The sequence below is a fragment of the Saccostrea cucullata genome, unplaced genomic scaffold (assembly GCF_032062105.1).
Source record: "Saccostrea cucullata isolate Sc308-1 unplaced genomic scaffold, CSIRO_AGI_Scuc_v1 ctg1743, whole genome shotgun sequence".
Lineage (NCBI taxonomy): Eukaryota > Metazoa > Mollusca > Bivalvia > Ostreida > Ostreidae > Saccostrea > Saccostrea cuccullata.
This window is the reverse complement of record NW_026923646.1, coordinates 2,121-74,209: the sequence shown is the minus strand read 5'-3', so window position 1 is coordinate 74,209 and position 72,089 is coordinate 2,121. Positions and strand designations below refer to the sequence as shown.

The window sequence follows — 72,089 nt, the reverse complement described above, 5'->3', positions numbered from 1 at the left end:
TAACAGGGACCGTTACAGATGTTCCCCAAACGCTCCTCAAGTCCCTTTCGTTGCCATATTCCCTGTAAGCTTCACTAAATAGGACAAAATCTATGCATTTGAGACTTTAACAAAGCCAAGTTCATTCAAATTTTAGCATTGCAAGCGTGCGCATGTGCATGCGTGTACGTAATGACCATATCATCTTGTCTACACAATGTATATATTTTTATATACTAAATATAAAAGTATTTAATCCAAAAGTATTAAAAAAAAATAAACTTATTCAGTGTATTTTTAATTTATCTCCTTTCATGTGCACGCACGTGCATACATGAGCAAGGTGGCCATATCTTCTTGTAGAAGTCCTTTACATCTATTTATGTTCTAAATCCCACCCCGTTTGGTTGAAACCCAAGGGAAATATAGCTGTTTAAAGTTTCAGCCAATCAGATTACAGCGCACGTACACGCACGTGTATGCATGTGCCTGGTTTCCATACCGTCTTGTAGAAATTCATTATATCTATCTATGTTCCAAATTCTATCCTGTTTGGTTGAAAACCAATGGAGTTATAGCTATTTAAAGTTTAAGCCAATCAGATTGCAACACATGTGCATGCACGTGTTTTCATGATAATTTCTATACATCATGTTGTAGGATATCTTAATGCATGGCTATGTTCAAAATTTCATAGGATTTCGTCGAAAAACAAGAAAGTTATAGAGACTTTAGTTTCAGCCAATCAGAGCGAAGTGCACGTGCATGCGCGTGAGATCTTGCTTTTTTGATTAAGTCATCTTGTCTACGCTACTAATATATCCTTACAATATAAATTTCAAAAGATTTCATCAAAAAATAGAAAAGTTAGGGCTATATCCATTATATTGGTCATTTCACGTGTTGCACGTGCGCGCTCTTGCAAGCACGTGCGCGCAAAATGGCATGTTGACAATGTCATCTTATCTATATTTATAATATGTCTATATATTCTAAATATCAAAGCATTACATCAAAAAATGTAAAAGTTACGGCAATTTCAAGTATATTGGTCATTTCACGTGTTGCACGTGCGCGCTCTTGCAAGCACGTGCGCGCAAAATGACCTTCGTTCCGCAAATCTACATAACATGCCTACTTTTCCTAAAAAGGTTTCCCCTTAATCGGATGTGTAGTTTACAAGATCATTCGCGGACAAAATTTTCCCAAGAAGAAAAATAATAATAACTAGATCTCGTTGCGAGCAACGAGTAGGTCTTCCGTTGAATTTCTAGATAAGATGAGATGTGATTTTGACTGAGATATTTGTTAAAAGAGAATGACATTAAGTTTATCTTCATTAATTTTAAAGTTTCTGGCTTTTGATCCAATATTCTTAACATGTTTTGTTCAATATTGCTTATAAAAATGCTCCCCCTTTTCGAGACGTAAAGCATAATTAATATAGCATTTGGGCCCCTGGTGATCCCCTATTACGTAACATTAGATCAAAATTTTATAACATATTGTTGCATATCGTTAAAATTAATATCTTTGCTTCTCAAAATGTATACTAAGTACAAAATTTTGATCATTAAAGAGTTAAAGATGAAAAACTTCTGGCCCCTCTGAGTCCCTAATTTGAGGAGTCGGCCCCATTTTCTTGATATCAAACGAAAGGTCTTGTGATTTCAAAGACTTTTTGTTCTACACCTATTCAGAGATTTCTTTTCGTTTAGGAGATATGCTTGATGTAAATATTTAGGGGCCACTCCTACAAGTCCTTAATGGGGCCGTTTTACAAAAATTCAAAGTATGCATATTGTTTAGCACATTAATCTATCCATCTTTTGTTCAATATTGCTTATCAAAATATACACCCTTTTTGAGATATGAAGGATCAAAGATTTGACATTCTGGCCCCTTGTGACTCCTAATTACGTAACATATGATCAAAATTTTATCATATATTGTTGCAAATCGTTAATATGAACATCTTTGCTTCTGTAATGTATAACAAAATATTGATCATTAGAGAGTTATAGATAAAAGACTTCTGGCCCCTCTGAGCCCCTAATTTGAGGGGTCAGCCCCTTTTTCTTGATATCAAACGAAAGGTCTTGTGATTTCAAAGACTTTTTGTTCTACACCTATTCAGAGATTTCTTTTCGTTTAGGAGATATGCTTAATATAAATATTTAGGGGCCACTCCTATAAGTCCTTAATGGGGCCGTTTTACAAAAATTCAAAGTATACATATTGTTTAGAACATTATTCTGACCATCTTTTGTTCAATATTGCTTATCGAAATATTCCGCCTTTTTGAGATATTCAGCGTCAAAGATTTGGCATTTTGGCCCCTTGTGACCCCTAAATACGTAACATATGATCAAAATTGTATCATATATTGTTGTAAATTGTTAAGATAAATACTATTGCTTCAGTAATATATAACAAAATATTGATCATTAGAGAGTTAAAGATAAAGAACTTTTGGCCCCACTGAGCCCCTATTTTGAGTGGTCAGCCCCTTTTTCTTGATATCAAACGAAAGGTCTTGTGATTTCAAAGACTTTTTGTTCTACACCTATTCAGAGATTTCTTTTCATTTAGGAGATATGCTTAATATAAATATTTAGGGGCCACCCCTACAAGTACTTAATGGGGCCATTTTACAAAAATTCAAAGTATGCATATTGTTTAGCACATTAATCTAGCCATCTTTTGTTCAATATTGCTTATCAAAATATTCCCCCTTTTCGAGATATGAAGCGTCAAAGATTTGACATTCTGGCCCCTTGTGACCCCTCATTACGTAAGATATACTTAAAAGTTGAAAATATGTTTTTGCAAATAGTCTAAAATTAATAAAAATCGAAAAATCGAGCAGAAAAAGTGATAAAATTTTTTGGTCACAAGCGGGATCGAACCCGGGTCGCCCGCGTGACAATCCAACGCGCTAACCATTCGGCCATCGGGATCGCCGCTTCGCGTTTTCAAATGCTAATATCTCGAGATTGGCTTGGTCGATTTTCAAACAAATTACATATTTGGATTCAGAAAAGGAGTCTTTATTCAATTCTAATACAAAAATATTAAAAAAGAAAAGTTGAAAAATTGCGTTTTTTAAATTCGCTTCCGGTTTCGACCGGAAGTATTGACAACGCACGAAAAGGCGATTCTGCAACGCTATAAATCATGAACTATCATCTCCAATTAATCTTAGCTTCATATCTTAAGCAGTTTTCGCTAAGTAATCAAGACAAAATTGCATTTTAAAATCAGAAAATTGTCCATATCTCACGACCGGAAGTGACGTCATCAACGAAAAAAATTTCCAATAAGGTTCAGATCAGTACCTATCAGATGTGAAAGTTTCATGAGAATCGGTCCAGTAGTTTACGAGAAATCGCGTGCACAAAATCGGTAAGAAAAATAATAATAATAATAATAGGGAAAAAGAAACCGAAGAATAACAAGAAGGTCTTCCGTTGGAGACGGAAGACCTTAATAAGAAACAGAGTAAAAACATTATGTTCCCCAACTTCGTTTGGGGAACATAATTAAGTATACAGTATAACAAGATACAAAGATATTAAAATCTGTTTTTTTTTTTTAGTAAAGATCGACGTTTAGGGAATCTTCAATTTTTCTCAACATATTGTACATCACTACATGAAATTTACATCATTACATGTGGATGAATAAATTAACATTTCATTTCACACAAAAGGCAGAACGATAGTATATATTTGTTTTTTGAAATCTATTTTTTGTATTATGCATTTATTTCAGTAAAAGATATATATTTAAATGGTCAAAAAAGTCTTATAAAAGAATTTGTTGTTTCGAGTAAGACGCAACAATGACGACCTTGACGTTACATGTAAATATTGACCGATTTTTCCATAAAAACTATGTGAAGGTCACAAATTCAAATTATCGTAATTCAGAAAATACTGAGCGTAAGAAGGCCTGTAAGGGCTTTTTGGAAAGGAAATTTTCTCTACTTTTACCAACTAAACATTACTAATAAAATCGAGAAAAAACATGTAAGTGCAATTCAATTTTTGTTTTTAAAATATACTTTAAAGTTATAACAATAATTTTTACATATTTTAAAAGCAGAGGAAATATGCTTTAAGAATATACCATACTTTTTTTTTATAAACTTAATCAGGAAAAAAATGTCACTCGTCTGGAAAATCGGCAATTGCTTTGGAAAATTACGCTATTTTCAAAAAGTCACGTTTGTCTTTACAACGTAAAATCGATTAAATACCGGCAATCAAGACATAATCTTTTTAGATATTTCAAAAGTAAAGAAAATTTCCAAAAAGATGATATATAGTTTATATACCTTTATGCTACCATAAAATAGATAGTCGTGTTTTAACGCGCCACCGGTCAATTTGACCGGTAGGAAGTGAAGGGGTTAAGAGCAAAATAATGAAAAGTGTACCGTTTTCCGGCAAACAGGTTATTTTGTGCCCAGAGGGTATGTGGTATATTTCATTGGCTGTCTTTCCATTACATGCCACCTACAACGTTGAAGATTCAACATGTTTTCAACGTTGAGTATTTTCTGATTATGTAGAATTAAAACAAGGTTAAAAATGCAAAGTTGGGCCAAAATAAAAAATACCTTTGTTTCCCCTAACGAGACCGACCCAACTAAAACGCACCGACTGAAAAGATTTTTTAAATAAGATGATTCTAAATTTTTTTTTATTGTCAACCAAGTTTTATAAAATATAATTTCATCAAAATCAGTTTGTATCAGAACGGACGACATTGTTCTACTGTGATTTTCAAGCATTTGATGGAAACAAAATAGCGCCCATATGTGATTACAGAGAAGTAATTCTTCATAAAACAACGGCGATGTATCAATCTTATGCCTTTAGCTAACTAAAATTCTTCACTCTTGAAACAATTTGATAATTAAATTTACTATGACTAATTAAGAGTTGTCTTGGCGTCTCCAATTGCATGTGAGTGAATAAATTTTCGAAAGATAGGGACGATAGACAACGAACAAACAAATTTGTCTGTTGAATTTCAGGTACATGGAAAGGCCAACCTCATGAGCAACTGAGGGACCCACCTAATGAACACATCAATCAATTTCACTGCATTTTATTCAATTTGAGTTTTGATCTAATAACCAATTTATCTACGTTCCTTTTTTTAATTTATGCCACAATGGAATCATTATGATAGGAGTTGTTGTAAATATGTCATCATATTCATAAATATAATTCAGTTGTACTTTTTCATGCCTTCATTTACGGGTTAAACTTCGTGACTATGACATTGTTTTATATAGCATTTTTATAATTTGTAGATTCGGTTTGGTTCATTCAAATATTATTTAAATACTCTTTCCAAATAGATTTGAGATCATAATTCAGCTTCCTGAGACGTCCAGTGTCATTTTCTTTAATTAGGCCCTTGAAGATTGGCTGTTTCTTTGCTTTTAATCCTTTTGTTGGGACAACATTTGAACATTTCCAGTTTGCTCCAAATTTAGACGTACTACGCATTAAGCAGTGGGATCTCTTTTGAGACAGCATCTTCTGCGACACTGGTCAAAAGTTTTTATGGTCCCTTTTGAAGGACCATTTTCAACGTTCCGCATTGGTATTTAAACTTGAGACTAAAATTAGACACTTGCGTCCTAACTCCAAAGTAATATACTCTAGAACCACTGCAAATCTAATGGCCCTCAAAAAAGTACAATGACTGTCTATAAGGAATGGAGAGTGATTGAAGGTTTGAAAAAATATACTCGGATGTCCAGTCTTTGCGTAGAATCTTGTATTTTTTATTCGATTTATATAAATGTACCCTGGAGTGAGATATTTCAAAAGTTCATATAAATTACAGTTGTGAATAAATTAATCATGAATTTTGCTTTTAAACGGCATATGTATGATACTCAGCATTTTGTTCACAAATCACTTTATTTTGTATTTTCTTATTTATAAATGTAATTTCCATTTAGTTTTAGAATATATTTTCAAAGCTGCTATCAGAAAATAAAATCGTTTACCTACCTACCGACCCAACTTGAGAATTTAGGGTCGGGTTAGGGGAAACAAAGATATTTTTAATTCCAGCCTTGACTGTCTATTGATTTCAACGTTGAAACAACGTGGAAGATATTCAACATATTTTCAACTTTAGGAAAGTTAGGAAAATTTATCTTCGAAACAACGGGTAACGAGTATTGAGCACTTTAGATTTTAAGTTCAAAATATAAAGTTGTCTTGAACTTCTAATCCATGCGATTTTTCGCAATGTACACACAGCTGTTTGCATTGTTAGAAAATATTATATATATATATAATAATTAGAAACGCATGCATTATAAATTGATTCACTCAAAAGAGTTGTGCCAATAGCTAGTACCATTATAAAGATTATAAATATGATTTTATATGAAGCATGGCATCTACATTTAAGGTGGCTCATTACATCCACAGTTTATTTTAGATTTAAATACAGCACCACTTATAATGTAGATGTCAAATATCCAGATGGGGGTATTGATATCTTACATATTTTTATAGAATTTTTTAGTTTTTGTTTATTTTAGTGAAATGTTCTATTTCAGGTTTATTATTCACAGAATTTCAGAACTTTCATTGTCAAATGATGGGCATCTTTTTAAGACAAGTACACACAGTGAAAATACCTCATAACACCTAATAATAATTTTATTAGAAAAAATAATTTTCTCCTAGAAAAAAATTAATTGTCATTATCTTTTTAATCTATACATAAAACATTTCAAAAATGTGTTCTGAAGAGACAAGGAATGTAGTTCAATGAATTACATGTGTCAAATTGAATGAAGAAAGTTTAAACGAAATGAAAAATCCAGTTTAAAAAATATTTGGTATAAAAAGTCCACTTTCAAGAGTTATCTTTCCTAATTAGCCAAGACTGAAAACACTATGGAACGTTTGACATTACATCTAATATTCAGAATAAAGCTTTAAATTGCCGGAGTATACATTTAAATCAATAAAACAAATATATAAATTAACACCAAAACAGTAAATAGCGCAATTAAATAAAATTTTAATTTCAACAAGGTTGTAGATTTTAACTCGAATTTCCTCCATACATACATGTCAGTGATTGATAGAGTTCACTGCATGCATGGCTATGAAATTGACATTACTTGTTTGGCGAAGATTTGACTGTTGCTTTCTTTTATTTCTGCCTAAAAGCAATTCTTCTTGGTTTATGCATAATGAATCCGTTCCTTTTTTTTCACTGTTAACACCACCGCATGTTTCATCTATTTTTAAAGCGTTTCAAAGGTCAGGGTCATATTATAGAGGTACCTATACAACTCGTCCCCTGAGCAAACCGGTCGACACAACAGAGGTTTATTTTTTTGTGTAGTACGTCATCAAAAAGTGGTGTAATGAGCCTCCTTAACACTTCATTATAATTATGTTTCAAACAAGGTTATTTTTTAAAAATAAATTGTGAATGCTATTTTTTGGCATATTTATAAAATATGTTAAATATTAACTTTTAATAAATAATAACATCTTTATCCAGCATCTCACTGTAATTCCATGTTACTACAGAATAAATAGAAATAATCATTCCGAATTAATATTCTTAAGATAAGACTCATATGGATCCGTGCCGTATACTCTTGCGCAGATTATACGTATACAGAGCGAATCTAAGAAGTCTTATTTCATTAGATTGTGCTTTTGTTGTGTGTATTAATTCTATAATCTTTCTTTTCATGAAATATAAAAAAATTCAATAAACTCATAAGAATTTTCACACTGACAATTAACCCCAGTCAAGTTGCATTACTTAAGATCCACTCCCCCAAAACCTATCGAGATATCAGATAAGGAGTGCCTCTCGTTTAGTTGGTCAGTTTCAGTGTCAGGATAACCTTGTTATGCAATTTTCTTGCTGGGCAGAGTATAGCTGTTTGCAGCTTATCTAGGTCAAAATTTGAATTCAACTGATGGACAAGAAGTGCGCATCTCCTTGCTGTTCATATTTAATGTGTTTTCAAGCTAGATATTTACACAAGGATTAAGGCTGGAATATCAACTTCTGCTCAGTAAGTATTATTTCCTTTTTCATGAATTTAAGAAATTAAGTTTTTTTAGTATATGTTCACCATTTAATTCCTGTGTTATAAGTATATTTGATATCTGCGTGAAATGCACATCCTTGGTTTTTGTATTATGTGTTTTGTTGATATTCATTTGGTTATGAAATATAAGCTAGTGTACTAATATATTATACAATTTAACTAATTGAAGTTCGTCGTAAGGTTAAATCAAGCAGTGGTACAGGGAATTGATTGTATAGTCAGCCTTGATTGCATCAGATTCTTCGGCCGTGAAAATTATACAAAGGAATGCAACATTTTGTAAGTACACTAATGTATATGTATGTCTATAACATTTTTCTCTAGTAATAATTATTTATAAGCATACTCATACGAATTTTAACATGAAGTTGAGGTGGAATATAGGTTGCAACGTTGGGTTTCAACGTTGAATCCTCGACCTTTTTTCAACGTTGAAACAACGTTAAAGCTGCAACATATTTTCAACGTTGAATGTTCGTCGATATTTCAACGTTGAAACAACGTTGAGACTGCAACATATTTTCAATGTTGAATGTTCGTCGATATTTCAACGTTGAAACAACGTTGAAGCTGCAACATATTCTCAACGTTTAATGTTCGTTGATATTTCAACTTAGAAACAACGTTGAAGCTGCAACATATTTTCAACGTTGAATGCTCGTCGATATTCAACGTTGAAACAACGTTGAAGATTGAAGAAGTAATAATTATTTATAAGCATACTCATACGAATTTTATCATGAAGTCAACTATAATTCTTTCAATTATGTTAATTAAATCCAAGTACCGGAATATACAGTATTCCTTTGTCTATTATTTATTTTTATCGTTTGAAATAATGTGTTACGTACATTTTATCGAACAAATGACTTTAACATCTTTATTTCTTTTATCAATAGGCTTTTGCTTTAAGGGATGGATTCTCCTGTTCATTTCTTTCATTCGTGGGATTTAACTATATGCGTGATTAAAATCAATGGATCCGCCACTTTGTGGAACTTAGTAGTGTAAGGCAGACGCGTACTTTGAAGGACCTGGATGTGATTACTGTGACCTACTTTTCACTATGAATATAAATTTTGTAAAGCAGTGATTTTTATACGCCCGTCTTAAGACGGGACGTAGTATGTTATAGGCTTCGTGTCCGTCCGTCTGTCTAGCTGTCTGTCTGTTAGCTTTTCTCGTGTCCGGCTCATAACTTTAATACTATAAGGCCTAGAGTTACCAAACTTTCGCAGATGATACATCTTGGGTAGAAGGTGTGTCTCGCACAAAAAGTAGTTCACTCTGACCTTTAATAAAGATGCTATAGCCAAATATGGAAAAATTCTGTCCGGCTCATAACTAGAAAACTATGAGACCTAGAGCTTTCAAACTTTGCAAAAGTATACAGCTAAAGTAGAAGATGTGTCGCGGCCTATTTCAAGGTCACTGTGACTTTTAATTTAAGTGAATTTAAAAAAAAAAAAAAGTCTTTTAAATTTTAAACTTCATAATCCTTAAAAATTTAAAAATATAGTTGTATCCTTATTAAAAAATGTTAAATTAAGTAAAAACTTATTTTTTCATTATATACTTTACAGCAATCTGTAACAAATGTTTATGCTTTAAGAGGAATTCAGTTTGTCCCATTGGCATAATTATCAAGCACTGGTCAAGAAGACTTTTGATAGCAGAAACTTGCATGTCAAATTAGAGAGAAATTAATGAGTTAATTGTCAGGAGCTAAGAGCATCTCTAGATCTGATGCAGCTGTCATCTTAATTTATCTCTTGGGAGTTGGGCAAAAAGAAATGGCCTCATAATTGCTTGTGTTAATTAAGAGTTCTTGATGTCTAGTCCAGATAAAGATCTTCCAATTGGTGTAATGTAATTAAAACAAATTTATGTTTTAGTGTATGATAAAAACTAAATAAGTATTGTATAATATAATTAAAACTAATTATTAATATACATGTGTTCATTGAGAAAAAAAATATATATTTCAATTTTTATATATATTTGCAACAAATTGCAGTCATGTCTCACTTAGAATTTTATAGTCTGAAGAAATTATAATTTATGTTTGATTTTTATTTACTAAACTGTAGCATTTCTATTATTTCATAAAATATGCAATAAACAATTTAAGTTTAAGTAAGCTGCAGATGGATATTTGTTATGCTCTAACACAACCAGTTTAGAGTTATATGATGTATTTGTTATAATCAATCCCTATACTGCAAGTCTCTTAGAGATTTATGATAAGAAATAGAAATAAATCATTGAAATCTGTGTAAATCTGTAAATCAAGGCTACCTGATTTTCTTGCATCCTAAGCAATTAATGATTATTGAACAATATTTGACGGGCGTACCATGCTGTGGCGAGGCACTTTATCGTGATTGAATCCGAATTTGTGTTTGTCTTAAAAATACATGTTAAATAAATTCTCTCACAATCATAATACTGGATTACAACTTATCTAAATATTACGTAATTTGAATAAATTTTTTTATTAGAATTTGAAATGTATTTGTTTATGAAGCAAAATGTAAAATGAATTCAACGTGATTTCAACCAAATATCAACGTTTGTACAACCGAAAAATTTCAACCAAATCTCAACCTAATTTCAACCAATGTTCACTTTTGTTCAATGTTGATATTTGAAGTTGAAACAACGTTGAAGCTTCAACTAGTTGATAAGTCGGACACGCGAACTACTGAGCCATCTAGTCTTATTCACAACAAAAACTTTTTGTACAGTAATTTTTTGAAGGGGCAGGGGATAGTTTTGTAGTAAAAACACTATACAATCATTCAATCTAACCTCTTCGATAAGAAGGCGAGCAAGATCCTGGATATGAAAACCACTGTGGGACTTGGAGAACGATCTTCCAGATGAAATTGTATTAACCGAGATCCCAAAGTGCACTGCATGATGGCACGAAAATAATCCCTGACTGTTCAATGGCCCACCTAGTAACGTCAAAATATGCAGCTCTCCACCGAAAAATGAGTAGAATATTCTCCATATGGACATTAAACAATATAAAAACAAATATTTACATTTGCTGTGTTTTTCTAGAAGGCCAACTGTAAAATCGATTTGAAAACCATTTTCGTGTATACTCACGCGTAGAAATATACACGGAGAAACGTGCGTTAACGTGACGTCACAATGAGGCTACAGCTACGTTAGTAAAAATGCAACAATATAGGGCAGCGAGAAATTCAAATATTTAGCATATTTTAGTTGCTTTCAAACCTGTAAAGTGTAAATATAAGGAATGTTTTTCAGTTTAGTGTGAATTATTGGTGTGTGAATCACACAGACTTGTCACGTAGGCATATTTCATGAATTGCTAGCATCCCTACGTAACAATTCTGTGTGATTCACACACCAATAACTCACATAAAACTAAAAAACTTCCCTTAAGGTAGTCCGATCCTCAGGTTTATAAAATTAGCAGTTAAGTAATCAAACATACTCATAAAAGTATCTCTGAATCCAAAAAGTTATGTAAATCTATCCACAGTTTTTTTAAGGTAATGATTGAAGTTAATCATATTATGTAAGGAAAATTGTCAAATCTCCAAAACTTTTGCAGAAAAAGCGAATTGAAATGTGAGCAATGCATTTTCTCATTGCAAATTGATCAACAAATATATTTTAGAATAAAAAATGATAGGTATCCAGGCATTCAGAGAAATTGTCATGATTTTTATACTTATTTGGTATTTTTTCTCTTCTATTTCCGTCATGCATTCTATAATACACAACGTTAAAGGCTTTTGATTTCATTACAAGACATCACAAATCACTTTTCATTTCATTTCATGCTAATAAGCATTGATATATATGTCTGTATTAAAAAAAATCTTATTTCTCTAAAACTGTATTAATTTTTTTTCTCCTTTCATAGGGTACAAATGTCAACTTTTATAGGACCTTTTATAAAACTTCCAAAGAGCTAGAATCTTATAAAGATAAATAAAATGAAAATTGTTGCATAAAAGAATTAATTTTTAAGCTTTATTTTTATGCAATTTAAATTTAAATATTAATTTTTGGAGTTATCCTTCCTGGCTGAGGATCGGATATCCTTAAATGAATAGCTTCCATATATAGGTATGTAAAGTACTCCTTATCAGGTTTTAGTGAACAAACGCCATGCTTTATTATACAGAACTTCAGTTGAAGCAAAACTAATAGGGTACTTGAGGGAAACGGACCTGCAATATGCTTCAAGTAGTTGGCAGATAACCCAACATGAGGATAAGAGAGTTTGCGAAAAATGCGACCCCCATCTTTTTGTAGGAATTGCAGATGTTTGCGAGACATGTGCTAAATAATTTGAATTTTTCTACTCAAATGGTAAAGATAAAAAGGATCATCATCTGCTGTACAAAGAGAGCTCAGGAGAGTGCACAGATTTAAGATTGGTACACTGCGTTCTTTATAATGAGATCTTACTCAAAGGCCTTTGCTGTGTTTGAAGACGAAAATAGTAAACACTGCCTAGAATGGATACATATCGGATATCCAAAGGAAAAAAATATAAGTAATGAAGTATTAAATATATTATATATATAAATTAGTTTTTGTGTAAGATAAGGATACATATTACCATGGTAAAGGTACAAGTGACAAGTGAAGCAGTGAGTTTGAACATTGATAAATACTATTTCTTGCAGGTTATAAACCATGAATTATGGATTGATATCTGAATTCATATCTGTGGAGAAAACTGGAGGAACCAGGATACTAACTTAAAATATAAGATAGAGATTAAAACAATGTTTTCAATGTAAGCTACATATCTCAATTGCTAAACTATGACGACACAGCTTAAGACTGAAAGTGTTATGAAAAGACGGGGACAAAGGAAAATTATATTAAAACCGATAACATGAATTGAACAGCCTATAAATAAATATGACAATCAGTTTTTAAACAGCGGTATGCCAGTGAAAAAAATCACGCTTCTATAAAAGATTGATTGATTGATTGATTGTATCTTGTTAAACGTCCCTCTGGAGATTTTTTTACTCATGGAGACGCCACCACTTGCCGGTGGAGGGCTACAAATTTTGTCCTATGCTCGGCACTCAGGGCCTTTGAGCAGTGAGGAATCTTTTTCGTGCCAGCACCTACTGCGACACGGGAGCTCGGTTTATACGGTCTCATCTGAGTGGGATTCGAACCCGCGACGTAAGGATTTACTCCTTACTTCGCGACTCTAGAGCAGACGCTCTAACCACTGCGCCACGCGGGCGACCTTCCATAAATGAAAGACACCACAAGTTTAGAAATTAAAAATAATTCTGGCAATTATCATAGCCATGGGAATTGTCTGTCAGAAAGATGTTTCGGAATACTGGACAGTAAATCCAGTATCAATTGTTTCATTTTTCCCAGCGTTATGTCACGAGACAGGTTTCTGCTTGTACTAGCATTCTTTCACTTAAATGAAAATGAGAATTATATCCCGCGTGGATCTGAGGGCTTCAACCCAATTATTCAAAATTGGTTCCTTCTACTTCAAAGTGCTTTCCAGGTTTCGTTCAGTTCCTTAGCCCCATCAAGCACTGGCTATCGATGGAAACATGGTAGCATAGCGAAGGATTTATCCTTTCGGGTGTACAGTCCTGATAAAGTATGGTCTGAAAGCGTACGTGTTATGCGATGCTGAAAATGTATTTTGCTTGAAGTTCAAACTTAACACTGGAAGACCCAATATCCAACCCTAAAAAATGGTGCTACATATCTTGTTATGGATCTCCAAAAACCATTTTTAGAATGGGCACATCCTTTTCTGTGATAGTAATTATAAAAACTCAATTGTTTATAGACATATGGGTACAGGTGCAACAGGTACAGTGCGCCCTAACAGAAAGACATTCCTAAGATGATAAAGATTTAGCTTAAGAACCGAGGAGACACGTCAACTTCTCACTTGGTCCCCGAAGTTGCCTTAAATACCAGGATTAGTGTACCTGGTACCTTATTCGTAGAACCAAGTCTTCTTCCAACATTGAAACAAGCCATTATGACTTTATTCAGCTAAAGTAAAGCCCTCTATTGTGCAAACATACGACAAAAAGATTGATGCAGTAGAAAGACACAATCAGATGATTGAAAACTACAAATTGCCAATCAAAATTTTAAAGTAGTGGAAGAAACTTTTCTTTCATAATATGAATGTTTCGATTGTCAATTAATGTTGCACTTTGCATAACACCGTGATTTGAAATATATCATACAAAGCAAGAATTAAATTTCGCATACAAACGAATAAAGTTGAGTCCTGAAGATTGATTTGAATGATAAATTGCTATGTTAAAGTAATATGAGCTGCAATTTTGTGTCAGATGTTTTATTTGTTGCAAAATTTTGATTTTTTAACCAATGACAGAAGGAATATAGTCTATCAACTCCTTGTTATTCATATCTTTATAAAAAGCATTTCTAAAGCTTTGATAAAATTAAATAAATGTCATCCTGTACAAAAATTCATTTGTCAATTGTAAGTATTCATATTTCTTAAAATAAACTTGATGATTATTTATTCTAATTCATCATAAATATTTTTAATGCAAAATTCCTCATCTTTTACAGCAAACGAAAATGAAAATTCTATAATTTAGGCAGCACATACTACTTTAATAACATTTTATCTCATGATATGATCATTGATGATTCTGAAATGCTGATATCTTGCATGCATGTATATGTATGTTAAGCAAGCATTAAGATTGTGAGAAAAAAATTCATATTGAAAAATAATTTAGAATGAACATGCTTTTATAGTCACAGGGTAAAATGCTTTTTTATTACAATATTATTCAATAGTTTTTGCAACTGAAAACCAACTGTTGATTTTTATCCGCTGAATGTTCCATTCTTTTGTCAAGTTTAGAGTCATTTACATGTATGCTTAAATGTCAAAAGCTCATGTAATGAAGATTGTAATTTCAATTTTTGAAATAAACTTTCTTCTCTTTAGAACTGATAGGGTAATATGTATCTTTTCTAAAAGGTTTGGATAGGAATGCGTTGGTTATAGTGAACCTCCCACAAACTAATATAACACTTATTGTGTCCGACACACTTTTGTGTCCACTCCATACAACTCTGGAGGCACATATCTTAGAGTGTGTCATGACCTTGATTTAAGTTTCTTTAACCACGATCAATGTCCCATCATAAACAACATAGTATGGTTAGTCCAAAATGGAGGCTCATACTTGGCACAACGGTTGCTCAAATCCTGAAGATGTGTCATGACCCTGACCCATGGTCAGTTGACAAAGGTAAAGGTTACATTTTAAACATGTTTTTTTTTTAAAATTCTGAACTGGGTATAAGACCTTTTAGAACAGTTGAAGTTTTTTTTATATTCTGTTATGAAGTATTGATGATAAACATATATGACATTGAAGTTTAATGCATTTATATCATTTTTGAAATGGCTGTGTCCATGAATTTCCATGAAAAGAACTATATACGGTAAATTGCATATCTTTGCCCTCACAAAAGTCAACTTTTGAAAACTTCTTGAAATGTGCTGAATTCTGTAAATTGTATGAGAAATATAAATAAACATAACATGTTATGGTTTCAAAGTAGTTTCTTCACAATTTTTGTTTTTATGACGTCACAATTTAGTCCGATTTTATATCATTTCTTAAAAAGAAGACAAAATAAACTAAATTTCAACAATTTTAGCTTAAAAATTTATAGAGCGCAACTTTGCTCAGGAACAATATTTACAGATTTCATTGATATTATCATTTTGCATATTATAATCAAAATATTTAGCCTGACCAGACATGCGTTGGGTGATTTTGACTAAAAATATCGACGTAATATATACATATTTCTGTAGAAATGATGGAAATTTTAAATTTTCGTGACGTCATTTCATACATATGACGTCATTTCTTATGAAAATATTCAGTGCTTTGACGTCAGCATATATCGCCCTGTTTAAGAATACAATTAAATATTTCTCCTTCAATAATTTATTTGGGGGTAATTTTTTTTTTTTTTTTTTTTTACAATTTTAGCTTTTTGATGAGGTCAATCCCTCAATATATAGACCTTAAAGAAAGCAGTGGACCGAGCACGAAGTGCGAGGTTGATATGCTTTCTCTAAAGTCTATATATCGAGGGATTGTACCGAACCAAAAGGCTACAACTGTTTTAATTATTTTTTATCAGTTAATAAGAAATGTCTTAAAATCCTTTTTTCTAAAACTCAGTACCTTCTCATACAAGGCATTGTTATGTCATTGTATTATGACGTCTCAGTAATTAAAACCAGCCGCAGTATCTGTTTTTAGAAACATCCAGTTTATAAAGACTATTGTGACATCAGCACTATTGTTGCTTTACAGAAAAAGGTTTCCAATTTTAGAAACAGCAGGTTTATAATTTTTTTAAATAGAAACATCCAGTCTGTAACACTTTTTATACTTGATTATGTGATCCAGTTTGAGCCATTCAGATAAAGTTGGAACAATGAAGAAAAATAATAATGGTTATACCGAATAAAGTTCTTTATCAGGTCAGCAACATACTCATCTTCATGACTTGGTATATAACTTTTAACCTTAAATTTCATTATGTTTGAAAAGCAAAGAAACAGTAATGTTTTCGAGGAAAATGACTTTAAACAGTGGTTTCCAAGAGAGCATCCCATCATTAATTTATATATATGATACATTTTATTAAAAAAAACCAAGACTAAATAATATCTATGTTCTTTAAAATTATATCACTGTTACTTGAAAAATGAACATTTTATTTTAGTTTAAAGATTGTGTGTGTATTTAATCATTTTTTTAAAACAATTCAGCAGAGTGAAGTTTAATAATAGTTAATGTTTTATCAGCGGCTTTGGAAAATAGTTAAAATTACCGTTGGTTTTTATGCCCCGCCATGAATATGGCCGGGGCATGTAGTGTTTGTCATGTCCGTCTTCCGTCCTTCCGTCTTTCCGTCCTTCTGTCCTTCCGTCTTCCGTCACACTTTGCGTTTAGCTCTGTTCAAAGCTAAGTTTCAAAGAAACAATCCAAGATATTTTCATCAAACTTCATATGCTGATAGATATTGATGAGAGCTATGCAACTGCATCAATATTTTTTTTACCCTGACCTTTCCTTTGACCTTGACCTCAATCTTCTTAAATTAGTGTTTAGCTAAGTTTTAAACATACCATTCAAGTTGGTGTTATCAAACTTCACATATTGATACAAACTTGCACAGATGATGCATCTAGGGATGAACACTACCAGACTTGCTTCGGATGCTGAATCTGACCTACATTTTCCCGATGAGTGACAAGGTTAAAGTTTTTGGAGCAGGTCCATTCCTAAGAAACTATAAGCGCTACCCATGCCAAACTTGCATGGATGATGCATATAGAGATGGACACTACCAGACTTGCTTCGGATGCTGGATCTGACCTACATTTTCATTCCCAAGTACTTATAAGCCCGGGCTGAACCAAACTTGCATGGATGATGCATTAAGGGATTGACACTACCAGACTTGCTTCGGATGCTGGATCTGACCTACATTTTTATTCCCTAGTACATGTAACTATAAACCCTCCCTGAACCAAACTTTCGTGGATGATGCATCTAGGGATGGACACTACCAGACTTGCTTCGGATGCTGGATCTGACCTATATCTTCATTCCCTAATAATTATAAGCCCTCCCTGAACCAAACTTGCATGGATGATGCATCTAGGGATGGACACTACCAGACTTGCTTCGGATGCTGGATCTGACCTATATTTTCATTCCCAAGTAACTATAAGCCCGGGCTGAACCAAACTTGCATGGATGATGTATCTAGGGATGGACACTACCAGACTTGCTTCGGATGCTGGATCTGACCTGCATATTTATTCCCTAGTTACTATAAGCTCTAGCTGAACCAAACTGATCAAATTTTATACACATACTTCGGAATCCGGATAGGGCCACGCAGTTCAATATCGCATCATCGAGGTTTGAGTCGATGGTGCGATGAAGCGATGGTGCGATAGCGCGATGACGATGATGCAATGGCGCGATAGTGCGACTACGATAAAGCGATGACACTATAGCGATGCTGCGATAGCGATGATACGATAACGTGATAACGATGAAGCGATGCTCTATCGTGTCATCATCAGTGCTCTATCGCACTATCGTCATCGCATTATCGCACTATCGCGCAATCGACTCTTATGCACATGCGCTATTGAGAATAGAAATGGCGTCAGGTAGTGAAGATACGAACAGAATATATATCAAAAATAGATCTTACTGGCTTAATAAACTTCACATGGGCATTAAAATTAACCATGTCTTTCTTGCCAGACATATAACTTGTCAGAAGATTGTTAAAATATAGTTTGATAATCAAGATAAGTTTGACAATACACTCATCTTGCGACTGATGTAAAAGAAATCGAAATCCGCGTGATCTAGATTTTAGTTTTTAACGGGGGGGGGGGGGTTATTGTGGATTGGAAAATAATTACGATGGTTTTAGTTTCACTTTGTTTGCAATTCATCTTTTATCCGCAAAATTAAACCCATCGTTAATGTTATCTTTAACTATTAAAAACGAATTAATGCTTATACGAAATTTAAATTAATTCCTTGCATCGTGAAATCAGGGACCTATATATTAGTATATAGGTCTCTAGTGAAATAAAAACCATCGCTATTGCACTTTCTTAGAAATCGTGCAATTTTAGCACCGTTAAATACAGTATTCAAAATGAAGAAAATTAAAAGCAAACACAAAACGAAAGTCTTCCTCCCTCTCTCCCTTTGGTACATGTACTTCGTGTTTGTTATTTAAAATATGATTATCAAATACAAATTTAAAGTCAATTTATTATCACTGGGCAATCAAATCTTTGCTCAAGACGTTTAACTACTAATGGTAATACACATGGAAGCTCTTCTGTATAAGGCCATGATTACTTTATTATCATATCCATTAATGAAATATTCTTGAATCTTTTCATCAACAAACGCCATGTTGTGCAATGACTGCTGGGAATGCCATCCTATCTATATAGTCGATAGAGCGATGATGCGATGACCTGATGTCGATAGCGCGATAAAGCTATAACGATGACACGATATAGCATCGCTTCATCGTTATCTCGTTATCGTATCATCGCTATCGCAGCATCGCTATCGTGCCATCTCGTCATTGCTTCATCGTCATCGCACTATCGCGCCATTGCATCATCGTCATCGCGCTATCGCTCCATCTCTTCATCGTTATCGCACCATCGCTTCATCGTCATCGCATTATCGCGTCATGGCACCATCGACTCAAACCTCGATGGTGCGATGCTGCGATATTGAACTGCGTGGCCCTATCCGGATTCCATAACATACAAATTTTCATGTTGCTTTACTAATATATCCTCGGCGGGGCATTCATGTCCTATGGACATATTTCTAGTTTATTTTAAAGTCTAGATTTCCAGAGAAATGATTTGAATGCTTCCTTATGATACCGGCGTATTTTAAAACGGTTTGCAGTTATGATCGAATTAAACTTCTAGAAGTGTAATGAACGTGCAACCCTAACACAGGGTGATAATAACATGTATATTTTCAAATTCCTGATTGTTTAATAATATCTTAAATATACCCATTTAGTGCCAGATCTTAAATCAGAGAGAGGGAGAGACCTTGAAGGGCGTAATCTGTTTAAAAGCTTTGCGCATGTAAGTCCCTGTCTAAATTAAAAATTAACCCTTTTTCCAAAATGTGATTATTTCAAATTTCATAATAAACATTAAATCTGTGCGGCAATGCTCACGTTTAATACCCCCGTCCTGATGTTAATATAATTATACTATCATGTTAATATAAACGTGTACGAATAAATAGCAAGTTGACATCAGATTTTTATTTTTAAATTACTATTATTTTGACTTATTTCAGTATATGCAAAAATTTCTTAATGCATATTATTAGCTACAAAATATCAATTTGCTTAATTTCCATTGCATGAAAATTTCTATATAAGCAACATACTTTGAAGCAATGTGTTAATCTAAGCATATTGCAATCTGCTTAAGTACACTGTTGCCATGTCAAGTCACTTCCGTTTTAACTTAAACCTGTCATAATAAAGAAGCAAAGAAATAATATTATGAGAAATACTGTTCATATTTATTTAATTATTCACCTTCCTCTTATATAACAATTTGTTTTAATATTTGATCACTTTAATAGATTGAAATATCTTATTCTCTGATATTGATGACAAACATAATTTATCTTCTCAAAAGAGAGAGAGAGATGAATAGATGACCTATTAATTCTTGTGTTTGGTTGCGCTAAGAGAAGATTGTTTTAAATGTGGCAGGGATAAAATATCTGGGTCTCGTAGGAATAAATATTTATTGTATGTTTATTGTATGTTGAGCAATCTATGCTGGAATATAATTCGATAATGCTGATGAAATGGATGAATAGTTTTCTTCATTTGGTACGCATAAAAATATATCGGCTATTTGCAGTGTTATCGAGTCTCCTGAAGAGCGTGGCGTCGCTACTCAGCTCTCTCTCATTTCCTGTGACCTTAGAAAAACCAAATGTCCTCAAATTGATACATTTCATCGAATTTCCCTGTAACATCCAACCATGACGAATTGTGTCATATTTAGACTGCGCAAATTAAATCTTTTATTATTAAAAAATTCAAGTTTTTATTCTGTTTTTGTTGGAATTTATAACTTGAAACAGATGACAGTTGACCTCCTCGTGCATCAAAAAGATAACATGATTTTTTTCAAAGTACATATATTAATTTGTGTAGTTAAACAATTTGTCATTTTTTCACCTTCTGAATTGTATCCATCATTGAAAGAATTTAATTTTCAAAGACATACTCGAGCATAGATCATAAAGATGAGAACTTGAAAAAAAATATCTTGCGCGTATGTATAGAATAAACATGGCCAACAATTCTATAATGTTCCCAAATAAGAAATAGTTATTATGTTTCTTTTGATGATAAGGATGTTTTAAATAGCTACAAAGCTATTAAGGGATTTATTTAATACAAAATAGCAATTATTCCAGTCTATTAAACATATACTCTTAAGTTGTACTTTGGACTTGTTGTAAAGCACTCATGTGTTTATTACCTTGTTCGTCCTTTATCCTTTAAACCTTGAGCTTTGTAATTTTACCTGAATAAATATTAAAAGAAGATATGACATTTTTCACCTCGCTTTTGCTCAAAATATAAGTAAACTTAACATGTAAGGATTTTTACAATTTTATTCAATAAAAAGAGAACATTGATATAAATGTCGACTCGATACATTCGAATGCGTAATTACCTGTATACACCTGATGATTAAAACGAGAACAAATAATTGTCTAGTTTGACGAATACCGCGGATAACAAGACAGATAGCGCTTTAATGCTTTATTCCATTCAGCAGATCATTTTCCCCTTAACAAGTCCTCAGTTGACAAAAACAAACACACCAAAAATCGAAATACCTTTTTGAATGTTAGTTGATTTGGAAGGCTTTATTAAAAAATGCAAAGGTACCGAGTCTTGTAAAATGCTTTACGCATTTATTTATAGGATAATGAAAATATTGGATTCACGCAAAACAAACAAAAAATTCTAGAGTGATACTTTTATTGAAGGAAGAAAATGGAGGAAGAGAAGGTAATGAAAAATATAAAATATTCAATTTTTTTCATTATCATGTATGATAAAAAAGGAATGATGTAGTTAGAAAAAAATAATTTTCAAATATTTGGACATATTAGGTAGAAACCTTGTGGAAGAGCCTGGTGAAAATATATAAAGTACCACCCAAACTGGTTTTCTCGATAATCGGGGATTCTGAAACTTTTGTTCCCAAGGTTTGGCCTAGACCAATTTTCCAAACCGCTCTCATGGAAGCTGCAAAACAAAGCGATGGAGGTAAGATCTTTTACAGCTTAGTCTTAACTGACGAATGCCAGCAGTAGCAGTTAAATAAGAATTACCATGATTGTGAGTTTATGTTTAGCGTCTGAGCTTAAAAGAGCTGAAACTAACGAGTTCCAAGTTTTTTTTTTTTTTTGGCTTTTTGTCTTTTCATCCAGAATGCTAATTATGGCACTAGTTTATAAAACTCGAACATTTAAAAATCCCCTCCCGTTTCTACCTTTAACCCCCTTCCCCGCAGTCACGCATATTAACGCAAATACCATTTCCTATCTCTAACGCAAAATCACGCATATACCGTTTCCCCGGAATCACGCATTTTCACGCACTTGAAAAAGTTCATTTAATCTTTAAATTATTGCCAAATTCCTTCTATTTCATACTTGTTAGAATCTCATAAAATAAGAAAGCTTATTTTTTAATTTAAAAAATACGTCATGATATTATTTACGCTAAACTTTAGAGAAAATTGTACTATGCTATAAATTGCCTGCGGGGAAATGGTAAAAACGAATGTCTATGACGTGAACATTAAGTGTATATTGCGTAACAATTCAGAAAGTTGTAAAGAGTTAAGTTATTCTTGCCTTTTGTAAGATTTTAAAATGCCGAAATATTCCTCAACGGATATTGCGGAGATTAAAGAAATGCTGCGGACATTTCATGTATTCTCCAATAAAAAAACCAGGAACGTCATCAATATATTATCAGATCAGAATCACATAAAAACCTTGTGCATTTGAAATGTACATTTGACTTAAGAATGAAATACATATTTTGACCACAATGATGTGTCGTCTTAAATTGCAATTTAAACACTGTGTATTGCAGAAAGTAGCTGAAGAATGTAGGTTTCTAAAGCGAAGCGGGGCTGTTTTACGAGCCTCCCTACGAAATATTTAAACTCCATGATTTTATAGATAAGGAGGTAATATAGTAAACTGATTTTGTTATTGTATATTCTAGAAGATTAATCTTTATGAGCTACAAACAGATTTTTACTTAACAAAAGGTTAAATTTTAATGCGGCGAAAGCACAAATCGTCTGCATTCTTTTACAAATTTACTCTCTGGTGCTAAAGGGTTACTGCAGCATGGTGACCTAATTCGTTTCTCTATAGAGAAACAATTAATCGTATTTTACAGCTGTAGTAGAATAGAAATAAAGTCCTTGTTGTCGTAAATGATGCACATTTCGGTCTCGAAATGTTCTTTGAAATAACAAAGCCTCGGCTAGAGCGTCGGCTTTTGTCTTTCAAACAACATTTCTCGACATCGGAGGTTTTTCTGCAACATTCATGAAAACGCGGACTTTATTTCCTAATGAGACTTCTTGTCTAAATCATTGAACTTTGAATTCATATCCGAGTAATCTGAAAATTCAACGATATACTCGTAAATACTTTAATATTATTAGTTGTCAAACATGAATAAAAGGCATGAATGCATACAAATTTATTTTATTCCTTAAATTTCTGTACGTTTTAGTGAAAATTATTTCTTATAGTTCGCTATCTTCATAGTTAATAATTTTCATAGTATATAGAAATGTTCAATAAAAAAAAAAAAAAACAGACAAACAAACAAACACACACATGCATTTATTGCACAAAGTGTTATATATATATATATGTAATCAGATTGAAAGATTGCTTTTGTGTTTTTTTTCACATTTTTAAGAGTAAACATGTCGATCAGGCTTGAAAAATACAAAAATTTGAGAAATACAAGAAAATCAAGAAAAATCGGATTGGACAGTTATCAATATCTATTATTTTTTATTTAATCACTTTTGTTATTTTTTATAGACACATGGGTTCTCTTTCAAGGACAAGGGAATGGTATATCATCGCTAATCTGGGAAGCCTTTGATAATTACACATATCTTGAAAAGCAGAATCTTAGTGTGAATGAGGAAATAAAAATAGAATGTTTCCCTGTAAAAGCAATTACATTGAAGTTTGGAACCAGTGCTAAAAAGGTAAGCAACAACTAGTTCGTGTAATTGTGTTTTTTCTTCATAATTTAGGATTTTAAAAATTTTTAACAATATGTATTCGATCGAGTCCGAGAATTGTTCGAAAAGTTCGTGGACTCCTGTCATATTTTTTTAATTTAACGTCATATGCTATCCAAATTTTGTAGTACTTCAACAATATATTCTAATGATTAGTATTAGAAACTTTATATTATCATGATTTATTTCAAACCAATCCAGAATTAAAAACTACGAAAATCGGATCAAGGAGCAGGTCAAAATTTAATTATTAGAGAGGTTGAGATTTTAAACTGGTACGCGTACGTGTACTTGTGCATATACTTTGACGTAGACGTACACTTTTTTGTAATCTGTCTGTTGAGATTTTTATGACGTGTAAGAAGAAAGTGTACACCATGATCAATGTTTCTGTTTCAACTATTTATAATTAAAGTTTTTAGACGTCAGTTTAATTGTAGTTAGTAAACAAAACTTGATTAAAATAATTGTTCATGAAACTAAACATCCTAAATAATGTATAACAATCACATTTCACACATAAATTAACTATTTTTTTTAAAGCTGCAAATTTTCACTTACGTGTTGATGTAATTCTAAGAACGTGTAGAATACTTTTCATGGCTAAAATTGATGACGTAATACGCGAGGAATTTAGGTAATTCCCCTACTAGACGTACCCGTTCACATATGAAATCTCAACCGATCATTTCAAGGAGCACAAGACCGGCTAGACCGGTCGACTGAAAATGCTTACCCCATGACACCATATTATAAGTACAATGTTTTTTTTGGGATCCCTTTTTGCTCTGCTACATTTTCATATTGTTAGAGTGGATATGAAGCTTGAATACTGCTTGTTACCCTATATACCATAATTTATGGAAATAAGGGAATTTCATTTTGCATTTAAATATGAATGAAACACATTGGGATAACGAACAGTATTCAAAATCAAACGTCCATAAAACAATGCAAAATAGGAGCAGAGCAAACATGGACCTCCAAAACATCGAATATGGGATAGGTGCCATTAAGGAGTAGGCATCCTCTGCCGACCAGTCACACCCGCCGTGTGATGCTTGTGAAATAATGGTTAAATTCCGTCGTTAATTCAGTGTATAAATAATGGACTAACAATAAATCTGAGAAACGTCAGTCAGCATTTGAATCAATGATAAATTGTATTTGTTGACAAGGTCATTGTATCGACCATAGAACTTCCAAAAAGTTAACTTTAAAAGAAACAGCTGAAATTCTTGTTTCTTTAACTTGTTTGTCAATAATTTACCTCGTTTTAGATATTTTAATACGTAGAGCATGCTCTTTAATTGCGTATCTAATAAACTGAAATATTTTAACTCCGTATGCAGGTGATGAAGGTATATTGCTGCTAAGGTAAGGCCAATAGACGAAAGAAAAGTTAGTCATCACGTTTATCATAGAGCTGGGTTGTAAGAATACCATTAACTTATTTTTCAAGAAAAATATCCAAATAAGAAACAGATGCGTCAGACTCAGTGATATATTTTATCTGAAGTTCTCTAGGATATAACGTATCGACATGAGAATGGAAATTACCATTGTCAATTGACGATACGTCGTTGATGTATTTAAATGTCGATTTGAAGGCCACAGCAAGTGTTTTCTTCTTTTCACGCATAAGATTTTGCACAGATTCTGCTTCATATGAATATAAAAATAAGTCTGCTTATAACGGAGTGCAATTTGTACCCATGGGAATTCCAATAAATCGTTAGAAGACCTGGTCTCCAAAATGGACATACATATTGTCAATCAGAAAGTCAAGCATTTTTCTGATGTCAACTTCAGATTGAGTACTTGCACTCTGTATGGATGTACATGCACTAGAAAGCAGTACTTTTGCGTACACAAGAAAGTGTGTATGTACTACCTCGTGTACAAGCAAGGACTGCTTTTTAGTATCTGTTGAATTACTAGTTGGAATTTCTTGCACTTATGTAAACTTTTTCTACACGTAGGAATTTCTTGTACCAATGAAATTACTAGTAGGTGTTAAATAAAAGTGTGTATGTACTTTTATTGAACAACTATTAGTAATTCCTTATGAATTACTAATTATTTATGTACTTTTGTTACCTTGTAGGTGATGAAATTGGAAGACCATATCGCATGTACTATTTCAGAGACCAAAGACCATTTCAGGGATGCCCGTTTAAAATTTGAATGCTTTATCAAAAAACAGACAGTTTCATTCATGAAAGAGAAGGTACCCCCAAAGAGAAAAACGGATCTCGAATTAGGTATTTTACCAACAAAACTTGTGTTTATATCATACTTGAGAATCATTGCAGGAGACTTTGTGTTGCGTTTTATTTGAAACATGTGGAGATAAAGTGCAGTGGTTTATCTAAAAGAAATAATTACAATTACAATCTGAGAAAAGGGTATAAAACACTTACCAGAACGCTACTGTTCTGCAGCTAGTTTAATACGAACTGGAACATTATATGCACTATTTAAAAAAAAATTTAAGTCCACTGATGGACTTTTGCAGTTAACGGCTTACTTTTACAACAGAAAAATATACGGTAGCTCTTTTGTGAAAAAATATTGATCTTAATATTTACCAAAAAATAATCACGGGCTATTTCAAAGATCATATAACGTTGTCTGGGACGAAAACTGCAACATCCCTACCCTCAACACCCTCTATTCAAGTCTTGACTAACTTCTGCCGAGTTTTCCTACCGAAACGTGTCTTCCTCTGTATTTCATTTCTTAAGTTATTTAAAATAAAGGATATATTAATTCTCGTGAATAAACTATTCAAATAAATTTTATTAAGCATCAATTATTATTATTATTTTTTTTTTTAACCATCAATTATCGATTTTGTTTAATAAATTATTTGTAAGCCCCGAAAACAATAACTTTCACCTCTTGAGATGTTTTCTATTTTCTATTTTCAATTCAGTATCTCCATACATGACGCAGGTTTAAATGTCCAAGTAAGGTGTCGAATGTAAAAGTAAGTCTCTTCATAAAACTCCGATTATTAGTGTAACAAATAGAAAATTTATCGGTTTAAACACTGTGTATTGCAGAAAGTAGGAAGATCCCTTTTAATTTTTAGGTCCAAGGTCACGCTAATTCCGTAAGGTGTAAGAAAGATCTCTATTTTCTGGAGGTCAACAGGTCAAGATCGCAGATGCTTTTGTGTTCTTTAATTTTATTTTATACCATTCTTCCCTATTGCCGGGTCCGCCTCCTAAAATTGTTCCTCTCCCTTCAACCCAACATGATCCGCGCGTGCTGTTCCTTTTTTCCAAGGACACTGATTCTCTGAAAAAGCTTGTATAAACTCTATATTTGTGTCTTTAATAAAAAGAACTCTCAAAGGCATTCAGTGGTATGAGAGGAGTTTTGGATAAGAGATGGGTACTCAGAAGTATAACACGGACTTACAGACAGCTGGACAGACGTACGGACGGACGTAACGATTACTACATGTATATCCCTCCCACTTTTCAAGAGGGGGTATAATAGCTTTGATTATGTTGCTTGGGTTATTGAAATACACTGTATGTTGATTCGTTATCCACATTCAGTACAATTTCCTTTTAAAAAGGCTGTTTTCGAGAATAAGGTTCATGTTCATAAATAATTTACATTTCATTACACAATGACTGATTATGCCGATTAAAACTTGTTATATACATGTAGTTTATCGATACTGGTTTAAGGCTTATACTGTTCTTTTTCTGTATTTTTAAAATTAAAAAAAAAAAAATTTTTTACTTCAAATTTTATTCAGGTATGGTTGTTTAAATTATTCATTCACAGAACTACCTGTTCCAGTTGTGCGAGTTTTAGTGGAAGGAGATTTAAACAGTATCGTTGAGATAGTAGAGTCTGTAAAACAAAATATACCTGTAGTAATAGTGAAGGGTTCTGGAAAAGCAGCAAATCTTATCCTTAATTATATAGAAAAGTATGTAATTTGAATTTTACATTTGCTGAAAAGTTATTAAACATTACATCTTTATATTATTTATTTAATACTCGCTTATGGAATAAATAAGATAATTTATTAGATAACTAAATTAAAAAACTAAATTAAAATTACTCTGACGTAAATCAGCACTTTTACTTTGTAGGCAACAGTCCCTCAAAAGTGATGCCGCGCTTTTGTTTGGAATCCGATTTCAAAGCAAAACCTTCGAAAAATTGAAAGAAGGCCTTGATGAGCTCAGAACCTTTGAACATCTTGTAATATTCATTTTTATTACACTAATTCTTTACTATATATAAAGGAAGTAGATTTCTCGATCAGATTTTAGCCAAAATAGTAACACTTGAAAATTAGTTTACAGTTAATTAAAAAGTAAATAATATTTAAAGGATACAACCCTTTCATATGTTTCATCCTGTGTTAATGAATTTATACTTCGTTTTTTTTTTTTTGATTTTAGATAAACGTCTTTGATGTGGAAAAAAATAATGCAATTTATTTTCTCCAAGTCACAGGCGAAGCCATTGTGCGTGCATGGGCATATGCGTACTTCAAGAATAAAGGTAATAAATTTATGTATAATTAAATTTCTTTTTCATTTTTGCGACAAATTAGTCATATTTAAAAATGAGACTTAATTTTGTATCGGAAGATATGGTTTTAATTGTATTTTTTGACGTGGATTGAAGTGTTTTCTATCTAGAAATAATTTTGTCATTTTGAGTATTAAATATACTGAAACGCAATAGAAACATAATAACCTCTTTTCCTCATTTAAATTAGATATGCATTTATCAAGAGCCAACAACACAAAATCATAACATTTTGCACAGAAATATTGTATATTTTAGCATATTTTTGAAAATGAATACAAAAGGTATAAAATAAATATTCCGTATCACAATAGACATTGAATAGGCTAATAAGCTGCTTGATTTTGGTTATACTTATCTCTAATTAAAAGCTATTAACATCTTTTTCCTGTAGAAAAGAGCGATTCAGAAGGAACGGATAAGCCTGTTGCATTTTTCTCTCAACACGTTAAGAAAAAGCAATATCAAAGAACTCTTGTAAGAGATGAGAAAGATATGCAGTTTGATGTGATGCCTGCTTCGTTACCGTTATTCTTTTATTTTGGATATCAAGTTTTGCAGGAAAAGGGCAAACTCATTGATTGCGGATATGTAAATATATTGAAAACGGTTCAATGTTATAACATAAAAAAAATCATCAGTCGTACTTCAACGTCCCTTTCATTTACCAACAGAGATCGTAAAGATTTATATCCTTTACTTATAAAAAAGAAACACAATTGGAGTTCCAGGCCTCCTTTTATTGATATGCTACAGAGCATCAAATTAAATGAAGTTTTCCACCATTAGCTGGTGGCGTCCAAATTTATTTGAAATTTTATTGAAGGAAAGTAAACATAACAAAAAATTAAATTTAGAGTTTTCCCTCTCTAGTATTTACAGCGAAATAAAGGTATGCCTATTCAGCTCACTGTTTATCTGAGAAAAAAGTTAATGTTTTCTAACACTTAATTTATCAATTGAGCAGATTTTACAGTATGAGGCTTTAAAAACCAACAGATGCGATTATGTCAAAGTCCTTGTTTCCGAAGGAGTGAAGTTCAAATCCACCTATCTCGCAAAACTTTATAAAGAGGTTTGTAGATTCCGAAAATAGGCAAACATCTCATATTGGACCATATGTAATTTGAGAGAAATATTCAAGTTTACTTGAAACATTTGTTTTTCTTTCTAGACTTTTCCAGAAAATGAGGAACCTAAGCTACTTTTCAAGAAGGATCAATTTGTGGCAAGAATATGCTTGATAAATTGAATCAAAAATTATACATTATTCTCTTTCTCTCTCTCTATCTCATATATATATTCATAAAATCTATTGTTTATTACAGAGAATAAAAATATGCACTGATGCTGTCCTGTCGTTTACTAAAGAACCATTGGTTAAAGACAAAGCTGACTATGAATATTTGAAATCGAGTACAAAAAAGAAGCAAAAAAAGAATCAATACAAGTCTATTTCAAGAGATATTAGAAAATTATGCTGCTCTTTATTGCACCACGACGGTATGTACTCAATTACTTCTATAAAATTAAAGTGTTTTAAGGAGCGCATGTGTCGCTTATTTTAGCTTCTTGTAAGATGTAACTAAATCTAAGAGTTATAAGCTATTTATATGCTACTGGCATGCACTGTATTTCATTCAAAAAACAAAATCTAAGCATGCTAGTTCATAAATGCACTAAGTATAAGACTGCGATAGAGTCTGTCAATTTAATAAAAAAAAAAAATGATTTCCAACCGTCATATGAATGAGATGAAATCATTATAAATAAATTATAAATTAGTTCATACGTGTTTCAGTCTTTACACCAATTGTCACTCTTCGCGATCCATTGTGGGATCCCGATCCCTGTGTATTTTCATATTTAAATATCAGTTTGTTTGGTTACTGAATATCATACAGTTTAGTTTCAAAGATCAGTATTATGAGCACATAAACATGTACAATTGTAATTAGCAACAACCGCCACTCATAAATCAACAGTCTTAAATTAAATTATCCGTTATACTCTTTGTTAATTAGGTCAAAGGTCAAGTTAATTGTAATGTTGATATTTTGTAAATGTTTACTGGTATTCAGTACACATCCTACATAACATAAAATTACCTCTTAAACGTAAAAAAAAAATGCTGTTAAGGCCATAATAAAAATATTCCTAGATTTTCATCCCTACTCGCCCCAATTTTTAATTTCTGTTTTACTTCGTCTGAATTCTGATCGGGATCGGTATTTATCTACACAGCCAATTGTGCCTAATGTTAATTTAACATGAAAATAACGTTAACTTAACACAAAAGTGGCATTAAACTAACATCAAGCTAACGTTAATTTAATGTTAATTGAGATTAACACTATATTAACATTAGGCACAATTGGCTGTGTACCATTCTACTTTCGTAGAACCCTCACAATTATAGTTATTTTACGTTGCCAGAATTACATTAACGATAAACCGGATCATTTTTCATAAGAATTAATAAAAATAAAGAGCATGTGTGTTTTGTGATAAATTAAACTCATTCGAAAATTGTCCCTAATTTAAGCAATTTTGAGTACCGATAGTTACGATAGCACAAAAAAACTAGTTGAAGTACTAAGAAGACTAGTAGTAAATTAACTGTCCATACAATCACTACCTTAAAAGTAGTTTTACTGGGTATTGATTAGATTTACTAGATAATATTAGTAAATCTAGAATTGATAAGTAACTTTCAATAGGTATATAAGTATCTATACAACCCCCGCAACACTTCTAACTATCTTATCCAGTAAACAGAAAGATTACTAATCACGACAAACGCTTTACGAGGCACATTAATTAAAATCACTATGTATTTCTTTCAGTGTAGACAAGCAAGCAAAGAACGTAGCTTACAATATGACTGTTTGATAACATATTCGTGTTGACAATTTTCAATGATTACAATTTACGAATGGTGAACTTATCTATCATATGATCCAGAGCATTTGAATTAAATCAAATTTATTTTACAAATATATTATCTAACATTCAAAATTTGATTAGGACAGATATTTTATTGTTTCTTTTTTCTACGTTGAAATCCGCAGCTGAACAGCTAAAGTGGGCATGCCGTTCAGTCATATACAGTGCAAAAACATCACTCAACTTAATATTTCATAAAATTTTTATCGGAATAAAATAATAAACAAGTATAAAACTCATAAAAAAAATCTTAACCGATTGTCTCTTACATTTTTTCAGAGGGACGGCAACGTAGATTACGCAATTACATCTTGTCTAATAGTAGGTACATCCTACTGTAATTGTTCGATATAGAAAAAAAATCTATGCAAACAAAGTTTTATAAAACATGCATTCTGAGAGATTGCATAAGCAATACATGTCCCCTACCAGGTTCCCCTTTTTCTTTAGGATGTCATTTAATAATATGCAAAAGTTATGTTCAACCCAAATAAATGCTTGATTTTGAGGTTTTGAATGCCTTAAACCTACTTAAATTAACCTCATTAAAACCAAAATTCAACTCATTTTTTTTCAACGGCTTTTTCTCGCCTCATATTTATGTTGACCATGTTGAATTTAGCAAAGTACGAACCCGATCTTAAACGATTATGAAAAATTAAAAATGCCATAATTTTGTCAGAAATCAATGAAGCGAAACGACATTCGAACTTGACCTGTAACTCATCAAGATACATTCACACACACCAAAATTCAGCTTAATATCTGCAAGCGTTTAGCAAAAAGTGCGGAAAACCAAGCAAGACAGACTGACAGACAGAGGGGGACAGACGAAGTGGAAACCTATAGTCCCTCCGGTTTCACCGGTAGGGGACTTATCTACATATACATTTACCATAATATTATCTTCATGATCATGAAGCTTAAATTCTTAAAACGACGGATAAAAGATACAGAATACAGATGCTCGTACGAGATATTTTGTTCCAAGTGTAAATTGATTCAAATTTCAATTGACAGATCGATAAAGTTAAGTTTTGAATGTTAATATGCGACATAAAAGATATTTCAGGCTGGAAAAGTCACATTTATTATCGACAACGTAGTTTACACACTTTTAAGTGACATTAAATCAAGTTCAAAAAATAAATTGGGAAATTAGTCGTACACATTTTAGTAATTATTTAAAATAATTGCCTGCATTTGTGTCAAAAAAATAAGATGTAATGAAGAGCTCTAGAAACATACGGATGATTAAATAGATGCAGAAACTTAACACACCCGATTGGCGACACGCAAAACTTGACAAAATTGATAGTTTTTCTGCTATGACTTAAAAAAACCCATTTATTAAGGGGTCCGTGTGTATAGTTACATCTGAATAAAAAATAACGCATACAACTATTTATATACGTCATATTTTTCAGGTAGGGCCAGGAAACATGTATTTTGTCAAAAGACCACTTATTCTGAGAATGGGTTGTCAATAAAAAGTCTGCAAAATTGAAAATAATAAAGAAAATATATAAAATAAAAGCCGCCCGCCCGCCTGGATTTTTAAAAAAAATCTGACGAGAATCTTGAAATATATTTATTATGGCCTTATTGGCACTTTTCATTTTTTAGTTAACTAGATCAAAGGACAAGGTTAGTGGTCACACGATTGGTAAAGATGGCAATTTGCAAATGTCATAGTGCCACGCAATAAATTTGGAAAATATCAAGAACATATATCTCTTACAGTTCTTGAGATACGGGATGTGACAGACGGACACACACTGGGTAAAGTGATCCCTTAGTCCCACCCTGCTTCGCAGGCGACACAAAAAGACGATCTCTTAAAATAGTTTACAAGAGGCCCATGGGCCTTATTGGTCACCTGAGCACCATGCAACAACTTTCTAGTGATTGAATTTGGTTCATGTTTTAAGCTAGATGCTATGGCATTCATCATTTTGAAAGAGGCATCATTGCTGATCATAACTATACACTTAGCAATTGATTAGTTTGATTACTTAATACCCATAGGCAGGGTATGGAAACAAAAAATGCATATATCTAATCAATAATATTCAGCAATAATCAGTAGTGCCCCTACCATACATTAAACCTGACCCTAGGTCCACACATTGTACAATTTTTAAAAAGGCACCCTTGCTTATTAAATTATTGTTTACATACCAAAGAGCAGATTTCAAACAATTAATTCATTTTCAGTATATAATTAGAGCCCCCCATTCTGGAAGAAGGGTCCTTGCTTATCATAACTATATAGGTAGTCCGTCTGCTTAATACCCAGGAGCAAAAAAGAAAATTTTCATTCAAAGATTTAATATATTTTCACTATATAATCAATAAGCCCCGCCCTAACACAAGACCCCTGACCCTGGGGCCATAAAATTAACAATTTTAAAAAAGGTACTCTTGTTAATCATAACTATGTACTTATTTAGTTTATTCAATACCCAGGAGCAGAGAAGAAGACTTTCAAAGAAATAATGATCTAATAAATAAAAATAGAAATAATAATCTATATAGCCCCGACCTAGTACCAGAACCTCTGACCCTGGGTCCACGAATTTCAAAATTTTGGTAGAGGACTCAATGCTGATTACAATCATGCCAACAGTTTCACTGCTTCATGTCCAGGAGTAAAGAAGAAAATTTTTAAGGATTGCATTAATTCTAGTGGTTTTGGCCCCATCCCTCAGGCCCAAAGGGGGCAGGGACCATGCAATTCACAATTTCTGTTCCCCTTTACCAATACATACCTTGTTCCAAAACTGGTTGAAATTGGTTGAGCGGTTGAAGAGAAGAAGCTAAAATGTTCAAATGTTAACACAAGACGGACGAAAACGGATAGCAATAGGTCTGAGTTTACTCAGGTTTCCTAAAAATAATTCAGAAGAAAAATTAAATTTCATTTCTCTCTTTCTGAAGCTTCTTTTTAAAAAAGTATAATCTCCTCACTCATAATTATCAATTGCTTAATTATTTTAAATACTTCACATGCAGAAAAAGTATATGAGATCACTCCATTCCCAAACAGAAGATCTATAATTATTTATTAAAGAATATATGTAAATATTTTTTTATGAGCTACCCAACAGAGTCTTAGGATTAAGGTACGTGAAAAGCCTATCTTGAAATTTTTGCCCTCCAGAGCATATAGGATTTTCATTGTCATTCATGAAATTTTGCAAGAAAAATGCATGCATCATTTTCCGAACCTTTGCCTTTGTAATGTTATAGAACGGCTTCCTTGTGTATGAAGGACGTGCATAAAACCCCAGACGCAATAGACCTTAGTCGATAAACATTGGTTTATAAATAGCATATGGATATAACGAACAAAAGTCCATAAAACAGTACAAAACACGGGCAGAGCAAACACGGACCTCCAAAACATGAAAGGTGGGATCAGGTGCCATGGACGAGTGAGCATCCCCTGCCTGCCTGTCTCACTAGCCGTTGTTCTCCTAGTCATGATTGGGATGTAACGAAAACAAGCTAATACAGAGAATTTGTGTCCCCGCTTAGGGAAAAAGTAAACCGTGCGCAGTTCGGGGTCGGGGGTCGGATCCCCCTGATTGAATTTGTAGAATTATTAAATGTATACATGTATACTGAAGCAAATAAAATATACCAATATTGATATAAACATCTGATTGCTTATTCTTTATTATGTGTATAGAAGATTCTTTTTATATGGAATATTTATCACAATGTAATGATTATTTTATAACCTCACAATTTTTTCCCATGCTGAATGCTATCATATAATAAAAAAAGAAAGGTATTTAAAAAAAAAAACATCGTCCGAGATTCGATCCCAGGACCTATCAAATGTGAAGCGAGAGACATTCCACTAGACCACGGAATCGCTTTACCAGCAGACAAATATATGCAGAATAAAGTCACATACTTGTATATATTCATGTTCTATATTCTCAAACTTATACACAATCCATGGTGTTTGATTATTTAGCCTTTATTAAACAGTTCTAATAAATGTTATAAGAACATAGAGTCCGCCGAGAACCTGTTTTATACGCAATAACACTCCTCGTGCCCCTAAAAATAGCGACATGTAATACTATAAAAACTAATAAAACAAACGGGACTGGGCACTTTGAGAGGGGTGAGAGAGGTCCTAGGGAGTTTTGGTATAAAATTACATTGCATGAGCTCAAAATCTTTTTTTGAAATATCGCCCGGAAATGATAGTGTTACACACAGACAGAATGTATAAATTTACGACCTTGAAATTTGACCTTTTGACTTCAAAATCAATAGAGCTTTTCATTAGGCCACAGGGAGTTGTTATGTAAAATTTCAACATAAAAGCTAAAATGGTTCTAGAGTTATCGTGTGGAAACGAAAGTGTTATAACAGACAGAATTTGCTTATTCATGACCTTGACCTTTGACCTTCAAGGGAGTTTTGGTATAAAATTTGCGAATTTATGACCTTGACCTTTTGACCTCAAAATCAATAGTGTTCTTGTATAGTCCATAGGGAGTTGCTTTGCAAAATTTCATTGCGAAAGCTCAAAGGGTTCTCGAGATATCGTGTGGAAACGAAAGCTTTACAGACAGACAGAAAGATGGACGGACAGACGGACGGACGGACAGACCCAAATTAATATTCCCAACTTTTCAAGCGGGGGACAAAAATTTAATTGCGAAAGCTAAAAGGGTTCTCGAGATATCTTGTGGAAATGAAAGTGTTACAGACAGACAGAAAAGTTAGTCATATCGTTTATCTTAGAGCTTAGTTATTATATTACCATTCGTGTCTATTTCAACTAAAAAAAGAATGCTTTTTGTATAGAGCCTGAAGATGCTGAGGATGCTGATAAGGATGTGCCAGTACGCAAAGAAGAGATTCATATGGACCTTTTACTCTGGGCCATTTTCGCTAATCGAGAGGAAATCGCAGAATATTTTTGGATGCATGGACAATACCAATTAGGTAAAAGCAATTTCCTGCATAAGGGTATCATTGTTTTATAATTTCTTTTGGACAAAATTTCAATATTTTCACAGTATGTAAAATTCTTTAAAAAATCATAAACGCATTGTCAAATTTTTTTGTTCTTTTTTGTCAACCCACTAGGATTCCTGTACCTTATTATGTTGCTTTAGTATAGAATATTTACATTTCGAGATAAAATTACAAATAGTAAATTTACTTTATTTCTCCATCAATGTAATGGTTCATCGGTAGGCGCGGCTAAAAAATTACGTAGAGGACTGGACAAATAGAGACAGGCGCGATTGAAGAAATCACGTGCAGGGCTGGACAAATAGAGACAAGCGCGGCTAAAAAAAAATCACGTGCGGGGCGGGACAAATAGAGACAGAAAGCGGGGCTTCTAGCACGTGGAATGGCAGAATAAAAATAATAACTGTCAGATTTCTCAATTTTATGACGATGATCAATTGATTGACTTGCGTGATAATTTCATGCATAAACACCTTCGGCGTTTTATGCAAATTAAAACGCAAGCCAATCGATTGATCAAATCATGAAATCGAAAATAAGACATTTATTCCTAAATCAAAAAATAAAGATACAACCTTTAATGTTTAACTGGCTAGCAACATCCTATGTTCAAGAATCGTCAAAGCTGTGAGCTCAAATAACGGCTGCGACTGACCTAAATTGATAAAAAATAGTTAGCTGTTAACTGTTTATTTGCCAAACGCTCAGTATACTGAAATTAAAGTTGCAGGTCCTCCCATTAGACCTTAAAGTTCAGTCTTCATGATGTGGTCTGTACTTTGTTGGCAAAATAATTTGTCGCAGTAGGTACTTGCACGAAAAAGATCTCTCACTGAACAAATGCCCTACGTACGTACAGAGTAAAGGGCTAATTTTAAGCCCTTTACTGGTTAAATGTGACGTGTCCAAAAATTTTCGAAGAATTATCGTAAAAAAATTATGCATTACCCGTCATAAAAACAAATTTTAAGAAAAAGAAGTAAAATGTCCTCATGTATGATCAATTTTTAATATATAGATTAATAAAAAGTCCGTATAAGTAAAAGATGTATAGAACAATAAAAACATCTTCAAAGCTAGGTTTGGAATTTCGTTTTCGCGTCAACTTACTTTATCACACTCGTTTGGCGATCATATATTTTCAAATCATTATGATAATATGCTTTACACGATTATTTTTTTATTTCAATGGCCGAAAGGGCGTCATGTGATATTCTCCTTTTTGTGATACCGACGCGAGACGCTGCTGCTGAATATAATATTACACGACATACGATTCGACTAGACCAAATTTACATAGAAGGTTATACGTTTTTCTATAAAAAAGCATGTTACTGTAAACCAAGTATATTACGCGTGCGATAAATATCCGCGAGTTCCGCGAGTAACCTCTGCTCGCGGATATTTATCGTCGCGAACCAGTTGTTCATTATATTCCAATATCATGATTTATTTAAGAAATGAATTTAATTTTTGAAGATTCATGAGGTTATGAACTACGACGCTTCACGCCGGCATATTTCATGAAGCGCGTTAGCGCTTCATGATATATATGCCGGCGTGAAGCGTTGTAGTTCATATACCTCATGAATCTTCAAAAAATTAAATTCATTTCTTATATTTACATTATTTTTCTGATGACTTGCCATAAATTTACGCCGTTCAAATGTCATTTTTAAAACAAAACAGTGTGCACTATATTTTTTTTTACTTTTTGACGTTAGGAGCGGTATTATGACGTAACAGTGGAGATATTCATGCTTATTCGTGATACATACCTAATGTAGTTCATGAGAAAATATACTGCATTTTATTTTGTAAAGAATCATAGGGGAAATTTATTGGAAATGTAAATATTAAGAGTTATTTGCCCTTTTTTTAATACCGACCCCGACGGTTCAACAAGTAATCACGGAAGAACTTTACTGTTAGTGTTCAAGAAGAAGAAACAATTAAAATTTCATTACAAACATTCAGAAAAAATAAAATCGAATGGCAAATTTAAAACTAATTGTCTAAAAATGATTAAAGTTTCAATAATCATTTCAACTTGTGTTATTATTGTTCATTTATTGTTACAGACGAGTCAGAGATAGCCTGGTTAATTACGGCTAATTTTGGCCCAGTCCTGCTCTGTCCCAACAATTTATAATAATTGCCCCTTGGCTATGTAGATCTTAGAAAGCGTCGATTACCCTGTTAGTATGAGGCACTTTTACAATTGAGAGTTTTTAATCTCCTAGATTTTTTCCCGATTTTCGTTTGAGCGTTGTGAAAATGCGTATGAAGTATTCTCATGGTAAACATTTCACCCACTTTAGGGGCGGATATAAGATTTTAAGTGGACGCAATGCACAGAATGTCTTGAATAATGCGTAAGCAGACCTCACGCTACAATTTTACCTAGTTTATGGGCGAATATAAGATTTTAATTTGATTGAAAAATACACGTGGAAATAAAAAAAAATGTGACCACTCGTTCGCGGAAATAAATCGTCGCGGATTAGTTCTCTAGCGGTCAGTCGCGAATAAAAAATGACGCGTATAATAATTGGTTTACAGTATTACCTTTGTGATGTAGTGATACATCTACCCAGGTCAGTTTAGTTTTGTCTATACGAGATCATTCACTTCGAGTGATGATATAAAATCGACTTCATTGAAGGGTCAACATGTGGCTGTAAGGACTCATGGCAAGAAATATGAACCTTAGATACAGAGAATGATATAGACCGTGCAGGCAGGCTCGGTTGCTATCTCACTTTCTGTGTCCATATCACTTGCCATGAGTCCTTATAACCACATATCGACATTTACTGTTCGTAATTGTATAATATATAATACCGGTAGATCAGATAATGAACATGCTAATAAAATATAATTAAGACACTTCATTCTCTAAAGTACAATGTAAATGGTAATTTATTTTCTGTAAATCAATGTCTGCGAACTATTCTAAGAACCCTCGTATATATATTTTCAGTTTCTAGTCTAGTTTGCACAATACTGTTGAAAAAACTTTCCGAAATGTGCTCAGATGAAAAGGAATATAATCTCTCCAGAAGGTTTGAAAACCATGCAAGGTATGATATACTGAAGTCTTTTGTTTCTTTTATAATCACCTATAAAGCATTTTTTCTGCCTATCCTTATTTATATGCATCATTACTTAAAAGAAAATATTGCATTTTTTTGTGCATAAACATGATGGTGTTGAAATTTTATATACATGGTATTATATCGCAAAATCAAAACCACTAAAAACACTGGGCACCAATACAAACCTAAATGGTTTTTGTAAAAATACTGACACGCAAAAGAAACTCAACACCCTTCTTTAGGTTATTTTAGGTAAAGAAGAAGGCACAGTTTGAGCTTTAATATGCCCTAAAAATTGAATGGTCTTACAGTACCCGCATCGTTATTCTTTACAAATCTATCGTGTCCTATCGTGCGTGTATCCTATCGTATCGTGCGTGTATCCTATCGTATCGTGCGTGTATCCTATCGTATCGTGTTTTGCGTTTTCTATCGTGTTTTGCGTTTATCGTTTATCAGGTTCTATCGTGTATCGTGTTTTGCGTTTATCGTGTATATTCGGAAACCCTCACTTTTCATCTTAACTACAGGAAGAAACTACCGAGGTATTCCGAGTTTCTTTTTCGTTTTGTTTACTAAAATAAGATTGTTTTAACCAAGAAAGAGAAAGGATAGATGGATACACATATTTCTATGTAAAACTTTGGTTGGCCATTTTGGCCCCGCCCTACCCCCGGGGGTCATGATTTGAACAAAATTGAATCTACACTATCTGACCATGCTTCCATATAAATATGATGAATAATGGCTTTGTCATTCTTGAGAAGAAGATATTTAAAGAATTTTCCTATATATTTCTATGTAAAATTTGGGTCGGCCATTTTGGCCCCGCCCTACCCCCGGGGGTCATGATTTGAACAAACTTGAATCTACACTACCTGAGCATGCTTCCATATAAATATGATCAATTATGGCTTTGTCATTCTTGAGAAGAAGATATTTAAAGAATTTTCCTATATATTTCTATGTAAAACTTGGGTCGGCCATTTTGGCCCCGCCCTACCCCCGGGGGTCATGATTTGAACAAACTTGAATATACATTACATGAGCATGTTCCCATATAAATATGATGAATTATGGCTTTGTCATTCTTGAGAAGATTTTTAAAGAATTTTCCTATACATTTCTATGTAAAACTTTGGTCGGCCATTTTGGCCCCGCCCTACCCCCAAGGGTCATGATTTGAACAAAATTGAATCTACACTACCTTAGCATGCTTCAATATAAATATGATGAATAATGGCTTTGTCATTCTTGAGAAAAAGATTTTTAAAGAATTTTCCTATATATTTCTATGTAAAACTTTGGTCGGCCATTTTGGCCCGCCCTACATCCGGGGTCATGATTTGAACAAACTTGAATCTACACTACCTGAGCATGCTTCCATATAAATGTGATGAATTATGGCTTTGTCATTCTTGAGAAGAAAATTTTTAAAGAATTTTCCTATATATTTCTATGTAAAACTTGGGTCGGCCATTGTGGCCCTCGCCCTACCCCCAGGGGTCATGATTTTTATAAATTTGAATTTACACTACCTGAGGATGTTTCCCCATAAGTTTCATCTTTCCTTGCACAGTGGTTCTTGAGAAGAAGATTTTTAAAATATACCACTAAATTTTCATTAATTCCCAATTATCTCCCCTTGAATAAGGGCGTGGCCCTTCATTTGAACAAACTTGAATCCCCTTCACCCAAGGATACTTTGTGGCAAGTTTGGTTGAAATTGGCCCAGTGGTTCTTGAGAAGAAGTCGAAAATGTGAAAAGTTTACAGACAGACAGACGGACAGACAGACGGACGCCGGACAAAATGTGATCAGAAAAGCTCACTTGAGCCTTCGGCTCAGGTGAGCTAATAATATATAAAATTAAGAAAATAATCATATCATAGACAAGCAGAGAATCAAAATTAATTTTTGAAAATGAAATAATCAACTCTGTTTTTTTTTCTTTAAATTCATGGAAATGAGTCATTAGAGGATGATTTTTGGTAAGTCACGGAAAATTTTAATAATAATTAGCGGAGGATTTATATGTATCTTTTTTAAATATAATATTCATTTTTTTCTCCCGATCAATCGTCTGGTAATATTAGGAATGTGTTTTCGCCTCTGATCTGCATGTACATGTATGCACAATTATTTAAAATCTTGATTTTAGATCTTGACAAGTAATAATAACGAAGCTTTAAGCATTTAAGACATTGATCCAGAAAATTTTAACACAGATTTTCTCCGTATATGTACAATCTTTTGAATTCATTTTTATCACTACCTAATTAGTTAAATTTCTTAATATGTCTAAATTTAAAAATGAATTATATCAAAATTATAAAATGCAATGCATGAAAATGCTCTACCTGATTTATCACATCATGCATGGCAGTTACTATAAAATAGAAGTTTTACATTTATTTTATCTGGCATTAGAAAATCTAAAAATAATAAACAGGAAAAAACATGACGGCTTTGAACAGCTTACCTTTTCGCCGTGGAAATAAACTAAAATATAATGCACCTGCGTGTCAAATCGAAGAGCTTTCCTTGCCATAAAAACTGACACGTATGTGTACCTCTCCAATCAGCACATTGCCTTCCTGTGCGGTCAACACTCCTTCCCCTTCTCCCCTAGCCCCCTAAATGATAGCTTGGCCCGTGTGTTTTCACCGTCAACATACCTGAACTGCTCTCTCACCTTGTTTCAAACAGTATCTATTTTCGGGATTGTGTTCACACCTTGCATGAACTAAATGTACACTCATAACAGATTTTTTTTTCTTCTAAATCAATTCAATAATTGTACAATTTATAGATTTGAAAAATAATTTCCTAGCTTGAATTTAAATTAAAAAATCACATAACTCAATCCGCTGATTTATTTTATCTGTACGATGTTTCCATAACTTTATTTTAATAAGTATTTTAATGAAATTTAAAAAAGAAAAAAAGATACTGCACTTATGGTACATGAACTTTCGGATCATCGGTTTTTCTTTCGGATCACAGGGTTTTCATCGGGTTAATTATAGGAAACAATGTCTTTGATTGTAGAAAAAAAATTGCTCGCATTATTTTTCAACGGTATTTTACTATAATAAAAAAAGAAGTCTGATTCCGCCGTGACCATGCAAGACGAGTAAATGTAATGCATCCAATCAGTTTATAGAATTAATCGATTTAATTCCATACGTATATGTCTTTATTTAAGAAATGAATATTGTTTTTGGCTACATGTAATTGGTTAGATCATGTTTATCTAATTTTAAATTGGTTACGGACTTTCAACATTCCGCCCTTTGAATACGCCGTATATGAGATTACCGGGTAAGTCTAAATTAATTTTCAGGGTTTAATAATTCATTATTTGCATTAGAAACAGTACACACAAAGTTTAGTAGCAATGATTTATAATTATTTAGTCGGAAAAGTCGCATTTCACCCTTTTAATATTTGTGTTTTCTATTGTAAAGTCATAAAAAAAGCCATTTTCGTTAATTAATACTATGTTTTAAGTATCTGATACATGTATATAAACGTTGACATATACATAAGTTAGAGCTTAGCGTAAACGTACAGGTACATGTATAGTTTTAGCAGATTCGTATTTTGTTGACACAGTTTACTGTATTAATGCAGAGCGCCATTATATTAACAATTATTTAGATTTCTACTCAGGAAATTAATTTTCTTGAACTATATCGTTCTTTAAAGCTGATTTCTTTGGACCAGTCTTTCGGCCGGTCTTCTACATGTATTTTTTCCCTAAGATTTTAATATTTAATATTTAATTGCGATTTTTGGATACACCGCAGATTGTAAGCTTTAGCATTAAATACAAATATTTAATTTATTGCATAAATTTCTTCCGTGAAATAATTTAGTATTTGTAGATAATTTCATTAGGTACAAATGTAATTTTTTTCATATATAATAAATCTATTTATAGAGTTTCATAAATTTATAATAGTACCCGTGAGAAACGGCACATAATTATGAAAGGGATTTTTGTGCAACAATTACATGTATGTTAAAATATCCGTAATTAAAGGAGTCATAGTTCAACCTTAAGATGAGACTTTCAACATTTACACAAATAATCGTAAATCGACATCTTTAATTAGAAATAAAAAAAATTTACAGTCTCCATTTCATAATAATCCATTTAAACATTGTCAAAAAATATGTATAAAGACACAACTTTTGTAAAATTACCAGTGATCTCAATTTTTTTATTATAACAATCAAATGTTACAGTACTTTAAAATTTAGATTTGAAGCTTTGCAAGTACTTAAATTAAAATATTGTAGTAACTAAACAAAATAATCTTTTCGTCTCGTCAGAAAACGTTCCGCATTTTGAAACAATCCTATCAGGTTTTGCGTTTATCCTATCGTGAAGATCGTTTATCAGGTCTATCGTGTTTGCGTTTATCGTGTTTTGCGTGTATCGTGTTTTGCGTTTATCGTGTTTTTCGTTTATCTTATCGTGCGTGTATCCTGTCCTATCGTGCGTGTATCCTATCGTATCGTGCGTGTATCCTATCGTATCGTGTATCCTGTAAAGAATAACGATGCGGGTACTGTAAAAAGTTATGATATTGGCTTTAACAATAGTTGAGAAGATGAATATGATAAATCATGAAAGAATATGGCATGAATGAGGACCCTTCTGGTAATATGACGTCATTAATTTCGTGCATTTCTAAGTTTCATGCAGAAAAGCCTCAAAATGACTCATTTCTGTGCTTATTTTCCCTTAGAAAATAGTGTGTGCCACCGTCGCCCACTTTAATTTTTGGATATTTTATGTAAACTGCTAAGACAAATCACATATCTCAAGATCTTTCTGGGCGACAGTGTATGTTTTCTGAAAGAAAATTCCACTGAAAATTGATGTCTTCTGCAACTTTTTAAGAAAATACGGGAAAATGCACAAGTTAATGACGTCACAATTAGCATTAAGAAGGTTCATATGAGAAAAACGATTAGTATATTCTTGCTGCAGAGAATTTCTATGATTAAGAAAGATTGAATTTTGTTTTCTTATATCACTTTCATATTTTAGAAAAATATCGGGCTTACTTTGTATTGAAACTGTACCTTCTTCTTATGTAAAGTAAAAAATTTCGCATCTTAAAATTATGTACAGCTTCAATTTGGTAAACATCGGTAATTTAACGGTTGAACGATTTTCATACCATAACCGGAAGTCATGTTTGAGTCTGCTTCACAGAAATCAAAAATTGCATGTTTAACAAAACATTTAGCAATATCATAGAGTTTAAAGGGTTAGTACTATTTATCTTAAGTACTGCAGCAATATTTAAAAAAAATAAACCCTCTTTTCGTTTCCCGTAACGATACTAAGGTATACTTGAAAATGGCTTATGTACGCATTTCCATTGCTCTAGCTGGAAAATTTCAATGTAAAGGTGATGGAGTGTTGTTGATGCGAAATTTCACTACATAATTACGCCTCAACAGGGTCTGTGGTCGCAATTTTTTTTGTTTATTAGCTTGAAACCTGGAATAAGTGGCCATCTGTCTTATGTGGACAATTTGTCATTCTCCTTCAAGTTGCCTCTTAAAACAGGTTTTACTGTACACTGTATTCCCCTTCAAGTTTTAGTTAAGCTTTCACTTACAGTGTCTTATTAAGGAATCTTTAAAAAAAAAATTGTGCGAGTTATTGATGTGAAAAGCACACTTGTAGATTTGTCATGTAGGCATATAAATGACGCGCTAGGAATTATACAACAATTTCATAGGCTAATACTAAAAATGGTTATTATTTTCTTATATTTAAAGACGAAATTTAAATTATGGGTACAAAAGTGTATTCGGTTACGTACTAAATACACCATGCAACTATAAAATTAAATATGAGGTCAAGTGTGCATGATCTGATTAACTAAATTGGAAACATATTTTGAAAGTGTAGATTAAATTTTTCAAATCATAACCCTTGGGGATAGGGGGCACAATGGGGGGATCAAGTTTATCATAGTAATACATAGATACAGTCTTTAAAAGTCTTCCTCTCAAGAACAACAAAGCCATGATTGGTCATGCAGGTATTTATATGGGAGCATCTTCTGAGAGTGAAGATTAAAATTTGTTCAAATCATATCCCCTGTGGCAAGGGTTAGACCATTTTGGTGATCGAACAGGGATACATAGACCCCGAAAATTTTAATTTCTTCTTCTTGAAAACAGGAAAGTTGTGATTAGTCATTGTTATATGGAAGCATCTTCGTTAGTGTAACATCAAGATTGTTCAATTCCCCCGGGGGTAGAGTCTGGCCTAAATGGGTTATCAGGGTTTTGCATAGGAATACATGGGAAAAATCGTTATATTCTTCACAAAGAAATGATTGATCATCAATAAATTAAAAGCATCATTAAAGTGGCTGCATCATAAGAATAAACAACAAAGTCTGATATCAATTAAATAGCATTCTTAGGAAGGGTAGATTTATGTTTGTTCAAATCTCCCCACCCTCCTCCCTGGAACCCATTTTATAATACATTTAAACTTTTCAATACTGAACTGATTTTTGCTTTTATCTAGGTATTTGCTTAGGTGAGCAATGTTGCCCCTGGTTCTCTTGTTACGAAAAAACAGTGCATTCAGTGCATGTTTATAAGGTCGGGGTTTATGAATCATAGGGTTGATAAAAGGACATGTAAAGTCATGAACTAGTTTATAGTTTGTTTATGGAAGGGCTCCTGTATTTTTCTATATATTCAATGAAATTCTTTGAGATTTGAAATATATGATTAAATTTACTACAATATATGAAACCATGATTTGATGAATGTAATATTGTCAAAAAAATGCAGATGGACTGAAATATAAGCTTTTACACATTTTGTTACATATAAGTATAAATGCCTTATTATACACCCGATATGCGTTTAACAGTTTTATATACAAATTATATGAATATTTTATGAACAATATAGAAAATGAGCAACGAATTAGAGTATACAATGAGAATAAATATATAAAATTGAATTTATCATGTTAAAGAAATCATCATAATAAAAAAAATTATATTAGTAGATTGAAAACATATTTTAGATGCAAATGTTTGCATGTTTTAAGTAAAGTAAATTGACAATGTCAACGCTTCTCTTCCTAAACAATTAACTTTTTTGTAGAATGTTTGAAAGAAAAGCAAGTATTTTGTTGGATGTTATGTATGAGCAGAATGAGAAACATGCAATGGATACTATGGATCAAGAAGTTACTGTTTTTGGAGTAAAAACCAACCCATTATCATTTGCATATGAAAATCTGATGTACGATGTGCTAGCTCATCCTTGCTCACAACGCAGGATGGACGTCATTTGGCATAAGAAAGTATATGGCATTATTACTTCATCTTCTCAATACCTTATAATCTTCATTTAAAATACTTTGACTTGCGGTTCTTGAATCATTCATTCTCAACAAACTCCCATTTGATCTACGAGCATTCAAATACATAATGAATTCATCTTATCAACATTTCATAATTATCTTTCCTAATACTATGAATTTCGGGTCTTTAATTTTTCTTTACCAACATCCCCCCCCCCCCCCGAGCTCCTTTCACAAGTTTGGTCATTTGGTCATCTGCGGTGCGGGTTTGTGTATTTTCAAATACATTAGCCATGTTATAACTCCTGTGTGGTGTCTTTTTTTTTATAATTTTAATCTAACATGCATATTTCCAAACAAGTGATTTTGAATATATTTTCATGAAGCGGAAGACTGGCAAATCATGACATTGCTCAAATTCGAAGTACACTGGCTGAATAACAAAATATCAGATTGGGTTTTTATATAGTTCTATATAATGTTCAGTTTGCTTTTACAAAGAGGATGTCATTTACAAGTGCAGAATTCCTTCTAAATGAACAACCTTCTTCATAGACTAAAAGAGAAGAAAATGAAGCTGGTTGTTGTCCATCTAGGTGCACCGTGTGTGATTTGTCACCAAAAACGTACTACTGCATCAACTACGTAAGTATTTGATATATTTTACTAAGAAAAAAAACAATAAAACTTGTTATAATTTTCTAAAGTACATTAACATTTTGATATAGCACTCACAATAAAGAATTTTTTATAGATTATTAAATCTTATATTTAATAATTATTTAAATAAACATTAAAACAGAATAAGTCAGTGTAGTTTATATGCAGATCGAAACGCAATTTCTCATAGTTAAATTTGGCATTGATTACCACGTATTATGTGAATCTATTATATCCTTAAGAATAATTTTTCTTTTGCATTTTGCCTGTCGTAACACAAGGGGTATGAACACCCATACATTACGGACACGTGACGTATGCATGAACTGTCTGTACCCAGAATCAGAGATCAGGCTTATCTTATATATTTTTTATATGTACATTTTATGCTACACCATCTACAGCTCAGGTGCAAAGAATCTGCGTGTAAAACTAGTTTTTGACATCTTCTCAGACAATCGGAACTTCATTCGACCTTTCCCATCAAGACTTAATTGGCTTGACAGAAAAGGCCGGGTTAAGTCCCGATGACTTGAGAGTTCTGCTCCCGATTTTTTTAATGAGCAAGTAGTTTTTAGCTTTATTACTGTTTGTTACTTCATGAAGGCATTTATTTTATTTCCAACATAAGGTGATGTTTTTTGTTGCACTGGTGTTGTACAGTGGTTTCGTACTGACAAGTGTGAGCGATCCCTCCTATAAGCGTGTTATTGCCAGAGGAATGGAGTATTCTGTGTACATCTGGGGTTTTGGAGATTTTATCGCAGAGTATCTTCCACTTTTTGTTAGTATATTTTTTAATTAATTGTATTGACGTATTTTGACGCTTAAATAGTGCAGGGAGAGATGACAATTAGACAGGCTTTATATATAGGCAATTTGTATATTTATACCCCCGCTTGACAAGCGGGAGGGTACATAGTAATCGGAAAGTCTGTCTGACCAATGTCTTGATTCTGTGGAAATGGATGAATACTAAATTGCCAGATAACGCGATTCCTTAATATACATCTCTATGAAAGTTGACGACAAAATTACATGCTCGTCCTTACACCAAAGATGACAGTCAAACGGATTGCCTGTGATTAACTTAATGTTTTAAGTATGATATTTATATATACCGTAATTAGTAACATTACCATGTATAATTTATTCCATTAGGAGAATTTTCTTTATTTTAATCTAAGACGATTTCTGGAATTTGATATCATTTTGAATTTAACTACAGGTACTGCTGAAATTAATTCCTCAACTTAAGTTCAGAAGATTTTTCTTCAAGCTGAAGCTGCAGCTTAATGACTTCTGGAATGCGATAGACCTTCTCTCTTATATTTTTCTTGCAATTGCGTTAATTGTCCGACATGCAGGGAGCAGTGAAAATCTAACATATTCCAGAAGAATCTTTGCAGTGTCTTTGCTAATAATGTACCTTAGATTCCTCCAAGCATTTATGATGATTCGTACATTTGGAGCAACTTTGATCATGATAAAAGAAATGGTATGTATGTATTACAATTATTTATTAATCATGTATTTAAAAATGTTCTTAAGGAATGATTCTTCTCATATTTCTTGTATTTAAAAATTGATGAAATTTTCACAGAATCAAAAAGACATTATCACTAAGTGATTATTATTATATGCTTCCTATATATAAATTTTTCTTATTTTCACATTTGGTAAAATCGTCACATAAATATTCAAAAAGATACAAAAACAGAAAAGTTTCGATCGTTTACTAAAAAAAACATGAACAGAGTTTTCGGTCAAGACTTTACCTAGATTGAAAGCTTTTAGAAGATTACATTAAACTTACATTTGCAAACTTCTTAAAGTCCTTGATTTTGTAAAATTATACCTTAATTATAATTATGTGAGACCGAAAAAAAATATATACGACACCTATTAGCCAAAAAATTATCCCTGCTAGATTTCAAATGCAGTTTACCGTTTCAATTTAAAGTTGTACAATTGTGACGAGGAAAGAAAGATGTGGTCTTTGAAATATTTTACACCTAAATAGACATCACAACGAATTTTTCTTGAAAATTTCACCTAGTAAGAAACCAAAGAAAAATTCCAACTTAATTTCTTTCAAAATTATTTAACAAGGTTGTATTAAATTTTTTTCCACTTTAACGAATGAAACTATATAATAGCTATCATATAATAGCTTCGGTGCAGGCACAAATCATATTCAATTATGCTTAAAGAATTTAATTTTTTGTACATCTAACACGTTATTTGATTAGATAAAACTTTAATTAATATCGTATAGCATAAGCTGCTCACGTCACAATGAATTGTGAACGTCGAAAACGCATTAATTCGTAAAAAAGATTTACATTTTTAATAATTGATTGATTGTATACTGTTTAACGTCCCTCTCCAGAATATTTCACTGAGGATTTAAAAACGGACCTGTGTAAATTCCGGATGTTGTATCAGTTTCAAAAGAAGAAATTGCATCCTTTATTTATGGGTTAATCCAGTCTAGCTGCAGATCTGTAGCTCTCCGGAAAAAATATATATATTTAAAGACCGGTCTATCAATATTTTTTTTCGAAGAGCTACAGATCTGAAGCTAAATCCAGCATTGTGTTTTTATATTAATCAGGGAGTCGTAGCATTCTAAAGTCTAACAATGTGCATTACATGTAATTAAGAGTCAAAATCAGCAAGCATCGGCCATTGAATGGAAAGTCAAAATTTTATTTTTTCAAAAGCTTTTGGTATATGAAAGATTTTGTCTTACCTAATGCTAAAACACAATAAAAATTTTTTTTCGAACGTATGAAGGGACTGGTATCCAAGAAAATTCATTTCCTTAGCAACGGGTTCATAAATCCTTATGAAAATCAATGATTTTTAGACATTTTTCTACGAATATTTTTTCTGAACGTGATAAGATAAGGTATTTTGGTTACTTTATTTGTTAAATGATGGAATTACTTTATTCTCCAAAAACAGGAAAAACAAAATTTCTGTAGTGATACAGTGGCTGGAACGTTATTGTTGACAACTTACACGAACGATCACGTTACACGCACGATTCCGCACGATTAACGCACGATTAAACCTGATACACGAACGATCTTTCACGTTCACGATTCTACACGTTACACGATCTTACACGATTGCTAACGCAAACGCACGATTCTTCACGCAAAATAGTTCAAATTATTTAGGAATCGATATTTCCAAAACGAAATACGGCTTTATATTGATTTTAGATTCAAAGAATTATCAATAAATATATTATACCATCGACTTTGAAAAAAAAAAAAACAGAAATGGGTATTTCTGGTACTAAATACTAATACTAAATATTATTTTAGATAATAAATAATTATTTAGATAATTTTCCGACATAAGAAAACGGATTTTTTTATCTATCAGAAGATAGTAGTAGGTGGACCGTAAATTTTGATTGAATTGGATTTCATAATATGTAGAATGGGGGATACGATTGGGAAAAAAATGGCAGCATGGAATCTTAACTTAAAAGTTATATCTATATGTTTTCATTACTTCAAAATGTTTATGAATCTCTAAAACATGAAAAAAACGACATTGCAAATTATTGTTTTACTTTAAAAATTAATTAAAAGTAAGCTACAGAGATAAATACTGTTAAACAAAACCCCGAAAACAAGTATTAGCTTTCCTAAAAAGCTTGTCTGACGTGGTTTGCTTAAATTCATAAAGCGGAAAAGAAATATTATATTATGTTATATAATTTCTTTCTTTTGATAATATTTCTTCAAGAGACCATGCATAATCAATATTGTAAACAATAATGTACAAAGAACTTTAAATTGAAGCTCCTGGCTCCAGGATCATGAAACAAACTAAGACTTAGGTGAAATTTTTAATCACCAATAAAATATTTATTAATTATGGAATTTTATTTCACAACATCTATGTGAAACAATATTAAAAATAGCCCTAACCCTGACCCTACTGGTCTGCTTGACTTTTACAACATTTTATTATAAAATAAAGATTTTGTTCGACTTAGGCTTAAGATGTTTCAAGATCTCTGGTCAGCATTTTTCAAGTAATGTTTTATATGTTAAATGGCCTAACTGATTTTTTTTATTCAACAAGCAGAATAAAATGAAGGTTGTAAATGATGAAATCAATGGAAAGACCTTTGATCACTGGGCGCGTATAACCCTATAACCCTAACCCTGGCGATAACAATCTTGGCAGAGCGTTACACATGCTGGCCATTCCCCTGCTGTTTTTGAAAGCTTTCATTGCTTCTCAAACCAGTAGATGTACAATGATTCTCTACTTAACACTGTTACATAATTGATTGACGAAATTCTGAACTGAAGCATCTGGGAAAAGAAACAAGAAGATGCAAATTAATTAACAATGTAATATCGTCCAAAAATAATCGTTGGATAGGAGTGAAGTATAACACTTCAGCAACACACAAATCTATTTACACAAGAAAGAATTAAAAGCGAACTTGAATATTTGACATTTTTTTCTGTTTTCACTGCATTTTTCTCAGGCACTGTATTATCAGTTTTTACAATACTTGGAGCAGGGCAACTAAGAGAAAATATTTGACCACGTGCCTGATGTCTAGGTACTAGTAATTCAATGTCAAGGTATAATTTTACTGAAAATAAGCAATCAATTATTTAACCATAACATGTAAAATGACTTAATCTTTGATACACAACACAAAACAGTGAGATATAATAAGGCATTTTTTTTTTATAGAGAACTGAAGCGGACATTTTCAAAGATGAAAGCGCAGATTATACTAAAACAATCGTATCATCCAGTAATGTAAATAAAAACTCGTTTCCTCCTGGGACGAACTACATGAGTCTGTAGAGATTACACATGTATGTTTGTATCGAAATTTCCACCATCGAACTATCTAAACAATTTCATGGAACGACTGCATAAATAAGCCCTGGTTAAATCTAGTACTGTCTGACGCCGTGACGTCAGACAATCATGTGCGAAAAGTGCATGTATATTCGCCGACTAACCATTTATGTTAGCGTTGAAAAATATTTATTTATTTGTAAAAATATTTTTTTTTCTTGATTATTTGAAAAATTAAAAAAAAAAATATCTTACCACAATTAGCAGCAAACAAGAATGATCTTCAGAAAAATATAGTAAAACATCTTAGTACGGTATATCACAATAAGTCACGCTATTTGACGAGAACATAATATTGTACGACTTACTATATTGCTTGTTTACAAGCAATAGTTAGTTCGTTCCGCCTTCAATTATACAAACTGCGCTTTATTTCTTTTTATTTGGATTAAAAAATAAAATATAAACGAAATACTTGTTTCACAGGTAACATTCCGATAAAAACTAACAAAACGAAATTTACACGTTTCTAAACGCACGTTCACGCACGATTAAAACCGCAAACGATTGAGTCTGTTACACGCACGATCCTGCACGTTACACGAACGATCGCGCACGATGCACGAACGATTCTACACGATTGGTTTGTCAACAATAACGTTCCAGCCACTGTATTGTTGCCATGACAACGGGAAAAGAACATGGCGTCAATGCTTATTAATTTTGAAAAAAAGTTACATATGTTTATCACTTTATTCACAAAATCAACAACCACTGGTGGAAAAATGAATGGTATGATCTTGTTAGGGGTTATCTATATGTCATATCTATACAATAAAACTTGCAGGCAACTTTAGCAGAAAAAAGTTACAAATGGTTAAAATGTGTGAAAATCTGGCATTTATAAGCTTTTTTGAAGGGGTGGGGGTAATTTGAATACATGTTCAGTGTCCATTATATTGGCCATATTAGTTCTGAACAAAGCATACTCATAACTTTACTATTGTTAACAAATAAATGCACATTCAATTTTATATTCCTCACAAACGAAACTTGGAAAAGGGGGGGGGGGGGGTAGGAATCACCTTGTTCACCGATCCATATGTAGGGTGAGTTCACCATGCATCGGACACATACCTTGCTTCGGACAACTTTAGGCAATAAACTGTCTTTCAACTTAAGAGTTCTGTGTATTTATTTGTTTCTGTCATAAAGACGAAGATTTAAATTTTTTAACGATACCGATTGTGTTTATCATGTTGTGATAAAAATACCCCGCAAATGGCCTTGAAGTTACGTCATATTTTACATCATCAAAGGGGAATAACCCGAAATTTATGATTTTGCAATTTTTAGAGTTATCGTTCTTTTAAATTCGACTTCCACGGAACGAGTCGGACTTTGGTGAATTTTGTCAGGGATTGATAATTTTACATAAATTATAATTAAATTTCACTTCAATGTTTGTTTAATTCTTATTAGAGCCGGTTTTAACTAGTATGCTTATTTCACAGTACATCGGACACAAATTAACCATGCATCGGACACATTGCGATGCAAAGGTAATCACTACCATTTTCATACAGAACCCAGCTGACAGCTGTTTTTTGCGGAAAAAGAAAATAAACATTCTATATTTTCAGTCAAAATACAAGTTATCGATATATGACGTCTGGAATTTTACTCAATTTATTTCTACAAACCAGAGTATAATAAACCATGAGAAAAAGGCGCGAATTACGGCATTATAAGCATTTTAAAGCATTTCTAAGGCAGAGTGAGGTCTCGAGAATCGTTCTACATTTGTGCAATAATATCGTCGATTAAATTAAAGTTGAGGGTTATTTCTTAGATAAAAGATGAAAATATATCAATATCAAGGATTTTAAAGCACTGTGATAAAGGTATGATATTTTTCCGGTCTCCATACCGTCTGTCCGATGCATGGTGAACAATGTCCGATCCATGGTGAATTTTCAGTTTTTTCTAAAAACTCGATTTTTGGGGATATTTTCTCAATAAACGGCATATAATTGTGTCCTAAATTGTTATTTTAATCACAAACTAAATGTTAAACTCAATTTTGATAATTTTCCGTCGGTAGCGATATCGCTAGAACTTGTTGAAGTACAAGGGTATCCGATGCATGGTGAATTCACCCTATGTAAAATTTTGACTTGTCCATAACATTTCAATGAAGTGCCACTGAAGTTCATACTTGATATTAAGATTGCTTGCGATCGAGAGATGTGTCTAAAACTTGACTCAAGGTCATTTGAACAAGTTCAAGGTCATTGGTAGAAGAAAAGTGCAACCTTTGCCCCTTTTGTAACATTCTAATGAAAAGACTTGGTTTCATCTTGGGAATTATTTTTAAGCTGTACGTTTGTCATTACCTTGACCAAAATTCATTTGAACATGTTTGCCCTTGACTCAAGGACATAGCTTTTTCAAGGTCACTGCAGTAAAAGTGTACTATATGAGTTTGGCACATTTACATATTTAACTTCGAATGAAGGGAAATTGGAAGTTTGTGCTCAACACAACGGTTTTACTACCTATGACTTGAGTATTTGTCATAGTCATTTTTGGTATGTATATCTGCACTAGCAAAATTTTAAAAGGTTTCAAATAAGTATTTAGACCTTTTTGTAATAAAAAACATTTAATGCAATAGCAGGAGGGTTGGTATCATTTTTTTAGCTTGCTCACAATAATTCTTGTTTATGAAAGAGTCACTATGACAGCTCACATAATTATAAAGTAAAACCATGTCAATCAGGCATGTAGCATCAGGTTTGGGTTGGTTAGGGGGGATGACATTCCCCACCCAACTTTTTTCTCAACGTATCCTAATGTTTAACCACACACCCCCTCCCGAGTTTGTCCGTTTGTCCTTCCGTCCGTCCGTCTTTCTGTCTGTCTGGAACGCTTTCGTTTCCACACGATATCTCGAGAACCCTCTAAGCTTTTGCAATGAAATTTAGCATAGCAACAGTTACTACCTATGGACTAAAGGAAAACCCTATTGATTTTGTGGTCAAGAAGTCAAAGGTCAAGGTCATAAATAAACAAATTCTGTCTGTTATAACACTTTCCTTTCCACACAGTATCTCTAGAACCATTTGAGCTATTGCAATTAAATTTTACATAACAACTCCCCATGGCCTTATGAAGACCCCTATTGATTTTGAGGTCAAAAAGTCAAAGTTAAAGGTCGTAAATTTATACATTCTCTCTGTGTGTAACACTATCATTTCCGGGCGATATTTCAAGAAGATTTTGAGCTTATGCAATGTATTTTATACCAAAACTCCCTAGGATCTCTCTCAAAGTGTCCCGCCCCGTTTGTTTTATTAGAATTTATAGTATTACATGTCGCTATTTTTAGCATAGGGGCATGAAGAGAGTTATTGCATATAAAACAGGTTCTCGGTAGAATGTATATTCCTATCACATCTACCAGAACTGTATAATAAAGGTTGAATTAGACACCATGTTTTGTGTAAATTTTTGACGATATCAAACGTGAATATATACATGTTTGTGACTTCATATTTGCATATAATTGTCGAAATTGTACAGCAGTTCCGTGGCGCAGGGGTATGTCTCCCTCTTCACATGCGAGAGGTCACGGGCTCGATTCTCGGACGATCATTTTTTTCTTTTCCGAAATTCTTTTTTTTACTAAATGATAGTATTCAGCATGTGAAATGAAAAAAAATTACGAGGTCTAGCTTGTACAAACTCATAAAATCATCATTACGCTGTGATAAATAATCCACATAAAAAGAATCTTCTATACACATGATCAAATCATTATATCAATATTGACATATCTTATTTGCTTCAGTATACTTGTATACATTTAAAAATTCTACAAATTCAATTAGGGGGATCCGACTCCCAACCCCCCACCCCCACCCCCGCCCCGAATTGCGCATGGTTTACTTTTTCCCTAAGCGGGGGACACAAATTCTCTGAATTAGCTTGTTAGATTTGCATCAATAAAAAATGCTAACAGACAAACAAAGAATGTTACTTTTGGATTGAACGTTTTTATTTGATCCACTTTCATGAATACACTGTACAATTTATGGATCTATTTTCTGGATCCCTAAGTCTCCGGTAACACTATCCACTCACTTCCAGCATCAATGGTCTGTACTGTAATGATGTATTCTCATAATGATAATCTGAAAAAGTGATAAAATTAAAAAGTAATAATATTATACAGCTTTGCCTTCAGATACTTACTAAGAACCATTTGTAGTTGAGCTTGAGCAACGATGATGAATGCAAAGCATGTTTATTGGAATCAATTAAATTCCAAGAGATCTCAATGGTTTAGTTTATCATTTTATTTAAAAAAGTTAACGTTTTAACTAAATGTATTATTTACACGTTTTTCCTGTCTAATTCTCTATCAGCTCATCCAATTCTGTTTCTGCTTCTTTCCGAGTTTGGCTTCAAAGTGGCGAATTTCACTCTAAAAACAGAAGTATACAACACAAAGTTGAGACGGTATTGATTTAGATATTCTTTAAATTTATAAACTTGTAATAAAAAGGTCAATTGGTTCTAGGTTTTGTCAAAACTCTAAATTGTGGTTTTCATTTCTTTCCAATAACACCCCCCCCCCCCAAGAAAAAATAGAGTATAGAAATTCTTTTCAAAAATTTATGTGCTGTAATTCTATTGATGCTTATTATTTGAACCTAGTTGACTTAAATTAGTTCAGTGGTACCGGTGAAAATGTTAGCTGAATATGAATTTTCTTTCATAAGTAAACACTGGATGACATCAGCAAAAATTTTTTTTTAATTTATTATTTTACTGTGGTATATATACAATTCAGTTACCACTAGTCCACTACATTATATACTTGTCTGTATCACAATACTTCCAAGGAAATCCCCTTTCCTAAACTAAAATATGTTAAGTACAGAGTTAACCCCCTGCCCCTTTTTCTTTTTTTACGACGTCATAACAAAAGTCATTCCATTTTACAAATATTTCATAATAGTGTTGATTTTCATAAATTCATAATTTTTTATGTAAAAAGCAGCTAGGTATTATCTTAAATGGTAAATAAAGATATCTATTACTGTATACAGAATTTTTATTTATCCGACCATCACTCAAGTTATAATCATTATAGCTGGTGAGTGACTTGGTTACACACATGCTGTGAATACAACAAATCAAAATTAAACTAAATTCAAATCAAACTTTATAATTTGGGATACAGTTATGTAACTGATCATGACCAACTTTTTCACCTTCGGCCCGCAGAAACAATCTAAGTTGGGGAATTTAATTTCATTTTATCATATTATAGTTTAATATCGGCAATATTATCGGGGAGGGGGAGGGGCATTCCCCCTCCTCTTGGTTCCTCAGGCCAAGCATAATCTTTTCTTTTTAGTTATAAAATACTAAAGTAATGCTGACATATATAATCAATCAGAATTAAATTGAAATGTGCAAAAAAAACACTTGCCAAGTGTTACATATTTTCCTGCATGGTTAATTTTTGTTATAAATTCTTCAGAAACTGTTGAAATGGTAAATTGTAAAAAATTCAGTCACTAACCGTAATTAAGACTCATGAAAACGCCAAAACTGAGGCTCAGACTGCTCCAAGTGTGTAATTTTCTTTTAGTCTTCTGTACACTGTTATTGAAAACAATGTAAGCAAACTACCGTTTATTTCTCCTATGTTAGAGAGCTATACCAAAGGGAGGTAATTTGAAGCAAAAAAGACAGAAAATTATGGATTTCAATCAGTTATTATATATAAATGCTTTAGTTGCCTGCAGATTTTTTTCTTGATTCTTCTAGGACAAATACTGTTTAATATATATTTTATGTTGATAAGCTTTAATGTGGTTGTAGATTTCTTATAGAGTACTGCAAATTTGCTGTTTTTTTTTAATCAAAATAAACCTCCAAAAACTAGTTTTATTTATCAAAAGGTGAAGAGAATTTCAATAATCAACAGTTGTTAAAATAGAGTATTTTTAGATAAATAGAATAATAATTTAAAAAACTTTTATTAATGACTAGTAATAAAAAATATTTGTTTAACCATAAATTCAAGTGTCATGATAAAGTACAAAACACGCAATTTGAAAGGCGCGTGGTTTCCATAGCAACAATGCGAAAAATTATTTTTGGCTTGCTTTTTTCTATTATACCCTTTGTTCTAAAAATTTATATATGAGTTTTAACCAAATCTGTTTCTATGCCACTTTCCACATTTTTTAACTAAATGCTCGATGCTTGCTGATTTTGACTCTTAACTAGGCCAAAATACGACATAATGGTACATGTAGGTTAGAGTTGCTATGGTATTTTTTGGCAAATATTACCTAACAAAAATGACTTCAATATACGTTTATCACTGAAAATGAGGATTATGTCTCCTTGTCGTTTCAATACAGGATATATGACATGAAGTTATAGAATTTGATCACGTGACCGCGCAGCACAGTTAAGGTTACATTGAGGAGGCGGGGCCTAATTTGTACGGGAAATATTTACTATGACGTCACGCATATTACAAGGTCTTCAAAATACCACAAAATGAAATTATTTGCTATTTCAAACAGCTGGATAGCTGTTTACTACATACACACTTACTATTACATGCAGTTTTTTGTTTGTTAAATCCCACACAACAGTATATAAACGATACATCGATCGTCAATGTGACGTCATCTCGCAAAAATGACGCAGTTTTTACACAGTCAGAGGCTGATCAAGTCACATTTTTTACAATGAAAAATGTCTTTTGTTCTCAAATAAGATATTATTTGCGGTAAAATAAAAAGCCATTAACTTGGACGCGATGTTTATTTTAGTATTTTATTCATTAACTGTACGTGTATTTATCAGACAAGCGATACTGTCGTGTGTTTGTATGCAGATTCATTAAAAAAGTAATGGAAGGGCCCTAATAAATCGATTTATTGCAAGGGCATTCCTTCAATGTATATTGTCAAAATTTTACACATAAACTCAAGAAGCATTAAGATATTTGAAAAGTGATGCGAACCTCTTGAAATCTTACAATTAAATTAATTATAGTTATATTTAATGTAGTTGACCAGCAAAATATTCAACCTGCCGTCCAACAAATTAAATTTTACCAATTAAAAAAGGGAATCTATATAGGTTCGCAGCACTTTTCACAAACTACATATAGTGTTGAAAAGGATTATAAAATAAACTAAGATTTTTAGCTTGGTTATGCCCTTGCAATATTGAAATTTATCGATGACCTCTATACTGCAAGTATTATTGCCAAAGTCATGTGACGTCGACATCAAATGACAAGTCTAAATAAAAAATCTAAATGTCCCCAACATGTTGATTTTAACCACATTACTTTTTTTTTTATATCAGTGAATTCCTTAAGAAGAATCGCCCATCCTAATAAAGTATATATTTTTTATCTTAAAAAATCGTCGATATTTCCATTTGTAACCTTAACTGTGCTGCGCGACTTCATGTCACATCCCAATGACACTCTAAGAATGATATTTTATTTCTTAAATAATTTTTTAATTGGAAAAAATGATCTCCCTAGCAATTGCAATTTATTATCTGATAAATACTGACTGATGTCTTTTATACCTTAACTTAAATCATGATTCAGAAATTGTGAACTCTACTCTTATGGTTTAAACTATGTATATTTTAATTATAACATCATCAAATGTTGTTTAAACAAGAAATATGTATTTATTTATTTTCTAAATTATCCAGTTGAAGGACCTTATAACGTTTATATGGTTGGCCATATTTGTGATATTTGGAGTAGGAATATATTACCACGCAAATCTTTGGCCAGACCACGTGTACATATTTGGTGACGGGTCTTTAGGATCATGGAGGATCTGGAAAATCATCAGTCTTCCTTACTGGCAGCTTTATGGAGAACCTAACGAAGAATACATCAGTGGTTAGTACAGTAAACGCATCACATGTGACTTTCTTTCGCTTCAGCTAATTTAAGTACAACGCTAAGTGACCTGAGTACATGTATATATATTCATGTAGATCAATAAAAACCTTACTTCAAGAAATGCTTTAATTAATCAAATTCACGTTAAATTGTTAAAAATTTCAATTTCCGCTAAATATCGTACAAGCTAAATAAAATACATTAACAGTAATTGGTTGTACGCATGAAAATATGAATTAGATTACAGAAATTCTTATCAATAATTGTACTGTTCTTGATGGCATACTAAGTCACTTGATGTTATAGAAAAGTAATAAAAAAGTGTATTACAGTGTTGTTTAAAGCAGAGTTACATCTGAACGTCGAGATCTCTGCCCGACATTAAATACACATTTTTAAATTGTCACATTTGAGGGAATTTTTAATACCTTTAAACTTATGACAGAAGATACAAAAATCAGGAATATATTAAATATATCTACAAGTAATTGATGTATAGCCTTGGTTAGAATAAGTCATACACTGTATCTAATGTAGAATAATTTAGGTAGGTTTTAAATTAATTTTTCAACCTTTAATATATACATTTTTTAATGATAACAGGAAAGGACCAGTCCGACTGTACCAATATTACGTCTATTTGGTCTTCAGACCCATCGCAAGAGAGATGTCCACGCGAGGACTGGACAGTTGTTTTGATCGCTGCATTTTACATGTTATTCTCCAACCTTCTGCTAGTGAACCTTGTAATAGCTATGTTCAGGTTTGTACTGTATTATATTCCAAGGCACTTACATTTAACTTATGTATTAACACATTGTTTTCATCTGTTCTACTGCATGTTAGTCTGTCCTATTTCATGTACATTCCACATTCCGACATTTTGTACAAACTAAGATGATAAATTTTACTTTACCGAACTTTTAAAATCATTTGAAACCATATAACTGTCTTTATTTTTTCTTTAGCTACACATTTGGGAGAGTCAAATCGAATTCCGAAAAACTATGGATGTTTGAGCGCTATGTGGTCATAAAGGACTTTGAGTATCGAAAGCCTTCCTTAATAAACATAATTTGCTTTTTAAGTTACATCATCAGTTGCCTGTTTCAAAAATGCAAAAACAGAGTGAACAATAATCGTAAGTAATTTTCAAGCATGTAAACATCCTGTAGGGAAAAGAGTTAACTTTTGTGAATGTTTTCACTGTTTAGCTCACCAGAGACGAAGGCTCAAGTGAGCTATTCTGATCAAAATTTGTCCGTTGTCTGTCGTTGTTGTTGACGTTATCGGCGTCGTTGTAACTTTGCACATTTTTATCATTCAAGAACCAATGGGCCAATTTCAACCAAACTTGCCACACAGTATCCTTGGGTGGAGGGAATTCATGTTTGTTTAAATGAAGGGCCATGTTTTCTTCCAAGGGGAGATAATTTTGAATTAGTGGAAAATTAATGGCATGTTTAAAAAATCTTCTCCTCAAGAACCACTGGGCCAGGAAAGATGAAACTCATTTGGAAGCATCCTCAGGAATTGCACATGCAAGATTGTTCAAATCATGACCTCCAGGGGTAGGGTAGGGCCACAATGGGGGGAGGGTCAAAGTTTAACATAGAAATATATACATGTATGTAAAATCTTTAAAAAATTGTCTTCTCCAGAACCTCTAGGCCAGGAAAGCTCAATCTCATGGGGAAGCATCCTCCGGTAGTGTAGATACAAGTATATTAAAATCATGACCACTAGGGGTATGGTGGGTCAACAAAGGGGGGTCAAAGTTTACATAGAATTACACAGGGATTATCTTCAAAAATCTTCTCCAGAACTTCTAGACCAGGAAAGTTGAAAGTCATGTGGAAGGATCCTCTGATAGTGTAGATTTAAGTTTGTTCAAATCATGACATCCCTCCCAGGGGGGGGGGGGTAGGATGGGGACACAATGGGGGGTCAAATATTTGCATAGGAATACAATCGTTAAAATCTTTAAAATCTTCTTCTCAAGAACAGCAAAGCCATGATTGGTCATAGTTATATGGAAGCATCCTCATGTGGTATAGATTCGAGTTTGTTCAAATCATGTTCCTACTTGAACCCTCTTTGATATTTAAATTTTTCAATACTGAACTGATTTCTGCTGTAAGTTCACATAGCCAGAGCTCAGATGAGCGATGTGTCTTCCGTCCTCTTGTTGTTTAAACCAAGTACATGTATGCGATATTAAGCTTTTGGCAATTATATATTTTAAATCTTATAAAGGGTTCAATACAGTCCTCTCTCTATAAATATAATATATATAAAATTTTAAGGTTCCAAAGTTTGTTCAGTCATCGGAAACATTTTTTCTCTGTTACTGCGTAGGAGAAGGTTCTTTTTTGCAGAAAAATTAAATAACCGGCTTTCTTAAATATATAATCCGTTATTTTTGTACAAACAAGAAAAAAAATAATTTTTGAAATATTTCCAAGCCATTTAAGATCATTGATTATGTTTTTCCCCGTTTTTCACAGAAGGGAAAAAAGAAACAAGTGAAAATAAAAAAGAAGAGAAGAAGGACTTGAAGAAATTTCAAAAAATCATGGCAACGAGGGTTGTCTATGCACAGGCAGAACATGTACTGAGAACTGCTGAAACGGATAGCATGTAAAACACTGTTTCTTTTTTTAAACATTTCGTTGTAAATATTTTGTAGTTATTCAAAAGATTTGGACAAACTTAAAATTAGTTCATTCAATAAAATAAAGAAAAATGATATAATTAGATGTCTTATAATGATCTGTTTTATTCTTAATTGAAACAGATTATCTCAGTGATTTTTTCTGAAACAGATCCTGTTCTCTAGGAATCATAATGCATAGAAATTAAGCTGGAAGCTAATTCCGTTTAAAAATAGTCTCGTAAAACATTAACGAGAAATCATTACTTATACACTTTAAAACCTCAAGAGGAACAAATTCAACCAAAAAATCTATTTCAATTCAATATTGTTTTTTTTTTTAATGTATGCCGAATCAATTATTTGTTTGAGACACACATGATTACAAAATATTAAAAAAGGAATGGTTATATATTGAAAATTAAAAAGAAATGTTTTTAAACCATTTATACTTTTTGTAGTAGTGTTTTATGTGCACATGGTAAATGAGACAAAATTTGTTTGATTGCTTCGATGGAATAAATCTTTATGGAGAACAAGCCTTAAAGTTACAAAAAAAAGTTCTTACAATTTGCTAAATGTGTACTTTTAAGAGGCCATGCCAGTAAGCATTGAGCTTTGAATGGAAAGTCAAAAATTTTAATTTTCTTGAAATCAGTGTTGATGGATTATTTCTGTCACAATTAAACAAAAAAAATACAAAAATACTGATTTTAACCATAACGACACTGTCGTATCCAAGGAAAAACATTTCCTTAGTTACCAGAATAGATTTTTTACTTTCAAAACAGGCAAATATTGCCATAAAAAGAGTAGATATGCACATAGATGTTGTCAAAAGATTGTTTGCAATTACTCATTCCTTTAAGAGGACTTAATTCTTAGTTCTTTGGTGACCAACTAAGTATGATTACACTTTTTCGGTGCGTTGCTATGGTGATGGGAAGAAGAGGTATGATTTGAACAAAAAAATAGTTGAATTTGCACCATTTTTTGAAAGACTTTTTCAAAAATGCTGTGCAACTACTTATAAACTCTTTAGTGTGATTTTGTTAGGGTTGGGTTAATAAAAGAATTAGGAAAATAAAATTGGGTAGACAATCAAAAACAATGTTGCCATGGAGACTCAAAGATATGGAAATTTAGGCATTTATAGATGATTTCCTGTGAACAGTTCATGGTATTATAAGTAATTTACCCTGTAAGAAAAAATGTCAAATGTAACAAATTGGTGCATCTTAAATGAAAATGAGTCATAAAATACCATGACCTTCTCTTCACCTGGACCTTTGACTTCAATGTCAAATTATAAAGGACTATATATGATAAGAGCCAATTTTGGCCCCCTAAAAATCAACATTTTAGAATGATATTGAGATATGTTTAATTGATAATTAATTTGAAGAAGATATATTACAAATATTCCTTCTTTTCACCTTGACCTTTGACTTCAATGTCAAATTATAAAGGATATATATGATAAGAGCCAATTTTGGCCCCCCTTAAAATAAAACATTTTAGAATGATATTGAGATATGTTTAATTGATATTTAATTTGAAGAAGAGGATATATTAGACATATTTCCAAATATATATATTTTTCATATTTATATGCACTCACTGGCTGTAAATGACATGAGAAATAATGGTATTTTTAATATCTAACCAAAAAAAGGCAAAAAAATAGGCCTTTTTGATGTTTTGTCTTATGGGAAACAGAGTGCAGTGTAGAACATACATAATTTTTCTGTCACTAATTAGTATTGGATGGATACATCTTAGGTAAAAATATAAAGCTTGTTCTACTCTGCGCTCTCTATTTTCTGGAAGAAAAACTGCTTGAATATAAGCAGTTTTATACAAAATATGCTAAAATGGCGGGGAAATGTGAACTTATGATGTCATATTTCTAAATTAGCAGCATTTTGATCAATTTGAAAATGACCAATAAAGGTTGCATGTATAGCTGTACAAATTAAAGCTATATATAAAGTAAAATAAAAAGATATTCATTTTAAGGGGCCATTTGAGGCATTTATCATATATTCGCTCTTCATCTTTTGCCTCATAATTTTCAAGCTGCATGGTCCTTGAAGTTGTTATAATCCTTGCTTCATTTAATAGTAGGTTCAAAGGTGTTGCATACTGTTAGACAGTTCAAGAAAAAAAAAATTAGTGTTTGGTTAATCAAAATAATAATAATAATAGAATTGGGTCGACTTTCAAAAACATTGTTGCCATGGAGATTTAAAAATAAGCAAATTTAGGTATTTTTGGATAATTTCCTGTTAACTATTCAGATCACTAAAAGTAATTTGTCCTAAAAGAAACAATATATATTCTTATTCCACATGAGCTCAGCTGTAAAAGGTAATGAGTCATACATTACTTTAACTTCTCCTCATCTTGACCTTTGACCTCAAGGTCAAACTATTCTTTATTATTTATTCTATGTCTAATAATTTCTTAACTAAATCTACATGGTTCTTGATATTTTGAACCCTGCTTTGAATATTTCATACATTGATACACAGTGTTTGTGAATTGTTTGACAATTCAAGAAGAAAAATTAATGTTCTACTGTTGACCTTGACTAAAGTGGCAAGGTCAGTAACTTAATTGAGGTCCAAGTTAATAATTTTAAGTGTTATGGCCTGTTGTTGAAATAAATGTACTAAGTATTTGAAACATGTGCAAAGTAATTCATCATGATCAATCTTTTGTCACACTAAATATTGATGCTTCAACATCAATAATGATTAAAACACCCTTGATGTTCTCTAAGATTTTTCTGTCCTGCAGTATAAAGTATACTATAGTGTTTAAGATGATGAATTCAAAACAACAGCAAAGTTTAAAAAAAAAAAACCAAAAAAAAAACAAAAAAAAAAAAAAAAAAAAAAAAAAAACAACAACAACAGAAAAGCCTATTAAGAACAGTTATGATTAATTCCCCTTTAAAAGTTTCTCCTTTAATACATTACTACATGTACTGAAAGCACTTACAGGAAAATGAAATGAAAAATCTATTTTATTTCCTCCCTAGCTTTGCTTATGTCACTCAAGTCAGACTATACTAAAAATTAATTAACAAATAATTAATTTGACAACATTGTGTAAAAACATGCTTAAGAGTTCAGGCTACAACACCCTCCCCCCTCCCCACCCTCTTTGTTTTTGATTTATACCCTGCCATGAATATAGCCGGGGCTGGCATAAAGTGTTTGACATGTTTGTCTTCTGTCCTTCCTTCCGTCACACTTTGAGTTTAGCTCAGTTGAAAGCTCAGTTTCAAAAAAACCATCCATGATATTTTTACCAAACTTCCTATGCTGATACATAAAGATGTCTCATGTAAGCAATTCAACTGCATCAACATTTTTGACCTTGTCCTTTCATTTGACCTTGACCTCACTTCCATCAAATTGTGTTTCAATCTGTTTTAAAGAAACCATTCATAATATTTTTGCAACTTCATATGCTGATACATACTGATGAGAGCTTTTCAACTGCATCAACATTTTTTGACCTTGGCTTTTCCTTTGACCTCACTTTTCTGAAATTAGTGTCAAACTTCATTACGCTGATACATACTGATGTAACCGATTCAACTGCATCACTATTCAAGATATTCTGATCAAATTTCGCACACTAATACAAATTTTCCTGTTGCATTACTAATATAACCTCGACAGGTCATTCATGTCCTATGAACATATTTCTATTTTTTTTTAATAAAGTAAATAAAAAAAATATTTGTCCCCTTTGCACAATCTTCATTTCCTTTTTAGGGAGGAGTTTTTTTTTTTAAAGTGTATGGATAATGCTTCAACTCTTGACAACTACTCCTTAACATGCTTAAGACAATATCTGGTAATAAATAAAATCAGAATGTTCTCCCAAATCCCCCATTTTAATTTGGAAAATCCTAAAAATCAAAAATAAAATTTTTAGTGGCTACTTATTCTTGAAAGTCCCATTTCCTAATAGCTCAAAAATACAAGATTTTTTTTAATATTAAAAAAAAATGATGTTTTTGGAATATTTATTCATTTAAAATTTAGTTTATACAGACATGATGATTGAAAAAATGCTAAAAAATTAATACAAAGAGTCCAGGCAAGTTTAAGTTTTACCTGTGATTTGGGCACTTACATGAATTAACTCTCTAAATCATATTTAAAAAATACATAACATACATAGTCCTCTACCCCATTCCTTCACATGCTGGGGATAGACTGTTTTTTAGACAGCTATGTGGCAATTGTATTTGGTACTACATGGTAAAACAATTATATTTAAAACTTAAATTATTGTTCGAAACAAGACACATGTAGATTTCCTCCAGTGGCTTCTTTAAGCAACAGGATGTTATCTTCAACTACCTTTTGCTGTAATAAAAAAAACAAAAAAAAAAAAACAATTTCAAGTTTATGTATTAATCTTATATGTACATCCTATCTTCTGTAAAGGCTGCATAACCATTATATACGTATGCAATTCCCACTATTCTAATCAATGTAAATAATTATCATGAATCAGTTAGACAGTGGAACAATGCAGATGAACAAGCTTCAAAATATATAGGAGTTCTGGAAGTTGGAGTGGGGTGGTTCAATTTTCAAAGACAAACATTACTAAATTCCTTCGTCATAATTTACACATGTATATTTTGACTCTTTTATGCAAATTTTATGAATTAATTAGGTCTGTTTTCCTGAAGATAGGGGGTGGGGTGGTAAGATAAATTATTGACTACTTTATCTTAAATTTTTTTTTAAATTTTGGATTCGTACACTGTAATCCCAGTTTCTTTTTATTATTCATTAATTTTATACACACTTTTACATACATTAACACTCATGAGCAGACAAATTGATTTATGAACTACCTAAACATAGTCAATCTTGCTTCCTTTTATAAAATTAACAGATTCCAATTTGTTTGTTTGTTTGGTTTTTTTTTTTGGGGGGGGGGAGGGATTAGAATAACTTTTCTTTGTGTCATTTAAGTAATATATTTCATCTAAAACATAAAAATAAAAATAACTTTGATGCTATTTTACACAATGAATTGGTATATGTACCATTCCCTACTCATTTGGCAAATTAGTAGAAAAAACTCATTAGTCTAGATAAGTATACTTGTCAGTTTGTTCCATTGATGTTATGAAAGACTAAAACTAAGATTTGGACATAGTTTAGGTTTTAAAACTCCGATTTATAAATGGGGAAGAAGGTGAGTTAAAATGATTTATGTGTGTATATAGGGACTTTAGTCTTACCAGCAGTGTGATCTCATGACCTCTAGATCTTTAATACACAAATAGCATTTGCATAAATTATTTTAAATTTCATTATTAGCATTTATATATCTTTAATTGTATTAGGAGTAATTTAACAACTGCAGAATCAAACATTTATGTAGTAGTCATATAACAGGTTGCTCTTAATTATCTGTAAGGAGGTAAGTTCGTTGCATCACTCAATATCTATATCACATCATAGGATAGAGAAATTAATCTAAAAGTACCTTCCTAATCTTTACTCTTGCTTTAAATAGATAAAGTTATCAAAAGTTTACCTAAAAATGTACATGAAAAATACATATTTAACATACCATTATATGTTTTTGTCCAACTACTCCAAGTTGGAAGTTTTCCCTGTTCTCCCGCATTTCCTCTACTGTTGTTTGTTCAATTCTTTCCGGTCTCCTTTACTAGAGAGCTCATGCAAGGGAGGTAATCCAATCGTTTTTCAACAATTCAATCTGATATTTTACTTAAAGTTTTAAGAGTCTACCCAATTTTATTTATTTAATATATTGAACGGAACATTCTCCTTCTACAGATATATATAGAAATTTCTAAAGGTGCACAGCATTTGCAAACCACATAGCTCTTTATGGGATATAATTCTACCGGTAAAATCTTAATAAAAGTAAGCACAAATTAAATTTTACTTATAAAATAGAAAAATATAGTTCAAAGCACTTTATGACCCACATTATTAAATTATACATAGAGTTTTGATGTCAAATATAAGAATTATAACAGGATAGGCCAGTTCACATATTTCTCTGATAAGTATGACAAAATGCTCTGGTTGCCATGGAAACAAGAGGTCATATGCCCGGGTAGATATATTTTTCTGAAAGACTAATCATATGCATCATGTTCACAAAATTTGAGCAAGAAATAAATTTTTGCACTTTCCATGTTTATATAGGGTGAAGCTCAATGCTTATTGGCACGGGCTCTTAATGGCTGTTAGGACGTTTTACATTGTCTTACGTTTCTTATCAGATATTCCTTTAATTCTGAATTTTAAAAAGGTTATTGCAAGAACTACTCCCCAATTTATGGGCGTGCGTAAATATTGAAAGAAGACGTATTAAGTTTCCAAGTATGAATACATATCTAGACTAATAAATTGATGCATTTAAAGTATTTAAAAAGTATTGAATTTTATTTTAAATACACTACAGTTGAAATGAAACAATGAATAGACATTAAAATACAGCACACACTTCCTTCAGAATTGGAACTCTTCGACTCCATGGAAAAAGGCAAAAATTTCAAACAACGTTGCGTATACCTTAAGCTAAAATAATAATTTACTTTCGCGGCCGATTTGATGCTTTGCATCGATTTAACTTGTTGTTATTATCTGTTGACAGCCACGGCATATTGATGTAGCTCCTCGTACGTAGAGTGTTTGTCTAGAGCTCCAAGTTCTGCATAAATGGAGCAAACCCTGAAATGAATATGTTGTATTTATGGTAAAAGATTTTTTTCAGCAAAAAAGGTGAAAACGTCTTTCAAAACAAATAAATAAATAAGCTTGATAATACATACTGATGTCCACTTGAAGGAATGTCTGAAATTATAAATTTTGATTCAACACAATAAAAAGCATTGATATACATATTTTTTATAATTATTCATAAAAAATATCCATTTATTGAAAATTGGAAAAAGAAGCTCATTGGCCACATCGCTCACCTGAGCACATGGGCAAGTTAAAACACATATCAGCTCAGTTTTGAAAAGTATACTTGTTGGGAGAGGGGAGTTTGAATTTTCTAGATTACTTGAGGATGTCACTATATCAGGTAAGCATACATGTGTAATTTTGCCATACTTGAAAGGAGATTTTTCAATCATACTTCTTGATCTCCCATTGTGACCCCTTCTCCTCCTCCCCCCCCCCCCCCTACACACATTATTTGAATAAATTTCAAACTCAACAACTTGCAGATGCTTACATGTAAAATTAATTCAGGTTCATAAACCCTCTGCTCACTCACATGAAATTTTTCTTAAACTTTTATGCTTTTCCAAGGGAAATGTACATGCTGAATAAAATCCAAAAATTATAGCATGGCTTGCGGGGGAAAATTTGACAAAAAGGCACTAAAACTTGACAAATTTATGAAGGAATAATAGACATTTGTGTCATTACGAGTTATCTTTCTTATCAGAGTATCAATGTACCTTAACAAAACTTTTCTGCTCTGGAGAAGATTTGAAAAACGTTGATGCCTCCTTGTGGCCCCGTCATACCCCCATGGGTCATGCTTTGTACAAACTTGAATCTACACATCCTGAGGATACTTTCACATGATTGTCATCTTTCCCGACCGATTGGTTCTGGAGAAGATTTTAAAAAGATTTCACCTATATACATTGTATTCCTTTGTGAAACTGTTATCATCCATTGTGGTCCCGCCCTTCCCCGGGGCTTATGATTTGAAAAAAAACTTGAATCTACACTACCCCAGGATGCTTCCACATAAGTTTCATCTTTCCTGAAAATTTGTATTAAGATACCATTTATTTTTCATTTATTCTTATTTATCTCTTCTTTGAAAAGGGCCTGACCCTTAATTTGAACACACTTGAATGCCCGTCATCCAAGGATACTTTGTAGCACGTATGGTTGAAATTGGCCCAGTAGGTCTTGAGAAGAAGATGAAAATGTGAACCGTGTACTACAACGATGCCAACAACGACGACGACAGACAAAGGACAAATTTTGATCAAAAAGCTCACTTGGGCCTTTGGCCCAGGTAAACTAATTAAAGTGATAGTGATTATTTAATATTTCATTGTCTTGAGTGAGAATGAAAAATAAAGAAAAAATAATTTAAAAAATTATAAAAGATTATCTTTGAAATGAAGAATTCAAAGCAAAAATCTTTGAAGTTGCAAATATTATTATAATACAACTGATGACGTGTTTAAAAGAAGTAAAGTTAAAACTTTTAATGAATTGATGCAAATTTAGACTAGTGTAGTAATGGACCTTTGTTATATACGGTATTATATAAAGTGTAAGAAAAATTCCATTCTATTTACCAGTTTTTGATCAACAAAAAGAGTTGTGAAATGATTTGAATTTTAATACAAATAAATGAAAGAAAATTAGTACTCTAAGCTTCCAAGTAGCAAAAAAATCATCTATTAAAGAATTTTTACAACTGAAGAACTAGATAATGTTTGAAGAAATTAGGTAATAAATGTAAATTTTAGAGATATAAAGATACTTGTTTTCTAAGTTGTTAGGAATTGAAAGTGTTCATGTTATTTGATTAGAAGTAAATGAGGTAATATGGGATGTTTTTACCTGTGAAGTCAACATCCTTTTGATCTGCACTTGATTTAAGATCACTGAAGAAGAAATACATCATACAATATTTATGAAGTTGACACTTTCCGATAAAAAAAAAAAACGGTGTTAATTATTTCTCAATTACAAGATGATGAAGCTTAAGATTAAATTTCGATGTTATATAATTACAAAAACAATACAATTTGTGCCCTCAGGACTTATATCAAGTCATCTGAAAAATTGTCCAGATATGGAAT

At 32.3% G+C, this 72,089-nt stretch overlaps 2 protein-coding genes and 1 long non-coding RNA gene across 3 annotated transcripts in view; 2 read left to right on the top strand and 1 right to left on the bottom strand.

Annotated features, from left to right (window-relative positions):
• The first annotated feature begins 21,643 nt into the window (after positions 1-21,643).
• On the top strand, positions 21,644-29,453 carry LOC134264570 (transient receptor potential cation channel subfamily M member-like 2). Its single transcript, XM_062746862.1, has 8 exons — positions 21,644-21,811; positions 21,916-22,072; positions 23,887-24,059; positions 26,203-26,359; positions 27,903-28,050; positions 28,217-28,328; positions 28,532-28,634; positions 29,059-29,453. The coding sequence occupies exons 1-8, from the start codon at positions 21,797-21,799 to the stop codon at positions 29,451-29,453; spliced, it is 1,260 nt and encodes a 419-aa protein (XP_062602846.1). The 5' UTR covers positions 21,644-21,796.
• A 10,158-nt stretch (positions 29,454-39,611) lies between these two features.
• On the top strand, positions 39,612-63,211 carry LOC134264574 (transient receptor potential cation channel subfamily M member-like 2). The gene is made up of 9 exons (XM_062746865.1): positions 39,612-39,700; positions 46,880-47,081; positions 47,637-47,726; positions 48,373-48,525; positions 48,970-49,239; positions 60,369-60,564; positions 61,171-61,330; positions 61,536-61,708; positions 63,075-63,211. Exons 1-9 carry the CDS (start codon positions 39,645-39,647, stop codon positions 63,209-63,211), a joined length of 1,437 nt encoding a protein of 478 aa, XP_062602849.1. The 5' UTR covers positions 39,612-39,644.
• Positions 63,212-69,482: 6,271 nt separating this feature from the next.
• The window catches only part of LOC134264571 (uncharacterized), a 3,976-nt gene continuing 1,369 nt past the window's right edge, over positions 69,483-72,089 (bottom strand). The window contains exons 3-5 of the long non-coding RNA XR_009991556.1: positions 71,848-71,891; positions 70,077-70,098; positions 69,483-69,975 (exon numbers count right to left, since the gene is read on the bottom strand). This is a non-coding gene — a long non-coding RNA (uncharacterized LOC134264571). The remainder of the gene's footprint in view (positions 69,976-70,076; positions 70,099-71,847; positions 71,892-72,089) is intronic.

Excerpts from the sequence above, each read along its gene's own strand:
- LOC134264574 (XM_062746865.1), top strand. The coding sequence starts at position 39,645 with ATGTGCTCAGATGAAAAGGAATATAATCTCTCCAGAAGGTTTGAAAAC. Across the intron at positions 48,526-48,969 it reads CAGAGTATCTTCCACTTTTT|GTACTGCTGAAATTAATTCC; the intron begins GTTAGTATATTT and ends ATTTAACTACAG. Across the intron at positions 61,331-61,535 it reads CTTGTAATAGCTATGTTCAG|CTACACATTTGGGAGAGTCA; the intron begins GTTTGTACTGTA and ends TTTTTTCTTTAG.
- LOC134264570 (XM_062746862.1), top strand. Across the intron at positions 22,073-23,886 it reads TGCAAAACAAAGCGATGGAG|ACACATGGGTTCTCTTTCAA; the intron begins GTAAGATCTTTT and ends TATTTTTTATAG. Across the intron at positions 28,329-28,531 it reads TCAGAACCTTTGAACATCTT|ATAAACGTCTTTGATGTGGA; the intron begins GTAATATTCATT and ends TTTTGATTTTAG.